At 42.1% G+C, this 60,328-nt stretch overlaps 3 protein-coding genes across 5 annotated transcripts; all 3 read left to right on the forward strand.

Moving 5' to 3' along the window:
* Positions 1 to 22,732: 22,732 nt before the first annotated feature.
* ADRB3 (adrenoceptor beta 3) lies at positions 22,733 to 34,022 on the forward strand. Of its 3 annotated transcripts, XR_016282283.1 has the most exons (4): positions 22,733 to 24,209; positions 29,183 to 29,248; positions 31,510 to 31,942; positions 33,092 to 34,022. XR_016282283.1 is itself a non-coding variant. In XM_089537485.1 (3 exons), exons 1-2 carry the CDS (start codon positions 22,900 to 22,902, stop codon positions 29,220 to 29,222), a joined length of 1,350 nt encoding a protein of 449 aa, XP_089393611.1. In that variant the 5' UTR covers positions 22,733 to 22,899; the 3' UTR covers positions 29,223 to 29,248; positions 31,510 to 34,022. The 3 variants fall into 3 exon arrangements, 2 of the variants coding, with proteins under 2 accessions (XP_089393611.1, XP_089393612.1); XM_089537485.1 differs by having other exon boundaries at positions 31,510 to 34,022; XM_089537486.1 differs by lacking the exons at positions 29,183 to 29,248; positions 31,510 to 31,942; positions 33,092 to 34,022 and having other exon boundaries at positions 22,733 to 29,174.
* A 2,414-nt stretch (positions 34,023 to 36,436) lies between these two features.
* On the forward strand, positions 36,437 to 42,199 carry LOC149306811 (nucleoplasmin-like). Its single transcript, XM_089538205.1, has 6 exons — positions 36,437 to 36,513; positions 38,005 to 38,087; positions 38,433 to 38,552; positions 40,087 to 40,180; positions 41,117 to 41,349; positions 42,134 to 42,199. Exons 1-6 carry the CDS (start codon positions 36,447 to 36,449, stop codon positions 42,197 to 42,199), a joined length of 663 nt encoding a protein of 220 aa, XP_089394331.1. The 5' UTR covers positions 36,437 to 36,446.
* A 2,782-nt stretch (positions 42,200 to 44,981) lies between these two features.
* LOC149306812 (aspartate aminotransferase, cytoplasmic-like) lies at positions 44,982 to 54,211 on the forward strand. The gene is made up of 9 exons (XM_089537422.1): positions 44,982 to 45,093; positions 46,563 to 46,747; positions 47,403 to 47,526; positions 48,329 to 48,441; positions 49,420 to 49,512; positions 50,370 to 50,520; positions 51,060 to 51,225; positions 52,736 to 52,878; positions 53,816 to 54,211. The coding sequence occupies exons 1-9, from the start codon at positions 44,982 to 44,984 to the stop codon at positions 54,037 to 54,039; spliced, it is 1,311 nt and encodes a 436-aa protein (XP_089393548.1). The 3' UTR covers positions 54,040 to 54,211.
* The last annotated feature ends 6,117 nt before the right edge of the window (positions 54,212 to 60,328 follow it).

Below are 60,328 nucleotides of genomic sequence, written 5' to 3' on the forward strand. Positions count from 1 at the left end.
TATCAACACCAAGCCACCCCTTCATTCTGTTCTACCTCCACCTTCTGGCCAGATTTAAAAAGTTCCTCTTTCTGTCTCCTTAAGTAAGTAAAAAAGACTGATGCCTGCATTTTCACCTTGACCTGGGAACAGTTCCTTTAGCTACGATTTCTCTCTTAATTTCCAAACACGAAAAAAGAATGGTGCAAATAAGCAAATAAGAACAGCTTTATTTTTGGACCATTTAACAAAATTACCCAGTTGGTTCTCTGTATATATGTGTGCGTGTGTGAACCAGTGCCTGTCTTCAGTAATGGACCGGATGACAGCAAACAAGTTGAAACTTAATCCAGACAAGACAGAGGTGCTCCTGGTCAGTCGGAAGGCAGATCGGGGAATAGGGATCCAGCCTGTGTTCGATGGGGTCACACTCCCCCTGAAGACACGGGTTCGCAGTTTGAGGGTATCCTTGGACTCAGCTTTGAACCTGGAGGCCCAGGTCTCTGCTGACAGAGAAGGACCTGTCACTGCTCCAAAAACTTGGAATGACCTGCTGGAATAAATTTGCCAGTTATCCTCACTTGAGGCTTTTAAAAAGGTGACAAAAACCTTTCTCTTCTGGAAGGCCTTCCCCGATTGATAATGTCCAGAACCACTTGGATCCCCCTCTTTTTATTATTTTTCTTATTTGCGGTTTGGTTTTCTTTTTGGTTTTTCTTTTGATGTATTGTTATGTACTTTTTAACCATACTAAGCAGTGGAAGCCCATGAAGACAGCATTAACCAGACAATCCACCTTTTGGGAAGCTCTTAAAAAAGAATCTGACTTACTCCCCGTATTATCAGCCCTCACTGCCTGTCTCTGCCATCTATGTTGTCACCTACCTGTTCATCTTTGTCTTGTATATGCTTGGGAACGGCGTGATAGGTTCACCTTTGGGTCACTGCAAGTCAGAAATGACTTGAAGGCACATGACAGCAACAACAACAAGGATACCTGAAATTTGATGTCTGAAGCAGTAACCTCATCCTGCTTTTTGGTAGCTCCAGCCCTGACCTATGGTATGGACTAGAGAGCAGGAAAAAGAAACAAGTCTCCACTTCTGCTGATGAAAAGTTTGGCAGAAGAATGACCAAAAACAATTTCTTCCTGCAACTTCCCTGAATAATACAGTGGCTGTGGGCGTCCTTGTATAAAGTGGAGAAAATGTTCAAATGAGGATAAGTGGGACTTTTGCTGGGCTGATGGACACAATGTAAGCTGATTACTGCCAGGCAATTAGCCACAGTGAGGAAGGACTTGTCCCTGTGCCACCTGGCATGGATGTCAAACTCATACCTACCAGTGAGAGATTTTCCAAGTCTGACTTCAGTGCTGTTGGCTACAAAAGCTTGCATCTGGCTGTGCTTCCAGCTTGTTAGGATTACAGAGGGCTTCACATTGAAGTTTTGAGGATGGAAAAGGTTGGAAGGGGGGAAAAAGAGTGTAACCATACCTGCAGAAGCCAATATATGCCTACGATCAATCAAATAGTTTTATTGTAATCAAAGACCATATTGAATATATGCCTACAGGGGTTGATAGTTGTAGCTTGAATCAGTCAGGGGAGAAAATACAATGAAAAGGGGAAGATTTCTATCTCCATTCATAGAAGCCTGAAGTGGCAGGATGCTTGAAATACTTTACATTGCAACTAATATAATGTAATATAAATTCACATAAAAACCTCAGTTCACAACTGGGATTACAAACCAATCTACACATGATATAACAATCCCTATAAAACCACTTACTTCTTGTTAAGATTTGTTCAGAAGAGGTTTGCCATTGCTGCACTCTGAGGCTGAGAGAGTGTGACTTGCTCTCAGTGGGTGGCTTTCAAGGCTGAGTGGGGAATCAAACCCTCATCTCCAGAGTTGTAGGCCAGTGCTCAAACCACTGCACCACACTGGCTCAATTAACAGGAAGCAAATCCTTAGTTCCCTAAGGGTTTTTTCTGCCTCCTGTAACAAAATAGCTTCCTTGACTTTGGGTGTTATGTACCTTGATGTGAGCAAGTGAGGTGTCATTTCCTAGTTTGCTTCAGGAAGCAAAACGTCTTGGGACAGCCACTGCCACTGGAACCCAAAGTCTAAAAGAAGGAATGGTGGGTTTCGTTTCCTCTTGCAGAGTGTCATCTGTAGTCACGACTGGAAAGGAAAGTGCATGCATCAGAGATGTCTCGTGGTAAGCCAGAGTGATTTTGGATTTTGTTGCACAAAGAAGAGTTGTTTTCCATAGATGCTTTCTCATGGTTAGCCGGTCTAAATAATCTTGCTGTTGGTCCTGCCCACTCTGTGTTCCTTTGAGGAACTATCTGTATCTTTGAAAGGTTGTTGCCTGATTCTAAGGCCATTATGTCCAACACATTCTTGTCCAACAGATGTTTGTGTGGTCTGGAGGACCTAGAAATATCTAGGGAGAACATATTAATCAAATCCGCACAAGTCAAAGCCACAAATGTGGAAAGTTGACTGTAGATGCCTTTGCATATGAACAGCATCTTTCCCTTTTTCCATTTTGGCCAGTAGGTGGTGATGCTTTACCATTAGTCTCAAGAGAAGAAACCAGAACATACTACACACTGTTCCCTTTTCTTTACTGTTTCACACAGGATAGGAGCATCAGCATGTTGTAATAGTTTGAATGTCAGACTAGGACTCTTGGACACCAGGATTCAAATCCCTGCTGAGCCATGGAAACCCACTGGGTGGTTTGGGGCTGGTCACACTCTCTCAAGACGAAGGCAATGGCAAACCTTCTTGGAATCATTTGCCCCCAAACCCCTAAGATAGGGTTGGTGTTGACTTGAAAGCACAAAACGACAACAATGAGGCTATGTTGATTTTAAAAGGAACTTTATTTTATCTTAATGCTTTGGCAGAAATAAAGAAAAGGGGGCGGGGGAGAAATCTGCAAAGTCTTATCTTTTTTAGAAACTATAAAATAGGCAAACATGGGGACAGTCACATAATTACCAGAATTGCTGTCTGAGTTTGGAAGGAACTGTTTTTAAAATGCCCTGTCTTTTTAATCCTCTTACCACTTTCCTTCTCTGTCCTCTGGATACCACTATCAGTATAAACTCAGTTCAAAGTGCAAATGTAATTCTCAATCAATTAATTCAATCTGTTTGCTTAATTTCATATATTGATCCAGGTATTTGATTGCAGGCTTTTCTTTCACATTTTTCCTCTTTCAGGTGCCATGAAAACATTCACATCTTTTCTTTTTCATCCTCTACAGTCCAAAGTTGATCCCGTCTTTGACATTTTCAAAGCTGCCTCTGTTCTACAAGTACTAATGATCCATCTGTTTTTTAGTATCCTACTTCCAATGGTAGTCAGTTTGGGGATGTTCTAAAGGAAGCAAGGTCTTCATCTCAGCAAGCATTGCAATGCTGCCGGGACTAGTTTCTTCAAGGCCCCAGATGGTCATCTAATTATCAGAAAGACATTGGCACAGGAAAGGAGCACAAGAAAGGAACAGAGAATGACATCAACATTGATCTCTCCACCCTTGATGCTGTGAAACAAGAAGGGCTTGCCATTATTTCCTTCTTGCAATAAACAGTCCATGCAAGGGTCAAGGAACCCTTTGAAACAACAAAGCCTTATGTCACTCAAGAGCCTTACAAAAACCAGAAGTTAAGGAAGCCATATAATCAAAGTTACTTAAGTAATCTTATAGATCAAACTTGAATATCCATGAATTTTGGTATCCATGGGAGTCCTGGAACCAAAATCCAGCACATACCAAGTACCCACTGTTTAGTAAGGCAAAGACTACTGTGGCAATATCAGTTAGTTATGGCCACCTAAAGATAAAGGTAAAGGTAGTCCCTTGACATGAATGTCTAGTCGTAACCAACTGTAGAGAGCCGTGCTCATCTCCATTTCTAAGCTAAAGAGCCAGCGTTGTCCAAGGACTTCTCTGGTGGCCATGTGGGCAGCATGACTGCACCAAATGCTGTTACCTTCCCACCAAAGTGGTACCTATTTATCTACTTGCATTTTCAGGTTTTCAAACTGCTAGGTTGGCAGAAGCTGGGACAGGGGTTCACCCCATCATGGTCACCTAGTATATGGCAAAACACCTCTGAGAATTTCTTGCTTAAAAATATACCCTATGAAATGCATAGGGTCAGCATAATTTGACAGGTGACTTGAAGGCACATGTGCGCATGCACACACAAACACAGTATTTCCCTCTTCATGTTGTCTGTCTGGCCCCTCTTCATATAAAATGATACCCTCAAGATGAAAGTGATGGGAATGATGGTGATACACAATCTAAGAGACCACGGTATGAATTGCTGACTATGCTATATTTCTAGAAACACATCTAGATATCTGTTTAACTTCAAACTAGTACACTTCCATTACTTATTTTGGAAAGCATAACCCATGCAGGCTACCTGTCAGAATCACTATGATGAATGCTTTCCGGGATTGGGTCTATGGTTAACTGGAGACTTTCCTTCTGTTTCATACAAACTTCTGCATTGTTTCCTTTCAATGATGCTTTCAGGGTACATTTACTGTGGCCCATGCTCTCTTTTGTCCCTAAGACTCCAGCTGTCCTGTGTTCTTATCAGTGTTTCCCATGGCAATGTGTTTATCTCATCAGGGACTAAAAAAGAATAAATACCAACTGGGAAAATTGACTTTGGGTCAGACTTTCTTTCTCTGTATATGAGTGCCCCTTAAAATATAAACAATTTAAAAAAATACTAAGAATAGCCTGTTTTATCCTTTTACAAAGGCTGGCACTTCATAAAACAAATTCCATCCAGCATGACAATATCCAGCTCAATGTATTACTGAGGAGAGAGAAAAACAAGCGAATGGGAATTTTTTTTGGTGGGCATCAACCCCAAATATTGGGGTAAATAACTAAAATGTTGTCCCAAGCATCTACACAGATTCTAAATCAAAGTAGATACTTCATTAGGAAGAAGCTGCATCTCAGGGAAATGTAAATCCTTTGCTTGCATTGGGTTCCAAGTTCAATCCCTGGTCTCTCCAATTAAAAAGACAACAGCAACATGGGCCGAGCCACACTTGGGTTACATGTGGCCCACCATGATGTTTTGTGGCCCCTTCACCCTCATTTACCACCCTCAAAGTCAATGACCCTGCTGCCACATTCCCAGTATTAGAATGGCACCATCAGTAGATGGCACAGAACTGCTGAAAAGACAAGATAAACCAGCCTCCCCCCCCCCCCCCCCCGAATAACTCAGACTCTCAGAGGCAGACCCAGAAAAAGTTCAGAAGGGACAAAGGCACCACTTCAGTAGTTTCAAAAACCTGTGTGGGTTTTCTTCTTAAGCTGGTTTTTCTACTCAGCAGTCATGTCAACTGACAGGTTCCTGGCACCTATGAACAAAGGCATGTTGCCATTGCATCAGTACTGACAAGAAAGGACTCTGTTGTGGAAATACCTTCTGAAGGAAATGCCAAGGGGAGAGGACAGTGACGTCTTGAGATAACAGCTTCAGCTGAGATAAAAGCAAAAAACAACAACAAATTAATACATTTTTAAAAGGCTCTTTGTTTGAGGTATACTCAGTGGGGTTAGCCAATGTTGCTTTGTTTCCCCCCCTGGAATTTAAGAACAACTACCAAATCATAAAAGGCACTAGGCATAGCCAGACTTTCCCACTTACCCAAGCATGGGGCAAATGCAATCCTCTAGATATTGTCTGACTCTTAAGTACCGTCTGCCCCATCTAAGATAGTCAGTGGTCAGGTATGATGAGGAAATACAGTCTAACAAAACCTGGAGGCCACAGTCCCTATCCTTGCCCTAGCACGTCAGTCTCAAGTCCCATGCATCTGCTCATACTAGGTATTATTAGGATGAATCTCTATCTCAAAAGATTCTACTTTTTAATCCAGACGGAGCCTCAGAAGATCTGAGGTGGTGAGTTGCTCCATACTCCAAAATTTCTTTGTCCCTTAAAGTCTCAGTCCAACCTCCTATTGCCTGGCCCATGTGGCCCACCATGATGTTTTATGGCCCCTTCACCCTCATTTACCAACCTCAATCTGCCTATTTAATTTACCTAGGCTTTCTCCTAATGTGAGAACCAAAAAATCTTGCAGCACAGTAAACATAATAGTAAAAATAAAATAATAAAATAAAATAACCAAACAAATTAGGAGAGGTAGCTAATACCTCGGAAAACAAAATCAGGATTTAAAATAACCTTAAAATATTGGAAAACAGAGCCAAAACTAACAAAATGAATTTTAACAGGTATAAATGTAATATACAGCACTGGGCAGGAAAAAAGGGGTTGCACACATTTGAGTGTCACCTGGTTTGGTAGCAGTACATATGAAGAGGATCTTGGGTCTTGGGTCCACAAGCTTAACATGACTCAGTATTGTGATGCAACAGTGCAATTCTTGGCTGCAACAACAAAAGTATAGTGTCCAGATGAAGGTTTATGTTCCCTATAATCCACCCCATACAACAGTCTGGCTGTAGCACTTTGGACCCACTGAAGTTTCTGAACTTCAGCTAAGTTACTTCCTGCTGTTTTTCTGCAGTCCCTTGATGTTTATGGGCAATCGGTCTGGAGGGATTGCCTTTGCGTGAGAAGATGCTCCCCCAACAACTTGTTTCAGAGGAGGAGAATGTTTATGGCCCCTCTAGAGCCAAGGGGCTAAGAATCAATAGGCTGGCAGCAAGGGGAAGTTCCTGCATGCCAATGTGCTATTATCTATACCACTTCCACCAATACTAACTGGCCGGCTAATTAAAATCAAGTTCACCCAAGACAGGAAGAAAATATAGTGAGGAGAGGATAAACATCCCTTGCTCTGTAAACAGCCAGCTACAAAGCAGAGCAAAGATAGGGATGGGGAGGGAAAGAGGCACGGGAAGTAAATCCCTTCCTTTCCATGATGCCCTTGGAAAGTTAAACTCCCTTTGTAGTGAAATAGCCACCATTTCTCTTCTAGGTCTTTGATGGCTTGGACTTTGCTGCAAAAGGCTGAGCTGTTGCCCAAGAGCTGATTCAGATGCATGGACAAAAGTCAGGAGTGGCTTTTATATATGTAACTTGCAAGCAAATTATAGGGGTTTTTTTTGTGGGTTTTTCGGGCTATGTGGCTGTGTTCTGGAAAAGTTTATTCCTGACATTTTGCTTGGCTGGCATCTTCAGAGAATGATGGCACAGAGGTGTGAACAGTGGCATGGAGGAAGCAAATGTCTCTTTTGTTCTGTTACCATCCATCTGTCCTGATTTGAGAGGGACAATCCCAATTAATCCCTGGCCTGAGAACTCAGTTTTGTAAGATGCAACCCTAGGCAGAGAAGATGGCTCAAAGCAATGTCTTTAGCCTTGATAGACTTTTCTAGATTTCTCCTCCTTTCATGCCCAAACATAGACTGCCTTAGACCCTCTCTCTGGATTGCATACCAAATCTCCTTGTTCCTTCTCATTGCTTCTGCAGCCTGACCCCAAACAAGAAGCCCCCTATTTACAATGGAAGAAAATCTCAAGCTCCATTACACATACCAAGAGGGGAAAGTCTGATCTGCACAGTGAAGAGAGCTAAGACTGTATGGACTTCCAGATATTGGTCTACACTCTACTGTTCCCACTGGCCCTAGCCAGGAAAGCTAATAGTAAGAAATAGAAAGGGTTGTAACCAGCAAAGGTACTCAACTACTACAGGTATGCCTCAGGTTACAAAGTAGATGTCTTCCTGGGCTTTATGTTTTTAACAGAAACTTTGGTACCAGAGGTAAAAACTGCAAAGAAAGAATAGGGATAGGTTTCTACGGTACAAAAAAGAAGATCAGTTCAACATGTTTGAGGAAACTTGTTATTCAAAAGCAACATTATGCACATGAGAAATGAAACAACCAGTTCAGGTAAGACTTGTATGTAAGCACACACAGGTACAGTGGGATCGAATAGAATTCCATTCTTTCCCAGGACAAGCTTTATTGCATTGTTACTATAGACATACTGCTGCATGTGTGTCTCCAACCCTCTTTCACTATCCTTCTAATGCCAATATTGCAAAGAACCTCCAGCTAGACAGAAGACAAGAAAGCGGGGGGGGGGGGGGGGGGGGGGCTGGCCTGGGTTCCTATAAAAAGACTTTTTAAAAGGACTTTTGTTATCAGAAGCTTTGTTAAGTGAGGTACGCCTGTACTTTGAGTTGTGGTCCATTGCAGATCTATGAGCCATTGGTCACCACAAAAGAAAGAACCTGTTGCAGTCAAAGGGCACAAATATGTTACCTATGTGCTGTCCAAATGGCCGTAATAAAGTTATTATATGTTACCTCTTCCTTGCTTTTGGACTGGAGGAATGAAGGCTTCACTAGAAAAAAGCCAAATTTTGACTTGGCACTAAAATGCTACCAACGTTGGTGCCAATCTGGCCTCCAATATCTGAATACATTGCAGGCACAATGGTGGTAGAGGGATGAGAAGAAGTTCCAGATGATGCAATTCTGTCTTCTACTAAGCAATGAAAGGTAAACTGTCGCTGATGCACACACACTTCTCTCCTTAGATCTGTCACTTCCCAAATGAATCATCATCTCCTGTCAACCAATGTATTGCAGGTGGCCTGAAAGAGGCCAGAAGGTGTTGGGAGTCCATGTTCTTTCAGCACTTCAGAGACACCTCAGATCACAGCAAGGCCCCAGAATAGCACCATGCTGCTCTTGACGACATCAACCTGATAGAGACACTTCTGACTCGTGCCAAGTTTACATTCCTCTCTGTTTCCCAGCCATGATAACATCCAGTTTGCTGGTCTGCCAGCCAGCTCAACCTCCAGATAACTGATGCCCCAGTAAACAAGCCCATCCTGCCCTCAGGAAGCTCCGCACCCACTGATCCAGCCGCCACCTGGATTGCCAAGAACATGGAGGAAGCCAAACATCCTCACCGGAGATGAGGTTTGCCAGAAGATGTCACTAGCCCTCTTCCCCTTCAAGGAGCTGTCTGCTCCATGGATGAACAACATCTCAAATTGCCATTCCTCTCCCCTGGCAGTTCTATTGTGCATCTAAATGTAATGTGGAAGGGGAAAAAATAAGCAAGTATCCGCACTGACAAGATAAGGTAGTTTGACACTACTTTAACTCCATACTATGGAATCCTGGGATTTGTAGTTTGTTGTGGCACCGAGGCTCTCTGACAGAAAGTGACGATATCACAAAATTACAAATCCCAGATTTCCACAGCATTGAGTCATGGCAGTTAAAGTGGTGTCAAGCTGCATTATTTCTACAGTGTAAATGCAGCCTATGTCTCAATGGAATGAATGAGAAAGCTGTCTGTTGAATTTCTGGCTATCAGACTACCATTTCAATTATAGATTATTATATTTTGTATTCTTTGTTGTGCACCGCTTTGATCAGTTTTGGAAAAGCGGTATATAAATAATAATAATAATAATAATAATTATTATTATTATTATTATTCGATCGCAAAGAAATCGGTGGCTGCCCCTAAATATAATAACCCATCAATCTCACTTAGTATAGCTAATGGTAAGGGACTGTAGGAGTTATAGGCCAACACATCTGGATGTCCAAATATTCCTGATACCTATGAGCCAAAAATTCAGACATATGGATAACTCAACTTTCTATATCCAGTTGATTCAGGTCTACCTTTTGCCCATTGATTTGAGATTACCATTCTATATCCAGCACAAAATGTTTTCTGCCTTCCCTGTCCCTTTTTTGTGCAAACATATATATGTATACTGCTTCTCTGGAATAATCTCTTTTTTTGTTATGCTCAAGAACAGAAAAATGGGTGGGGGACAGATTAAAAATAGATTCCTGCCATGCAAGGGTAGCTGCCAAAAGACAAGGAGTATCATAAATGAATGCCAGCCAGGAAGAGAGATCAGGGATTTGTTCGCCCTCCCTATCTCAGAAACAATTCCTGGAGCCAAAAGTAAACATTTAGAGTCCTCTCCTTTTCTCATTGGGGGGCTTTAATAAGAATGGAAGCACATACTCCCCTATTCTATAGCATGGAAGCGATAACCCTTCCTTTCTGGCATTCAGAACATTTTGTGACTAAGAACCACATGACTGATAGGAACTATGGCTCTGACTCTCTTCTGCTTGGCTCCAATTGCAATGATCAGTCATTCTTCAAAAGAAAAAGAAAAAGATGGCTGGAAAGGGGAGTTGTAAATTAGACCTTATGATCAGGATTCAACTAGGCCAATGATATCCAAAATTTAGTCTCCCGGTTGTTTTGGACCTCAGCTCCCAGATGTCCCAGCTTGGCCAACAGTCAGGAATTCTGGGAGCTGAGGTCCAGAACATCTGGAGGACCAAAGAACTAGGCTATTTGGCTGCTTCCAGTGAAGTACAAGATGGCACCCATTGTATATATAGAAGATGATGGGAATGACATTTGACTATCGTTTTAGCACCAATAATGGGAGAGTTCATCTGAGGGATCATCTGAAGGTTCACTTGAGTAAACTCAAAGATGGCAGACAGGCTCCATAGCAGGGGCATTTCTATGGAGGTGCAGTGAGTGCAGACTGCACTGGACAACACATTACAAGGGAACCGATTGAATCAAGGAAGCTACAGACATGGCACAGTAGTTTGAGTGTTGGATTACAACCCTGGAGACCAGGGTTCAATTCCTGGGTTGGCTATGAATCACATTGGGTGACCTTAGGCAGGTCACTTGCTCTCAGCCTCAGGGAAAGGCAATGTCAAACCTCCTCTGAACAAATCTTGCCAAGAAAACCCCATGATAAGTTTGCCTTAGGGTTGCCATAAGTCGGAAATACTTGAAGGCACACAACAACAACAGCCTTGAGTTTGGAAGACCTGCTGTTGGCGGATTGGAGGAGGACAGATGGTCAGCAGGATTCTTGGAGCTCTCATTGATAGGTTCGCCATAAATCTGAGCTGACTTGATAGCAAATAATAACAAGAAAATTGAGTCTCCCTCACCCCCCTCAGCTGCTGTGAGGATTACAGCTCAGCTCAGAGGGAACAGTGAATCCAGAAGAGGGTAGACGACATGATGTTACCATCCCGGTAATCCAAAATTCACAATACTTTGGCCCCGTAAGCCCTGCCTCCACCACACTGCTGGCTGCAACCGTCTTCCTGGAACGTCCAGTACCCAGTGAATTAAAGCTATGCGCAGTAGTGTTTTCTTTTGTTTGTAATGTGCTGAATGGGAAATGTGATGACAGATCATTCCAAACAACATCAAAGTTGGATCCAGGAGACTAACTTGGAAACTATTCGTAAAGGCCCAGGGCACAAAACCAGATTCATTCGCACCAAGGAAACATTGAAGTTGGAAGCTCAAGTTAGTGCCAAAAGTTGAACATTTTGACTGGCTGGAATCCCACTGACATCAAACCACATGGCTCTGCTATTATCTCGCCGCTCATAGAAGTTAGAAAGCAGCCAAAAGGGATTTGGAGCGAAGTTTGTAAACCAGCATTTTAAAAAGGAGAAAAGAATATTTTCTCCATGGATGCTGTGGCCTGATACAACAGGATGGGTCCCAGATTCTTTTTACTTTTTGCTCAAGACTCTCCAGGAGCCACAAGGACTGCCAAAAATTCCAAACAAAAAGCCCCGGAAGTGTCCAGAAGTCCACATTTAATGAAAAACAAGCATTTGTAAGCCTGTGCAAGGAAGCCCTGTTTTAAAGGTGAATTGCTGCAAAGCCCACAATTATGCAACACAATTATAGCATGCTGGCTGCATCTGCACACTGCAGAACTAATGCAGTTTGACAACACTTTGCTCAAGGCTAGAGAATTCTGGGATTTGTAGTCTTCTGAGATATTTAGCCTTCTCTATCAGAGAGTTCTGGTTTCACAACGAACAACAAATCCCAGGATTCTATAGCATTGAGTCATGACAGTTAAACAGGTGTTAAACTGCAGGTGCTAAATTGTCTTTCACATTGGTGTTGTCTGTAGTTGTCCCTACAGCATCTTACCTTTGAGAAACTCTCACTCTCAGATCTCACTAATTTTTCCTTAACTCATATTGAAATCAAGTTGTTGGACTACAGTAACCACCATCCCCAACTAGTATGGCCAGGCTGACTGGGGACCGTACTCTAACATTTCTAAACAGTATTAGATTGAGGATGACCTAAATGGTACTGGAACATTATAATATTTCCTCTTTGTTGCTCAAGTTGAGCAAGCATCTTAATTTTATGGATATTTAAGGACTGGATCAATGCTTCAGGACACTCAGAGAGGAGTTTTTCTTGGAATGGTCTTTCTTAAGTGCTGCCAAACCTCCTGACATGCCCATGAAGGGGAGAAGTTGTCTTGTCACTCATTCGTCACTTGCACAGTGTTGAGTCCACCTTCCGTTCCTAAATAGCTCAGATACTTTCCATAGCTTGTTCTGGCTCACAAGAAGCTGTGAACAGATTTTCAGGAATATCATAAAGAAAGTCTTTTTTAAAAAACTATTACCCGCAATATCAGCGAAATTGCCTTGGCTCTCATTTATGAGTTGAAATAGCTGCTTTCATATGAAGACTGATGGCTCAAAAGCTGGAAGCAGATCAAGCAGTGAGTTGAATGCTTCTACTCTAGCCTTCCCCATTGATGCCAGACACACCATCCATTTATTCCCAGATAAAGATTTCTTTCCACAGATTACTGCATTTCCATATATTCCCCAGGTATCTTCTGAGCTCAGAGAGTGAGGCTGCATCTACACTGCAGAGATAATGCAGTTTGAAACTGCTTTAACTTCCATGGCTCAGTGATACGAAAACTTGGGAATTATAGCCTGTTATGGCCCTGAGCTTTCTGTCAGAGAAGGCTTAATATCTCACATTTTCTGCTTTGAACAAGACTGGAGATAATTTTAGATGATGGACTAGAAGATCCTTTACCAATGTCCAGCAATGGAGACTCCCTCAGGGCCTCTGTGAAGATTAAGCAGTATTGATCGGCTGTGTCTCAGAAAGGAAAAAATGGCAAAGGACTCCACCAAAATGGACTTAAATGAGGAATGATAGCTTGATGCTTAGATTAGATTTATGATGATCTAAAATCAGCTCAAGATCCTATAATACCATCGCCCTTTTGGCCAGACCAGTTCAACTCCCATTCTGCAAATCAGATGCAATAACACATGTATTAACATAATATGATCTTTATTTGGGCCTGCTTTTAAAGGTAATTCTGATGTTTCAATTGGTCGGTGCTTATTTGTTGGGCCATGTGACAGGTATATTGGGCCATGTGACAGATACCAGGTCCATTGGCTGTTTAATGCATGGCTAGAGCCAATTTAAAGTGCTGGCATTGTCTTTTAGAGCACTTAATGGTATGGGTCCATGTTACTTGAAAGATCACTGTTATTCCTCACCTATTTAGGAGCACATTGAGGTCAATAATGAAACCCAGATTGTGTTTCTGCCTCCCAAAGAAATTAAGCTGGCGGACACAAAAGATACAGCTCCTTGCTGGATGTGATTATCCATCCATAACACATGATATATACTTGCATATTAACATCTTACCATGTTGGATTTGGCCAGAGACAGGCTGAAGTACATATGCTTGCATTGATTTTCATACAGAGTTGAATGAGAGCTATCCATTTCTAGATCAGAATGATACCAAAATATCAGTCTAGACAAGTAGCTTCCTTTCTTGGGTCCCCAAATGATTTTATTCGCTTCCAGAAACCCAGTCAGCATGGCTAGTTGTGTGAGATTCTTGAAGTTTCAGTCTAGCAAGATTTGGGGATCCATAAACTGGGGACTACTAATGAAAATGATGCAAACGCTTTCCCCTTGTTCAGATGAGCAATGAATGTTTCCAGATAATCTTGATTCATCGTTTGGAACCAGGAAGACATTAGACCATATTGACAATCAATCTCGCTTTGCAATGATCCTCATAATTACCACCAGCCTTGGATCAAAAAGAATTTGAAACCAACCTGAGATATTCGTCTGAGAAATGTATCGCAATCTGTCCTTTGCTATGTCATCTTGTAATCTCTCTGAAGCAAACATGGCTCCTAAGAGCTGTGCCAAGTCTGTGGATTAAATGAATAGTAATAAATTCTAAAAATATATGGAAGACTGTTTTCTCCTTTGGTTTTAGTGTATACCGTGCAATGTTCTTTAAAGTGAGACATGAATGTTTTGTACCGTGGGCAATGTACTAGAATGTTTCCTAGAAACGTATTTGGGGTAGCTGTTTTGGCCATGCAGTAAAAAACAACAAAGGATGATACCTTCATTGGCGAACCAAATAAACAAAATATATCATGAATGCTTTCAACGCTTCAGTGGCTTCTTCATCAGGCAAAGATGTTAAAAATCATAAAGAAGAAGAAAAGCGACAATGTTAGAATCAGTATGTAAAGAGATATTGTAGCACCTTTGAGACTAGCCGAAAGAAATAATTTGGCAGCATGAGCTTTCGTAAACTAAAGTCTACTTGTCTCCGAGGAAGTAGACTTTGAAAGAAGTCTATGAAAGCTCATGCTGCCAACTTTTTTTCAGTTAGTCTCAAAGATGCTACAAGATCTCTCTGCTAGCATACGGATTCTACAGACTAACATGGCTATATATTTGAATGTTAGAATCAGAGGCCTATATTTTGTCTCAGATGTGACTTCTGTTGCCAGTTAAGAAGTCTTTTATAGCCCTTTGTCCTTAGTCCCCATGGAGATGTATAATAGTGCCTTTGCAGATACTTATCATATAAAATCAACTCCAACCCATAGCTCTTGTGTTTGTCAAGCATTGTTAGTGCATCCTTTTTCCTCGATGTGGGAAATCCATCAATAGGTCCCAGACATGTGGCAGTCTCATTAGACATGATGTGAAAAATGGACAAGAAGGGACTTCTGCCTGCCTTGAAAGCCTGCCAGACCATCTTAACTGACAACAGAAGTAACATCTGAGACAAGGCCTGTGACTCTAACACCATCTTTTTTATTCTTCTCCTGTATGATTTTTAATGTATTTACCCGATAAAGACACCAGTGAAGCTTCAAAAGCTTGCATGATGCATTTTTGTATATTTTGGCTGGCCAATAAAGGCATCAATGCACTTGTGTACATTTTGGATTTCATTGTAGAATATTTCCCATCACCCATGCCGGAACAGTGCTGTGAATATAGAGCTTTTAAGATCCCAAGGTGCATGTGTGTGCATAGATTCAAAAAGTATATTCCCAAGGGCATCCCACCGGCCCTTTCCAAAGTCCATGTTGTTATTGCAGACCCATAGATTCCTTTTTGCAACAGAAAAGCCCCACCTCCCTTCTTCCTATAGCAATTCCCAGAACTGCCAGCCAAGGAATGTATGAATAACAAGTGTGACATTACTGCTTCTCACTGGGATCCCACAGCAACACTCAACATGCTCAATGTTCCAGTGCAGAGAGATCAGAGGGAAATAATCTTGCAACATCTTCTAAGATTATGCACATATATCTCACATATTTCTAGGGATTTTCCTGTCTGGTCTTTTTTTTAAAATAAGGACATCCACTCTGCTGTGAAACAAATAGCATTTTCTTTCTGACCAAATAAATGAATAAATAAATATGGTATGTCTTCCCACTTCTTTGCAAAGAGAAAACAGGAAATGGGTCACTCATGCTCAGATAGGAGCTGACCTCTATTAGATAAGGCAATACCTTGAATGAATCAGTTGTATTGGATGCAAAGGACTGTTTATCCTCTACAGACACATCAAAAACTAGCTAGAACACTAAAAATAAAACTAGCCTAATAAAAGACATTTTGTCCTCTTTCTTTGGTCGCTGTCTGACTTTGAAAAAGGGGTGAGCACTTTTTTCCCATGCTGTCTTATTTTGAGTCAGAAAGGTTACAAAACTAGGGCGGCCGTGTGTCCTCCTGTACAAGGTGTGTGTGCTGTGTGCCTTTCAGTTGTGCCTTTAAGGAGAGAGAAACTGAAAAAGTGGGGTAACAGAGGAATAGTTGGGAAAGTCTCTGCCAAATCGGAAAAGTTGGAAAGTACAATATTCTAATTTTTGGAATGTTCTTTACAGCTATCAGATTTCAAGGCTCGTTGGTAAAAACCCACAACGATATCAGTGTGAAGCATATTGTGCTGTGGTTGCCAAATTCAAGTAAAAGCAAGTTGTTCAGAGGTGTGTTTGTGAAACTGGTCCTCCAGATGTTTGAGAAGTCAGCTCCCAGAACTGCTGACCATTGGCCATGCTGGCTGGGACTTTTAGGTGAAGTCCTAAATGAGTGGAGAACTACATTTCAAGAAGCACTGGTTTAAAGAGAGCTTTTGCTCTCCAGCCAAAGTACCTATGATGAGCAATTCCATGATTATTTTTCCTATCTTCCTTTTTTAAATTTGAAGTTAATCAAACCTAAACATTAGGAAGAACTTATTGATGGTCACAGCTTTTTGACAGTGGAACACGTTCCCTTGGAGAGTGACGGAGTCTTCTTCTTTGGAGGTCTTTAAACAGAGGCTGGATGGCCATCTCTCAGGAGCGCTTTGTATATCCATCCCTACATGGCAGAAGGTTGGACTGGATGGCCATTGTGATCTCTTCCAACTCTATGACTCTATGGCCTATTACAGACTGCCAAAATAAAGCTGCTTTGGGTCTCTTTGGAGGTATGCTATTTAAATGATGCATGTGTCCTAAGAGTCCGGAGGTCGCGCCAAAGCCACACTCCATTCCTAAGCACTGGAGTGCAGCTTTGGTGCAGCTTCCGGATGCTTAGGATGCATGCATCATTTAAACAGCATACCTCCAAAGAGACCTGAAGCAGCTTTATTTTGGCAGTCTGTAACAGGCCTATGAAAACTTAATTTTGAGATGAAAAATAGAAGCAAGGAAGGGAGGCAGGGAGAGATTAAGCATCCCCTCTCCTCAATGATCCCAAACTCATGAATTCATCCTCCTGAATTTATTTTTTAAGCATGGGGAAAAGACTCCTGGAACTTCACATCAGTTTGCTCACACATCACACGACTGTGTATTTTATCCCTGTATCGAGTCACACGACTCCATGTGATCTTCTCATATGCCACATGGAATAGTTAAAACGTGTTCCTTACCAGATTTCCTTAAAAATGCCCTTTAGTTTCCCACATTGTTGCTTCTCACTTATTTTCTCTTTGATGATGCCCAGGCAAGTCGTGCTTTTTTTGGTCAGCTGATTCTGTTCACATACAGTATGAGAAAATATGTATAGTATTCCCTGTTTGTTAATATTTATAAACAGAGACATTTGAGATCCTTAAATGGCATGAAGCAGCAATACTATGCATGCTTACTTATGAGTAAGCCCCTGTCAAAGTTAGTAAAACTTACATACAAACAAATAGACATAGGCTCAGATCACAGAGAATGAAATCAGGCTTTCAGATTCACCACACTATGGAATAATTACTTTTTGTACTGCAGTTTCCAAAATCTTTCAGCTAACTTTGTAATAGAACATTGAACTAGAATTTGTTGTTGATGTTGACGCTGACCTCTGGCAACCCTACGAAAGAGGAATCTCCGACTCCTTATCCTCAATGAACCTTCTCAGTCCCTGCAGACTTAGAGCCATGCTTTCTTTGACTGAGTCTAACCATCTGGCATGGGGTCTTCCTCTCTTCCTACTGTTTCAGTCTTCCCAAGCATTATCATCTTTTCTAGTCACATCTTCTCAACATGTGGCCAAAGTACAACAGTCTCACTTTAGTCATCCTGGCTTCTAGGGAGACCTCAGGTCCAATTTGTTCTTGTACCCATTTGCTTGTCTTTTTAGCCTTCCACGGTATCCGCAGAACTCTTCCCCAGCACCACATTTCAAATAAGTTGGTTTTCTTTCATCCAGCTTTCTTCGCCATCCAACTCTCACATCCATACATAGTGATGGGAAAGAGGGTGGCACAGACGGTCCTCACAGAATATTTGTGTTTAAAAATAGGCAGAGTTGATTTTATTTGATTTCATTGAATTGGAGTGTTTAAGAGAATTTGGGAAAGACATTTTGGGAACAGCAAAGGACAAACAAATATGCCCTGATCTATGTGACCCCTCACATCTCCACATCCGAAATCAGCCCTAATGGTCAATAGCACATCCTGCATCCTCGCGGCGACAATTGGCTATTTCATCCCTTCTGGGTCGGCTTATTTCACCTTTCCTTTAGGGAAAAACATACCCTCCAACTGTCCTAATTTGGCAGGGAAAGTCTTGATTAATCCTCTGTTGCCCCACTTTTTCAGCTGAATACTAAGCAACTGCCTTTTACTTGAATTTGGCAACCACAGCACAACACACTCCTTTACACAGAAAAGGTTGAGGAATGGGGAGGGATAAAGAAGGCATTGCTCCCAAATAAGAAGTCTTCCCCCACCCCTTCACTCCCCAAATTGCTAACAGTGCAGAGAGTGAGATATTGAAAATCATTCACACCTAACTAGAAAACTTCTATTTGCTATGCTCACATTCCCTTGGTTACTTTGCCTGTCTCTTTTCTTTGGATGCCTCAACTTTATTTCCAAACCCTCACCTGAACTTTTAAGCTACTTAAAAAGTAGCATTGCTTTTCAAAATGGCACATGAAAGGGAAAAAAGAAAAGGGAAAAGGGAAAAGGAAAAGGGGAGAATTGTCCAGGAACATGAGGTGGTTGGTTTTCATCCCTGACTAAAATGGTGAAAGCTCTAGAAACTATGCCCTATGAGGAATGACTTAGGGAGCTGGGTATGTTTACCCTGGAGAAGACAAGGTTAAGAGGTGATATGATAGCCCTGTTTAAATATTTGAAGGGATGTCATATGGAGGAGGGAGCAAGCTTATTTTCTGCTGCTCCAGAGACTAGGACCTGGAGCAATGGATGCAAGCTACAGGAAAAGAGATTCCACCTCAACATTAGGAGGAACCGCCTGACAGTAAGGGCAGTTTGACAGTGGAACATACTCCCTCAGAGATTTTGGTGGAGTCTCCCTCCTTGGAGGTCTTTAAACAGAGGCTGGATGGCTATCTGTCAGAGATGCTTTGATGGAGAGTTCCTGCATGGCAGAATGGGGCTGGACTGGATGGCCATTGTGGTCTCTTCCAACTCTATGATTTCAATGATTCTACTTCAATGCTAGAAATTTGGGCACTGAAAGGAGATTTCATGGGGGGGGGGGGACAGAATTCTGATTTTAGAAGAGCAATGCTTTTATTTTGCTTCCCCTGTAGCTACACCTTGCCTACATATTTTACTATTGTTATTTACTAATGAGCCAGACTCCTGATGTTTGGTAGATCTGGGCTCTGTCTGCACAGATTCCCGCCCCCCCTCCCGCGCGCATTATGGTCTTGTCCTGTTTGGGTGACACACGTCCAAACACCTAGTTCTGGTGCAAGCATGGGCATCTCCCTAAGCCACCTGATGTGTCCACTGTATGCATGCACTTTTCCAGGTAAATGGTCCTTTGGGCCAGTAATGTGGCCAGCAGTGCCAGAGGAAGCTCACTGAATCTCTAGCAGTCTTTCATCCCTTTAGTACAAGCGATTGTATTCTTACTACATCTGTTTTGTTCTTTGGTTTTTTGAAATGTATGCACAGGCAAAGAAAACACACTGTTCTTTAGTTGGAGCCAAGGGAATTACCCTGATCCACAGTTTAAATACCCTTCTCCTGAGTTTTCATGCAGGATTGTATGTGATCTCATCTCCAAACTTTCCCAGATCATCTTGGATTTGCCATCAGGTCATACTTTGTTTGTTTTGATCACAGAAAGGAACTTGTTGGATCAGAGGAACAGAAGCTGTCATTAAATGTGTCTTAATCAAATCCTTTCTTGAATCATATCACTATTTAGAAGCATTATCTTTCACTAACCAGAGGAGAAGAAAGCATATTTGGTTATGAGGAGCATGTGAATGTTTTGTCTTTCTCTATACAAATACAAATGTATGTATGTATGTATGTATGTATGTATGTATCTCTCTCTCTCTCTCTCTCTCTCTCTCTCTCTCTCTCTATATATATATATATATATATATATATATGCTTTTGAGTCACTTGTGCAAAAGAGACTGGAGTGTATATTCCCCCCCAGGCACTAAATTTAAGCCCCTGTATTTACTTTTCCTTTTCCTGAAAATGATTAGAAGAGATGCAAAGGGCCAAGCCATACATCCAAATTTTTCAGTGGTTCCCTTGGTGCCATTGCTCACTGACTGGGATATAGCTTCTTTCCCAAGCCACATCCACACTGTACCATTTTAGCAGTCTGATACCACTTTAACTGCCCTGGGTTCACCCTACACAATCCCCAAATTTGCAGTCTGTAGTATCTGACACCGAAAGAAGCGATCTCATTTTATCTTCCAAGGCTGAAGTTGGCTCCTTATTCCTAGATCCCAGTTCTGCAATTGTCCAAAACTTCCAAACAAAGCCAAAATCATAGAGATGGATAAAGAGATGAGGCTTAAATGCTCCTGCCCCCAAAATCCACATTTCAGATGCCATCCTTCCCTGTTGGGATTTTTTTAAAAAAAGGTCAACCAAGAATTTTGGAAATTCAGGAATGGTAGTGGTTTGAGTGTTGGCCTGCAATTCTGGAGATCAGGGTTCGATTCCCTGCTCAGCCATGGAAACCAGCTTGGGCAAATCCCACACTCACTATGCAGTATTTTTGAATACACAGCATGTTCTTTCTTTAAGCACCTTTGCCACCTTTTGTTACCTTTATGTGTCATTTTCCAAAATGGCTTAGTATCCTGAGCTGAGGAAGGGAAGACTGAGAAGAAGAATGACGCAGAGCAACAGCCAGCAGCAGCCAAAGCACAGATGCCATCTTCCATAGAGGTGGCTTCCAAGCACCGTTTTCTTTTCCAAGGAGATAAGACGTCTACGTTGCCAACGAGTAAGTCATAAAATGCCAATCTTTCCTCTCCTCCTCACTCTCTCCTCCTAAAGCAAAGTTTCTCCCATACTTAGAGTAGACATCCGCTACTACCCCCCCCACCCCCAATCCTATGGCATTGCTCCTGCCAAGGCAAACTGGCACAGGGCCCATCGCTGAGACACATTTCAGCACCTCCAGTCGTTCTTGCTTGGCTTCAGTTTATAGCAGAAATCATTGCAAGCGTTGCTTTTGACTTCATAGGAGCCCTTGGAAATGTTGCATCCTGGACTAGCACTCCTAGATAACATGGTGTAGTGGTTTGAGGACTGGACTATGACTCAGGAGACCAGGGTTCGAATCCCCGCTCAATCATGGAAACTCAAGAGGAAGGCAAGGGCAAACCTCTGAACAAATCTGGCCACAAAAACCCCATGATAGGGTCACCACAGGATTGCCATATGACTTGAAGGCACACAATAAGAACAACAACTCCCAGATTCCCCAGACCAGCATGGTCAGTCATAAATTGGGAGTACTGGGAGTTGTAGTCTAGAAAAGTGACTTAACAGAGCTCTAGATTATGCACTTTATGCTTGAATTCCTGCTTTGATGTATAGGTTCACCAGGAAAGACATTACTTTCTCTTCCTCTGTGATTTTACAAAAGTGGTTGGGGGCACACAGGTTTTTATTTCTGCCTTCACTCCTTTTTAATGTAAATCAGAGAAGAGAAAGAAAAAGAGGAAGAAAAAGAAGAAGAGGAGGAAGAAGAAGAAGAAGAGAAGGAGGAGGATTTGGAGGGTTGGCTGGGTCTCAACATATGGATCAAGAAGAAGACAAAAGAATTAATATGTTTCTTTTGTTGTTGCTGTTGTTGAAAAAGACAACCAGAAAATGGAATCAAAAAGAAGAAAAGAAGATAACGTACGGATGGAGAAAGAGAATTTCAACAAACTTAATAGAATGACATGACGGAAACAATGAGGAAAATGACCAAGAGATCCAAAGAAGGAAGTAACTGAAGCTATATGGATGTAATGAATGTGAGATGGTTCTAAGATGTGTGTAAGGATCATGGGATGGTATGACAGGGTGTGTGTGTGTGTGTGTTTGTTTGTTGTTATTGTTTTGGTGTGTGCTTGCTTATTTGTTTGTATGATTTTACTCACTGTTTCTGAATCAAAATAAAAGAGGAGGAGGAGGAAGAGAAAGAAAAGGAGGCGAAAGAAGAGGAAGAAGAAAAAGAGGAAGAAGAGGAGGAGGAGGAAGAAGAGGAGGAGGAGGAAGAAGAGAAAGAGGAGAAAGAAGAGGAAGAAGAGGAGGAGGAGGAAGAGAAAGAAGCAGAGAAAGAGAAAGAAGAGGAAAAAGAAGAAGAAGAGGATTAGGAAGAAAAAGAGGAGGAAGAAGAAGAAGAGGAGGAGGAGAGGAAGAAGAGGAAGAAAAAGAGGAAAAAGAAAAAGAGGAGGGAAGAAGAAGAAGAGGAGGAGAAGGAGGAAGAGAAAGAAGAAGAGGAAAAAGAAGAGGAGGAGGAAGTAGCGATAGAAGAAGAGGAAGAAGATGAGGATTAGGAAGAAAAAGAGGAGGAGGAGAAGAAGAGAAAGAAGAAGAGGAAGAGGGCTTGGAGGGCATCCTCATCCCGGGGGCCTTCCCTCTCTCTCCGTCGGAGGGCCCTAGAGGCGGGCACCATGCCCACCCCTCCCTCCCTCCCTGGCTCCTGGAAGGGCTCCTCCTCCAAGCGATGCCCCCCGAAGGAAGGGAGGGGATGGCTCTCTCTGGCTCTCTCTCTCTCTCTCTCTTTCTCGGAGTCCTGGCTGCCTTCCTTCCCCGTCGAGGCGCCTGGAGTCTTGTTCCGCGGAGCATGGGGCGCCTGGCTAAAGCAGCATCATCATCATCAGCAGCAGAGTCCTCGAAGAGTCCGCAAGGCAGGGCAGTGCCTCGTCCGTCGAGGAAAGCAGCCAGCACTTGGGACTAGAGGTAGAGGCCAGAAGGAGGCGATCTGCCCCCGATGGCCCCCGCGTGGCCCCCCAATAACGGGACCTGGACGGCGGGGCCCTCGTCCAACTGCTCCTGGGCGGCACTGGGGTCCCTGGGCCGGCAGGGGGCGCTGGGGGCGGCCTTGAGCCTGGCGGTGCTGGGGACCGTCGGGGGCAACCTGCTGGTCATTGTGGCCATCGCCAAGACCCCCCGCCTGCAGAGCCTGACCAACATCTTTGTCACCTCCTTGGCCTGCGCCGACCTGATCATGGGCTTGCTAGTGGTGCCCCCGGGGGCCACCTTGGTGCTGAGCGGCCGCTGGCCCTACGGCACCCTGGGCTGCGAGCTCTGGACCTCCCTGGACGTCCTCTGCGTCACAGCCAGCATTGAGACCCTCTGCGCCATCGCCGTGGACCGCTACCTGGCCATCACGGCCCCCTTGCGCTACGAGCGGCTGGTGACCAAGGGCCGGGCCCGGGGGGCGGTCTGCCTGGTCTGGGCCGTGGCCGCCTTCATCTCCTTCCTGCCCATCATGAACCACTGGTGGCGCGACGGGGCCGACGAGGAGGCCCTGCGCTGCTACCGAGACCCCCAGTGCTGCGACTTTGTCACCAACATGCCCTACGCCATCCTCTCCTCCATCATCTCCTTCTACGTCCCACTTTTGGTCATGGTCTTCGTCTATGCCCGGGTTTTCGCCGTGGCCACACGGCAGCTCCGCGCCATCGAGAAGGACAAGGGCCGGTTCCTCCAAGAGAGCGCCAAGGGCGGTCGGCGGAGGAGGCCCTCCCGGGTCTTGCTGGCCATCAAGGAGCACAAGGCCCTCAAGACCTTGGGCATCATCATGGGCATCTTCACCCTCTGTTGGCTCCCCTTCTTTGTGGCCAACATCATCAACGTCTTTGCCAGGTCCCTGGTCCCCGACCAGCTCTTCCGCTTTTTCAACTGGTTGGGTTATGTCAACTCGGCTTTCAACCCCATCATTTACTGTCGCAGCCCCGACTTCCGATGTGCCTTCAAGAAGCTGCTGTGTTGCCCTCAGAGCATGGATTGTCGCCTCCGTGCCATCTCCAAGGACCTCCATGGACAACCCTGTGCCTTTAGTCCCCAGGTCTTCTTGGAGAAGGAAGGTGCTCCTACGGCCGTGAGGTCCAAAGAGGAGGAAGAGGAGGAAGAAGAGGACGACAATGGCACCAACAGCACCAGCAGTGGCTCCAGCAGTAGGACTGGAGAAGCAAAACTCTTGTACTTCTCCAGCAATGGACACAGCGGTGGTCAGCGGCCCCTAAGGGAAGCCCAGCTCCAAGGAACACAGGTCACTTTGTGCCCGCAGCTGGAAGAGTAGGTGTCATGAGAAGTTAGTGGGTTTATGGGAATGGGAGGTAGGGACAACTAAGTATTATGTACCTCAATGCTTCCCGGTCTATAATAATGTGGGGGCCTGGTGTGCCAAGAGCCTGGCACTAAATTTGTACCCATTAGGTACAACTGATTCTTTCTTTCACGGAAATGTGCCAGGGACTGGCAGACAGTAGCTCAGGGACTGGCACCCATTCAGGGTCCACCACATTTGAGTAGCACTGATGTGTACATGCAATGTCTACATTTCTTGGCAGCAAGATGATATGGGAGGGATCTGGAAAGGAATGGATTCAAGCATGGGGTGTGAAGGCCTTGCACAATGCTGGGACAGGTTTCCTTGGAGGTAAATTGCCGTTGTGTTCACTGAAGCTTACTCCCAAGTTGCGCCCAAGTTGAGTGTGTCAACTCTAGGATTGCAGCCACATTGTTCAGAGTGATGGCCAGGAGGCTACTGAGGAGTAATGGTTAGACAGTGTTGGACATGGGATAGTCTCCTCAACCATGAAACTCACTAGGTGGGGCCAGGAATACTCTTTCAGCCTGTCCTACCTTACAAAGTTGTTGTGGATATGGAGAGGAAAGAGCCATGTACACCTCCGTGAACACACTGGAGGACAAGCAGGCAACAAATACATAAATAAGCACTGCTGCATCAGGGTTATGCGGGACATAAGTCAGTGACAGAGCCTCGATTTTGCATGAAGAGGATCCCAGGTCCTGACAGCTCAACTTAAAAGGATCAAGAAGAAGGTGATAGGACAAATGCAACCGGAAAGTTGAGAGGTTGAAGTAGACAGTACTGGGGTAGATAAATAAAGAATTTTTAACTTAATATGGCCACTTGCTATACAGGCGGGAGGATTCTAGATGTTGTATCAAAAAAAGTGATGTTTCTCAGCTCTGAATAAGGCTGCTTGCCTGGCGCAATCTCAATCAACAGCAACTGATCTACAAAGAGCTACAAGCCCTGTTTATTTTTCCCCTTCATGATGCTCCATCACACCTCCTTTTTGGGAAGACTTTTAGCTTTCACCAAAGAGGAAATTTTATTTCTTGCTTTGTTTCTTCTCTTCCCCAAGAAAACTGAACTGTAGGAAGTGTAGTGGTTTAAGCGATGGGCTAGGTCTCCAGGAGACCAGAGTTCGAATTTCCACTCAGCTATGGAAACCCTTGAGCAAGTGGTATCTTTCCAGGTTTGTTGTTGTTGTTGTTGTTGTTGTTGTTCTATGCCTTCAACTTGTTTCTGACTTATGGTGACCCTAAGGCAAACCTATTAAGGGGTTTTCTTGACAGGTTTTTTCAGAAGGGGTTTGCCATTGCCATCTTCTGAGACTGAGAAGTTTGTCACACTGGGCTAATTTTGGCATTAAAGAGAGATTAAAGCGCATTTATTTAAGCATCCTGCAAATAAAGAAAGAATGGCAAGTAATTGCGCAAATGATTTTCACAAGCAATTGCATAAAGTGATATCGGAAATGCATTCTTGCTGAAATCCTGAAAGTAAAAAGATGCTCATGAATGCATCTTTGTGACCACTTTAATGGCAGGTTTTGTGCGACATTGTGTGAAATCATGTTGCATAATTACACAATTTCCCCGGGATATTCAGGGGATAAACTCCCAATCTCCTTTGTGTGACAAACTCTTGAGGCATGGAAACCCTTGACCAAGTGATATCCTTCCAGCCTTAAAGGAAGGCAGTGCCCCCCCCCCCCCAAAACCCAAACCCAAATCTTGCCAAGAAAAGCCGATGATAGGGTTGCCATACATTGGAAATTATTTGAAGGCATCCAGCAAGGAGCCTATCTTCCCCAAAGTCTAGCTTGTCCTGATTGAAGGCTTCCGAAAACAGCCTCCCCAAAGTTGAGGGTCTCAGGACTGAGATGATGGATTTCTCTTTATAACAATGACATTTGTATATGGTTTGGAGGGGGAAAGGTTGTCGAAAACCAGACTCTGGGCATCATTACTGCTTCAGATATCGAGTCAGGATTCATTTTTCATTTTCATTTTTTCACTCCGCACTGTGTTCGACTCTCTGAGCTTTATATTATTATTATTATTATTATTATTATTATTATTTGGACTACAACTGTTAGAATCTCACTTCCAACATGGCCAATGTCATGGATATTTTTTTGAATGACAGCTCTTCAGATATTTGAAGATTGCTAACAGCCTCCTTCTACTCCTTTCTCCAAGCTAGGCTAGGGAGCTCTTTCAGTCATTCCTGTCAGGACTTGTTTTCTAGGAACATTTCTGTTTAAATTAATTCTAGAGCATGCAGCTTTCAGCTCATTTTATGAATATGCATCTCCTCTCTGTCTTATTGGTGAGCATCCTTAAAAAGCAATCTCCCCAAAAGCATATTTAATCGTAGGGGCGATTGCAATGACTGTTTTTATACTGTGAACTCCTGAACACTGGAATGACACATTAAAAAAGACATTGTTAAACTCTTTGCACAACTGTTTGATTTCCTCCTCCTCTAGCTCTACAGCATTTTATTTATCAATGCACCCATGATCACAGGTGACACAGAGAAGGCGAAAGACCTGAAAGAACAGCAATAACTGCCAAACTGCCAAAGGACAGACTGGGGGATTGGTTGGGAGATTGCAGGATTTGGAATCTGAATAAGGAACCTCTCCAAACTATGATCAGGAGTGCATCTTTTACAAAGCTGGGGAATTTTTGGCACTGTAGTATTAAAAAGTAACTTTTCCAGCCTCAGCAAACTGCATGTGTTCAGGACTGTATACAAAACTCAGGAACTAAAAAGCACAACAACAATAGTAATAATATTAATTTCTTACCTGCCTCTCCCTGTGGACTGAGGCAGGGATCTACAACACAAGAAAATGCTGAATTTCTACTTTGGAAACGAGACTGGGTTATGGAGAATGCTGACATTTGGAAAGAACTATAGAAGCATCCTTTCCCTTGTTCTTTTCTTTCTAAGTTTGATTCTTCCCCCCTGGCAAGGAAATGTTCTAATATCTTGCACCTCCTTTCTTGTTTCGTGGAGCAGAGTCAGCACCAGGAACTAGCTGCTGACTTTTCCCCTTACCTGGGTCTTACAGATTTGCTAATAGCATTTATTGAGTTTTCTGCATCACTTGGCACATTTAATGCTGAGACACTATTTTTAGACATTGTGGGAGTCTGTGATGTGCGGACATGGTTTCTTTTTCTCACGGAGACCAAAATTAATGTTATCTTTCTCTGGTTGCCTCTACACTACAGAAATAATCCAGGTAGACATCACTTTAACTGCCATGGCTCAATATTGTGGAATTCTAGGAACTGTACCTTTGTGGGACATTTAGCCTTCTCTGCCAGAGAGCTCTGGTGGGAGAAGGAACTACAAATCCCAGGATTCTATAACATTGAGCCATGGTAGTTAAAGTGGTGTCAACCTGGATTATTTCTGCAGTGCGGATGCAACCCATGACAGCTTTCCCACATGATTGCATTTGGATACTGTTGTCATATTCTAGTTGTTAACAAGGGAAGTGCTCTTTTTTGTTGTTGTAATGTTGGGAAGCCAATACAAGACAGAATACCATTAGGAGGAAGAGTACATGGCCTTACTCTCTGGTAAGCAAAATGATAGTGTCATTTATCACATAATCAGGCTTTCCCATTCCCTCTGAATTTGGCTGAATTTCTTACAGTAGCACAGTGGAAAAAATAGAATCTGCCACAAATAATATATTATTGCACATTACTGAGTCCTAGGTTTATGTGTTAATTTAATGTATTAGAATGGTTTTATGTGTTTAATCTATGTTGTGCCACACCTCAAGCCTTGGAAAAAGGCGAGTAAGAAATAAATTATCCTCCTCCTCCTCCTCCTCCTCCTCTTCCTTTGGTCTCAAATGGGGAACTGAGACACAATAGCTTTATAAAAGATCTACCTCTAGTGGAGATGAAAATGACTCGAGTTGGTATGTTAATGTGGATCTATGCACATAACTTCATATTTTGCACCCTACTGGCAAGCATGCCTCTGATGCCAATTGCCTGCATTTCAGAACTGACCACTATACACCATTGACTAAGACATACTGTCAGATTATCAGCCAATATGTATCAATATCATCTGCTATGACTAATTATGGCTCTCTGTGGATTTAAGAGGACTTCTTTTCTATCACCTGCTACCTGATCCTTTTAAAAGAGAGGACAAAAATTAAACTTTGGATCTACTGTACATAAGGAACATGTTTATCACTAGCTTAACGTTTCCTGGGAGTTCATATTCACAAATACAGAGGATGGTTCCTTGTTCCAAGTCTGACTCTTGGTCCAACTAGTCCTGCATCATCTGCTATACTCTAGCTGGCACGGGTGGCAAACCTGTCTCAGAGAGTTTCTTGGAGAGTGGCCTTAAAATTTAAAATAGCACAACATTCTCAGACCTTATCGATTTGCAAAGGCCTGCCCACACAAATCCCAGGATTCCATAGCATTGAGCACAGCAGTTAAAGTGGTATCAAACTGCATTATTTCTGACCTGCATATGCAGCCTTTCTCACCCACCCAACCTAATCTAACCTACAAAAATCCCTCCAGAAGCCCCTCCGCTTCCTTAGGCGACACCCCTTGATGTGGATCAATCCCCACACACGATATGGGCCTCTCCAACTGAACAAAATCTGATCTTAAGGGTCTGCTTCAACTAATTTGAATGACATTATTTAAAAAGGGTTTTTACATGGTACAGAGGAAAGATGTGGGATTAAACAGACGCCGAGAGAGAATATAATGATGCTTTGAACATTTGCTTTGTAGGCCTATCCATTCTGACCAAAATTAATACTACTTGCTTTAAAAGCACAGTCCATTCAACAAGACCCAGTTCTGGATGATGAAAAATAACTTGTAAAAAGTCCCAAAGATGCCTGGTTGCTCACTTAAACTGATTTATTTTGTTGTTGGCTTTCAAGATTTCCAACCAGAGACTTGAAAGAAAGACATGAAATGTGAGTGGAGAAGGAAGCAGAGAGAAAACGGTGAGTAAATTTGTGAAACTGAATGTTTAGCTTAAAGATGCAAAGAGCTTGATAAGTCTGGCCTCTGTTACCTGTGCTTTGGAAACCTCTGGGTTAGGCTACTGTAATTTCCTATATGCGGGGCTCCCTTTGAAGATTATGAAAACTGCAGAAAGCAGCTGTTGGCTATCAAATGTATTATGTATTATACTCATATTACATTTGGGTTTCATCAGTTGAACTAATTCCTGACTTGTTTCTGGGCCAGAGTGCTTCTGATGACCTCTGAATTTCTTTGTAGCTTAAGACCGAGATACAAGAGGGGTGACCTGCCTTCGTTCATATACTGTATATATAATACGCCTATACAGTAAGACCTCTAGTCGATCCAGTTAATTGAATGCATTTAAAATGCATGTGAACAACAAAGATTCAACCTGGATTCTGGGATTATTTTGACCATCTGAATAACTCCTCAGTCTGACTTGAAAGAAACAGGGCAGAGAATGTATTGTTTCTACACTGGAGTTTGATGGATGTGAGTGCCACTGCCCAAGTTCTTAATCCAATGCTATGGTTCCTGTATGTTGGAATGAACAAAAGAGTCTCTCCCCATTTCCTGTAAGACATCAGAGGCGACATCATAAGTACAGAGAAAAACATCAGAAAGTCTTTCTGTCAACAAGCTTACACAGAGAATTTTATCTCTGGTGTTTATCCCAGTAATCTTGCTTACGCTCTAAGGATCCAGCTTCCATATTTGGAGCTGGGATGGCAGTGATCATGCTCTCTTGGTACCTCTAGTGCTTTGCTGTTGTTGTGTGCCTTCAAGTCGTTTCCCTAAGGTGACCCTATCATGGGGTTTCCTGGGGCTGAGAGCGTGTGACTCAACCAAGGTCACCGAGTGAGTTTCCGTGTCTGAGGAAGGAACCAAACCCTGATCTTGAGTTGTTGTCCAACACTCAAATCCATTGCGCTGGATTTCAGTGTTTACTGTTCTCTAAAATATTTTACTACCTTATTTGGAGCTGGAGAAGAATCCCTCTATTACTTGTGCCACTTCCTTTGATTTAAACCATGGGGGCCTGGATCTTGGCTGGTGGAATTCTGCCATACAAGTGGAAAGGCTGAACTTGATAATCACATCACACTAGTATAGCGGTGCAGTTCAACCTTAACCGCCACAGTTGTGCCTTTGAAATCCTGGGATTTGAAGTTCAGCGACAGGCATTTAAAATTCTCAGGCAGAGAGTTGTAGTGCCTCAGCAGACTCCAAATCCAGATTCCATAGGATTCCATAGGATGCAGCCATGGCAGTTAAAATGGAATCATAGTGCTATAACTGGGGAGCATGAAAGAGAAGCTAGTTTTTAAGGGGCTGCCCTTGCAGACTAGAGAGGCTCAGTTGCTGATTCATTGAAGTTGATTTTTCCCCTTCCATTTGGAATTTCTCTTGTCATACACATGTTTCTTAGCAGCTGATCTTGTTTCAAACCCCATTCAAGGTGTCCATGTCCACTGCATGCTCAGAGCTGAGGCTGGCAGCACATGGCCTTAGTGCCAAATGTTTCCTCTCCTGCTGTTTTTGTGCCCCCTTGGTGCCCTTGTCCTCACTGAACTCCAGCACTGTGCCAGCCAAATTGACTGCATTTAAGTGCTTGTGTTACAGAAGATTCACATTCCCAGAACCCTGAAGGAAACAGAGTTTTTCCTCTAAAATGTGATGTATGCATCCTTACTTGCCTTGTTTTACCACAGAAGGGCAGTTTTCTGAAACCAGACGTGGGGCTTTCCCACTTCCAGCTGCCACTGAACTTTGGCTGGACATAAGACGTGGTCTGCAAGAAGATCCAACAGCTACAGACCTGAAATGGTCTGTCTCTGATTTAGAGCCACTCACATCCTCTTCCTCTCTCTTTTGCACAGGTACACCAGTGTTCGGCCATCATTTTCTGAAATCAAACCTGTGCCTCTTAGATTGCTTTTGCTTTTCTTGGCTTGAAATCCTGGATTTTGGTAGGAAGAGAAGAAACAAATCCCTTAGTTCATTGCCCCCATATGGGGACTCCACCTAGAAGATCGGTTATGCAATCAGTTCACACACTTGCTTATTGATTTCTGCCTTGTCTGTTTGTTGCTTTAATGAAACTTAAGCCTGCGTTGATTTATCAATGACAGACTAAATTGCTGTGTTGGATTAAGTCCTTCTGGCTTTGAACTCACGCTCAAAAATAGACTGCTAGTTTCCTTTTCAAACATATTTTGTCTCTCTATTGTTTCAGGACTGCAGTGATAGCTTTGCTGCTTCTCTTTGTACTGAATCCTGGCTTCTGGCTTCCTCCCCAAGTCTCCAGCAGTCTGAATCCCTTGGATACTCATGAAGAAAAGTAACTTCTTTTACTGAACCAGTTTGTTTCAAAATGACAGTGAAGGTTGTGGATCTCACACAGACAATCGAAAGATTTTTTTATTGTTGTTATTATTATTATTATTTGAGAAGTACAGCCTGGTGGAATCATTGACACTAATTTATAGTTTCTGTAAGGCTAACTCAGCGCAAAACACTGTGCAGATCTTCGAAGTGATGCTCTTCCTCTAACTCTTGTTTCCTTTGTTTGGAAATGCTCAGTGCTACTGTCAGGACTGGTTTGACATGGAACTACAAATCTTTTGTCAGTAGTCCCGAAGTAAACCACTAGTATGAATGCCAACTTGGTATGTATGGATGTGCATCTTTTTTAAAAGCTGACTCAGGTATTTTGAAATATATTTAATTTTCCTCCAGGAAAGAAGCATTGCGAAGAACAAATGGTCACTTTAAAGCAAACCTGATGGTGGGTGTACCTCTGCAAGGGGGAAACCTGGAGGAATGGGATGGAGGAGCCTACGATCTTCCTGATGTTGTTGATCTGCAGTTCCTATCAGCCCCAGTTGGCACAACTAACAGTCAGATATAGTCTAAAAACACCTGGAGGGCTGCAGGATCCTCCAATCCAGCTTATTATGGGGAGGGGGTTTGGGATTTTTTTAAAAAATGTTTTGTTTAGTAACAATTATGTAAGTTTTCCTAATAAACACAAAAACCTCAACCAAAATCTGGCCGTTTTTGCCACTCCCTGTGTCTGCTATGGCAGATGTCACAAATGCACAAGGAGGTTTCCAAGACTTCCAGTCCATCACTGCTAGGGGTGGATTTGGAAGGGACACTTTCATGTTACTCAAAGGGATCATGTAGCACCTTTCATAGACTTGAGTTCACCAACTTCTCCCTTTAAATTAATCTCAAAGGTGCTACAACAGGGCTAGGCAACCTGCGGCCCGGCGAGGCCTTGGGACCGGCCCCAGCCCGGTCATGCTGCCGATTGCCGCCAGGGCCTTTGGGGGGCAATTGTCTATAGAAGCCTCAGAAACATGCATTTATATTAACATTTTTTAAAAAATCAGCAAATTTTTCGCGTGTCCTCCATTTTTTTAAAAAAAGTGTCTTCCATTTGAAAATTTTGTCCTACATTTGTCCTGGTTTATTTATATATTTAATTTTTAAAAATTATTTAATTATTTATTTTTTGGCTTCGGCCCCCCAGTTGTCTGAGGGACAGCAACCCGGCCCCTGGCTCAAAAAGATCGCCTACCCCTGTGCTACAAGATTCCTTTACATACTGATTTTCCAGACTCACACAGTCTTTGATTTCTTCTATTACTCTTTCATTCCTTTTCCTTTCTGGAGAACTCTTCTATCTTTAACACCAACCAGCTTGACTGGCAGAATTTCAACAGGTATAAATTATCCCCTTGTGTCTTTCGTTCAAGCTGAACAATTATTGGCAAGCGCTAATCTTCAGGTTTCTGTTTTGTTTTGGATAGCTCCTCACCATTAGAACAAGGATGGGGAACCCATGGACATGGAAGTCACTGAGGAAGACTGTGGTGGGTCTATCAGTTAGGAGCTGGTTAGACAGACCCTGGTAGACTGCCTTGGTGGAAAAATCTACCTCTCATGCTTGACTGAACAGAGGGGAAATTTCAAAGAAGACTTATTGCACTACAGCTCTCAGAATCCTCTATCCAACATATCCCAGGGTTGGACTGTTTGGGAACGTCTTGCAACTGTGGTGTAAAATTAACTTTTCCAGGGTGTGAAATCTGCTGTAGAACCCCCCGAGTTGTACTAGTATATGCACTAGTGGGAGTGTGTCTACTAATCCGTATGGAAAGTTATATCATAGAATCACCTTTGCATGCAAGGAACATTACAGATTTTTAGTGCTTTCAGGAAACAGTTGCAATTGAAGGGGAGGGTGGGGGATCTTTTGTAATAGTAATGAAGAAGAGAGAATTGTAGTAGTTCCAGCTTACTTTCCACTCTGGCGGCATGGTGCTGGAACAAAGAGTACTTGCTGAAATCCTCTTCTTCCAACAATTACAAGGAATCGTCCTCTGCTGTGTTTGAGAACCTTATAAAAAGATATTTTAAATAAGGATGTAAATATTGCTAATTGTGCTTCTGTTTCTTCCTATATGAAATCCCACTGCAGAGACCATCCTGCATTTTAATGTATATAAATAAGTAAATAAATAAATTGCCTAAAAGCCTTGTGAGTGTTGAAGTAAACCAGCCATTTGAAGGTTCACGAACAGTGTTGCAATTATCCTTTTCTGTTTCCCATTTTACTCTGATCCTACAATTATGTAACTGTATATATACACTGGAAGCTTGAAAACTATGTACTTCACCAACACACTGGGAAAGTGGAATGTAATCCATGAACGCTCATACTAAAATAAACTGGCTAGTCTTGAAGGTAGAGAACCAGTGTGACACCGTGGTTTGAGTGTTGGACTATAGCTCCAGAAACCAGAGTTCAATTCGCCAGCTTGGATCTTGGGCAAGTCACACACTCTCAGCCTCAGGGGAAGGCAATGGCAAGCCTCCTCTGAACAATTCTTGTTAAGAAAATCCCATGATAGGGTTGCCTTAGGATCACCATAAGTCGGAAACGACTTGAAGACACACAACGACAAGTCTTTAGGGTACCACAAGACTCCTCTTTACTCATCCACTCCCTTCTTATTATACTAAAACAGACAAATATAATATAGGCATCTCTTTGAAAACTGAAAAATGTACCATTTGAAGTACTGTACTCTGGCTTCAGCTTGATCACCCCATTGAAAGCTGTCTATTGCTGCCATCTCCTGGATACAGTTTGCAATTCCATGAGCAGGGAGGGTGAAGACTGGCGATGATGTTGGAGGCATGCATGCCCAATTGATAATTAACTGATAGTTAATTAATTCCCCTCTGAAAACAGAGGAGAAGGGGAGAGTTAAGGTAGCTGGAGAAGACTGATCTTATCACTGTGGCACCTTTCACACTACACAACTGTAGCATACCCAAACTATGGCCCGCCAGGTGTTTTGGACTTCATTTCTCAGAGGCCTCAGCTATCTTGGCCAATGGTATGGGATTCTGGGAGCCAAAGTCCAACACACCCGGAAGGCCAGAGTTTGGGAATCACTCAGCTCTTTATAGCACTATGATTATAGCATTAATTGCCATGGCTGCATCCTATGGGATCCTGGGATTTCTAGTCCAGTGATGTGGTGACTTAGTGGTTAAGATGCCAGTTCTGTTGATCAGAAGATTGGAAGGTTGGCAGTTTGAGGCCTGACTGCTGCATGATGGGGTGAGCTCCTGTCACTAGTCCCAGCTTCTGTCAACCTAGCAGTTTCAAAGCATGCAAATACAAGTACAGTGGATCCTTGTTATACGCTGGGGTTTGGTTCCAAGATCCCCCGTGTATAACAAAATCCGTGTATGCTCAAGTCCCATTAAGTATAATGACATAGCAAAATGGTGTCCCTAATAAAAAATGGAACATCAAGGTAAATTTATACTTTTTTGGAACATTTTCAAACCGTGTATGCTTGAATCCGTGTATAAAAAAATCCGTGTATAAGAAGGGCCGACTGTAGATAGATAGGTACCACTTCGGTGGGAAGGTAACCACATTTGGTGCAGTCATGCTGGCCACATGGCCACCACAGCAATCCTCAGACAATGCTGAGCATCACCCCCTACAGTCGGTTATGTCTAGACATTCAGGTCAAGGGACTACCTTTACCTTTACCTTTTGAGGCACTACATCTCTCTGGCTGAGAACTCCAGATACCCCTCCCTAAACCGCAAATCCTGTCCTGTCCAAAATTGCTTAGTGTGGCTGAAAAGAGACTCTGCACATGTTCAGAGGTATTGGCGTTTATGCATTCCCCAGTGCGCAGATCAGGAATCTTGGCTCTCATACATGATACTCTAGTTGTAAGCCTGGGAGTTCTCAATTCTGGAACAAAGAACCAACCAAATTGGTTTTTTAGTCAGTGTTACACCTTCCAATCCACCTCTCCAGTTAAAAAGAAATCAAAAGCAAAGGAGCACAGGATGTTTGGGGAGAGATTTCCCTTTTAAATCCAAATATATTCCAGGCAAGGTAGTTTTTTGTAAGTGATGCCTAAGAGTCTTGGGTTCTGTGTTTCTTTTTAAAATCAAACAAATTAAAGCTTCACTGAAGGAAGAACCCTTTAAGAAAGTGGGTGTATAGGGTGTGGTTCTACTTTTGGGAAAGGACATGGGGAGGAGTTTTGAAGCATTTCAACAGATGTGTTTTACATTTCTTCAGTTCCACTAATTCAGTAAGTAGCAAGATGGTCATTTTTATTAGTTTTCCCTCAAATGTTGCTCCTATGTCCAAAGAACTTGAAGATAAATAACCTGAAGCAGACATTGCCTTAAATTGAGACATTATGATTTTCAAGTCTCTTTCAAAGACAATTTTATTTAATCCTTCCATGAAGTTTAGCGTGAAAGCATTCCCTTATTAATCTTCTGCTTATTATTATTATTATTATTATTATTATTATTATTATTATGTGTGGTCCTTTGTGCCTCTTCCTTTCCTGAATCCTTCTTGCACCGCTGGTATTTCTCTATTTATGTCCAGGTTGACCATAATTTTGCTTGCATGGGAGATTAATGCTATGGTCCTATAGTTGTTGAAGTCTCCTTTCTTGTAGATGGGGTTGTATACTGATCATTTCCTATCTTTATGCAAAATAAAATTGTGAATTCATTCTGAATTGACAGTATGTCTGTTGCTTTCTGCTATTATAATTGTCTTTGTGCTTGTCATCCTAGATCCATTTTGCATTGCTGCAGCCCAGCATGAGTTTCCTTTCTTTAAGTTCAAGCTCATCTTCTACAAATGAAAAACCAGTGGTAACTCTTTGGGGTAATATTGTTGCTTCCTTCTTTTGAAATCACATAGCTTCCTCCTCATCTACTGAAAACACATTATCTCTAGCCATTCTCTAAGTCCTTGGATCAGGGCCAGAGAATGTATGGCTTTCCAGACGCTGGGACTTCTAGTGGCAGTAGTCAAGAGCATCTGGAGCATCATAGATTCCCCAGCCCATCTCACAGATTGTCAGTATGTTGGTGGTCATCCTAGGACCCCCAGATTCTAAATAGCACACAGCTACTATAAGCTCCAGACAGCATGTTGGCAGCATGCGATTTTAGGCTGCATCAATAAAAGTATAGTGTCTAGATCAAGAGAAGTAATAGTGCCACTATATTCTGCTTTGGTCAGCCCCCACCTGGAATACTGTGTCCAGTTCTGGGCACCACAATTCAAAAAGGACATTGAGAAACTGGAGCCATGTGTCCAAAGGAGGGCGACTAAAATGGTGAAGGGTCTGGAAACCATGAAGCCCTATGAGGAAGGATTCAGGGAGCTGGGGATGTTTAGCCTGGAGAAAAGAAGGTTAAGAGGTGATATGATAGCCCTGTTTAAATATTTGAAGGGATGTCATATTGAGGAGGGAGCAAGCTTGTTTTCTGCTGCTCCAGAGACTAGGAACCGGAGCAATGGATACAAGCTACAGAAAAAGAGATTCCACCTGAACATTAGGAGGAACTTCCTGACAGTGAGGGCTGTTCGACAGTGGAACACACTTCTTCCTCGGAGTGTAGTGGAGTCTCCTTCTTTGGAGGTCTTTAAGCAGAGGCTGGATGGCCATCTGTCGGGGATGCTTTGATTGAGATTTCCTGCATGGCAAGGGGTTGGACTGGTTGGCCCTTGTGGTGTCTTCCAACTCTACGATTCTATGATTCTATGTTTGATGTATTGAATTCCACTTTCAGATTTCTTTCATTTGTGACTGCTTCTCATAGGATGTCTACTGCTGGGTGACACTCTTCCTAGTTCTCCTTTTGTGTGTCAGTGTGCCAGAACTGTTATTATTAGCCAGCTCAGCAGTTTGGAATGCATGGACTGGATACTAAATATTTTAATTGAATGAGTCTAAAATCAAAAATGCTGTAGGGTCCTTTCCCCCCACTGCTGTGGTGGAACATGCATGGGACCATACCACCATTTCTCACTGAAGGTCTCAGAATTGATACTAGTATTTACTTAGATTCTTGAGGACCTTGAGTAGACCATTATAGAACATATACAAGATATCCCTTCAGGTTCTTCCCTAAAGATAAGAAAAGGATATCCCATAGATAACACAACATGAGCTGTTAACCATGACCTAGATATGGCTTGCTTTCCTTTTTTCTGTAGTAGTATTTCTCTGGTTGATTTCTGTATAGGTTCTTTTCTAATTTGTGAAACCTAAAGTATGACTGTCAATTATTTTAGCAATGTAGGCTATTTAGCATAACAGTTGGCAAGTGGGAAGTTACACCTGTGGCCTCTTTGTGTTTCCTACAGGCTGTGAATTGAATGACACAATCAGGAAATGTGTAGTGGAAGTAGATGATGATTTATTGGAACACCTTGTGTACTTGAAAACGGTAAGCTGTTACATACATGATGGTGTTACCATCATCTCATTACATTATCTTGTACATGATGGATTTTTACTTGTTCTGGATTGATTTCAGATTCTGCACAGCTTCCTCCAAAATCATTAGTCCTCTTTGAATCCTCTAGCCTTTCAAATGTAGCCAAACTCAAGTTCCCATCACTTCAGCCAAGATGACCAGTAGGCATGATGGAAGCCCACTCCTGCCCTTTTAAGCGGTTCCCTTATTGGCCGCACTGTATGATCCTAATATCACCTTGCCTTTATAGAAAGGCTTTAATTAATCTGTAGTCTCTATTGGCAACTTCTGGTGCTGTTTGTTTCATTCTTCTAGGTATCTCTGGGTGAAGATGCTGATGACAAACTACATGTGGTTGCTGTGGAGTCCAAAAACATGGTCAGCAGCCTCAAGCCAGTATCACTTGTGTCACTAAGACACTCTGTTCTGCCAATGGTAATGCTATAGAACAATAAACTACACTAAAACATTGAGAGAGAAATATCTCAGTTGCATGTTGAATTATGCCCTCGTTCTCTTTCTGTAACACATCCACAGACACATCCACTCCTCCTCCCACCTTATGTTCTTATGAGTGAGACAAATTTTTGGAAGTTCAGTCCCAGAAGCTTGTGGCCATAATGGTGGAATGATATATTTCAAAGTGCAGGAATTCATCACGACACGTCCTGTAGTTGTGTTTCACACTGAAAGTTCAATAGTGTGAGCAACCATGTTGATACATGGAAAAGAAAAGAAAGCCAAAACAGATTGGGAGAGTAGTGACTTTCACTGAGCCTCTCTGCATGTCATCAAAGCACTTTTGTTCTCTTCCAAAGGGAGACAGTTGTAAAAGTGTACCTTTTGTCATACTGTAAAACCCCGTTTGGCAAAAGGCATGCTTTACAACCGTCTCCCAAGAGAACGGAAGTGCTATGACAGCATGCAGAGAGGCAAGGAGAAAGATGCTACTCTCCTGTTCGCTTTCAATTTTCTTTTCTCATGCAATCAGGATTTTATTCGCCCTAAATGGGAAAGCTAGGCCCTCATCACAGTGGTGGAATGGTACTCACTTACATGGTTGAAACTGCCATCTAAGCTGTGCCCATTTTGCTTCCTAGTGCACACACTATCATCATATACCTCCGCTCCCTCCGCAGCAGTTAGGATCTGTTCCTCAGTAAGGGTAGGTTGGTTTTTCTAGCAGCCATGCCTGGATTGTGCCTCCTCTCCCCTGACCCCTTGTCTGAGGAGAGTTCAGGACTACACACGCACTCAATCCATTGTGAGATCAGTTCCCGATCTATCCATTCCTATTAGGATGGAAAGCTGGGAGAAACCAAGTAATGTTATTTTACAGAGACAAAACAAAAAGGAAAAAAAAGCCCCCTCTGGCAAAAATAATTAGGCCTCCGGCAATTCCTGAACATTGGCTCTGCTAGCTGAGGCTGATGGAAATTACAGTCGGTATGTTTGGAGAGATCCAAATGTCCTGCCTCTGTTTTAAACAAGGAGTGAGGGATTTGTAGCCTTTTAGATACTGGCGAGAGCCAGCATGGTAGCGGTTTGAGTATTGGACTATGGCACTGGAGACCAGTTCAATTTCCAGGTTGGCCATGAAACCTACTGGGTAACCTTGGGCAGGCCATATGCTCCCAGCCTCAGGGGAAGGCAATGGCAAACCTCCTCTGAACAAATCTTGCCAAGAAAACCCCACGATAGGGCTGCTTTACCATAAGTTGGAAATGACTTGAATGCATGCCACAACAACAACAACAGCATACTACTGGACTGCAGTTCTCATTGGCCCTACCCAACATAGCCAGTGGTGAAGGAAGATGGAAGGTACTATCCATATTTCCCATCCTGAGACCCCACTGTAGAAGAAAATGCTCTGTGGTGTATCGATACTGTGTTGTTATTCCTCCATTGGTGTTGAATTTGGAATTATATATATATACTAAACCGTGGCATCTCATTTTTAAAACAGACCTGTCTTCATGGCTTTGAATTTATGCCCCCTGTTACCTTTATCCTGAAGTCTGGGACTGGGCCAGTCTACCTCCATGGAGAACATCTGATCTGTGAGTGAAAACTTGACTTCATGAATGAGTAACAAGATGTTGGAATGGGAGAGGAACAGGAACTGGGTGGTTGACTGGTGGTGTGGTGTTGTTGTTTGCCTTCACATTGTTTCCTACTTATGGCAACCCTAAAACGAAACTTTCACAGGGTTTTCTTGGCAAGTTTCTTCAGAGGTGGGAAAGAAATAAAAGTTTATTATTTTTCATTATGGTTGCTGTTCATCAGCTGTATTATTTATTCATGTCATGTCATTTATAGGCTGGTTTTCTTTATTCAAAGCAGTGTACGGTTAATAAATGAAGGGAAGTACGACCCAAATTGTAAAACATTCAAGCTTTGCTGAACAATGTCATTTCACAAAGCGCAGCACTTAAAAACACTCCTGTCCGATATACATACATACATACATACATACATACATACATACAAAATAAGTATAATGAGGGGGCAGAATTGAAGATGTTGGACACGAGTGTTTCTAAATTTATCTTGTTTCTAACTTAGAAATTTCTGAATTTTGTTCTATTTCTAAATTGCTACGAATAACCCTGCCTTGAACAAAACACGGCAATGTTTACGGAAAGGCAAGAGCTTGAGCATAGCCAATATATCACTTCTCAGCATCATGGGATTTTTTGAAAGTTCAGCCTTTGCTGTCATTGTGACATCACAGCCTGATCTTGCTTCCATTCTTCTTGCCTCTCCATCCATCAGTCTTAGCTGGTACAGTGTTCTTTGTGCAGTTAAAAGACACTGCCTACCCTCTCCTGATAACAGAAAACCAAACTGCCTCCTCATCTGTGATCAAGAGTTTAACTCCTTTCTTCCTTTTGCCCAATTGTCAAGAGCTCTTTGGGTGATGACCTTCAAGAGAGCACAGTTGTGGTACTGGTGGCTTATTTATTTGGTGCTTCCTTGCAATTCTGTTCTCCAAGTGCAAGATGTTTCTGACTATGAGCCGACAGAAGAAGACGTTCCACCAGATGAAGGGGAAGATGACACAGATCAGGGCAGTCCTGAGGAGGAGGAGGAGGAGGAGCAAGAGCAGGATCACGGGGGGGAGGAGGAGGAGGAGGAGGAGATGGACACCCAGGAGGCCAATGAAGAAGAGGTGGAAGCAGAGACGGCCAATGAGGAGACGGAGGCAGGCAATGCAGAGTTGGAAGCGGTAAGTTATGCTCGCTTATACATGTATATGACTCCTGGTCACCAAGCATCCTTTCAGTAAGGCAGGATAAAAAGACATAGACATAACTATATTTGGAAAGACCAAGTGACCAAATGGAATTTAAATTAAAAATTATTTTATTTAGTTAATTAAAATAATTGCCTGCTTATAGCCAGTGGCATCACTAAGGGGTCCAGGGGGTAAGGACTGCATCGGGTGACACTCCAGAAGAAGGGTGACACCCAGTCGGATCTTCTTCCCACGCCGTATCAAAAGAGAAGGTTGAGTGTGCCCTTCTTGGTACTGCCACCCCCTATTAGAAACCCTTGGCAGCCCTCCCCTGCACCAGGTAACACTTGGGATGGCAGCACCACTGCTAACAGCAGCACCCAAACCCAAGTTAAATCGTGATTCAACTGGAGGAATTTGAGGAATGGATCTAATGGCACATAGCCTGGTCTTTGGACGTTAGATAATTGTTTGGCAACACAAAGCATAGCCAAATCATGTGTGTTTTTGGATTTTAAATACTAGTTAATTTCCTTAAAGTAAGGCTGGGTGCCTTGAATCAGTCAGAAATTCAGGGAATTCCTAAGCCTAGACACAGCCAAGTTAGAACCACAGGAAATAGTGTCACCAGTGTATCATGTGTACGTATCCCTGCTCATCTGGAAAGAGGTGGTCCCAGCATGTGATGTCTGCTGGGATTATATAGTTCTTTGCTGTTTCTGAGGAAATGATCGCTTTCTCTAAAATGTGAAATATTCTGTCCTAAACCTGCCAGGTAGATACTGTGCCGGGGGCAAATGGCCTTATCATTCATGACATGATGCTCTTTAAGGCCACCTAACAGATTTTCAAACTCCTGTCCTTTCCTATTACATTCTTACCCCTTGATGACTCTGGTCTCAGGTGAAGAAGATGGGGGCAGAAACTATTGTAATGGAAGAACAGGTACAGTGGCCCCTTGGTATACGCTGGGGTTTGGTTCCAAGATCCCCCGTGGATAACAAAATCTGTGGATACTTAAGTCCCATTAAATATAATGATATAGCAAAATGGTGTCCCTTATAAGAAATGGAAAATCAAGGTTTGATATTTGAAATGTATACTTTTTTTGAACATTTTCAAACCATGGATGCTTCAATCTGTGTATAAAAAATCCATGTATAAGAAGGGACAACTGTATATCGCAATGCACTCACTGACATTCCTTCATCTAAAGGAGAGTAAACAAACAACACACTTGTTTAATATTTATTGGCTGAGAGAGTGTGACTTGCCCAGTATCACCCAGTGGTTTTCCTTGGCTGAGTGGAGATTTGAACCCTGGAGTCCTACTTCAACACTTCAACCATTACTCCTAAACTAAAGGGGGAAAGTTAATGGAATAGAACTGCCTCTCCTTATGTTCTTATGCTGTAATAGAAACTAAGGCAAGTCTCTTAGGAAATGAAAAGGTGGGGAGAATAGGACAGAACAATATCATGAGATTTCTCTTGTGCAGAGAAAGCAAATCCTACGGGGGCAGAGAAGGGTCCAATTTAGGCCCATCATCTGCAGTTTATATGCCAAAATTTGAGTATTAAAATTAAAAGAAATTTGCTAGCATCCTGTTTGCTGATGAATAGAGCAGAGCTTTTCTCTTGTGGAAAATAGATGGTTAAAATCTCAGTTCTTCAAAGCACCTTGATATTACTCTTCAGCTAACTAGACTTCCAGAGTACAGAATGGGCATACTATAGTTCAAGGATAGCAGAGCCTGTGCTTTTCAGCAAATCTATCCCGGGTTTAGTCCATGAAAACCAGATGAGAAAGATTTCTGCCTGGAAAAGTGGAGAGCTCTGCCAGCAAATGGCACAGATGGATCAGTGGTTTGACACCATAAAACCAGCATCTTGTATTTACTGTTGATGTCTGGCACCAGTAATGGAAAAAATCTTGTTAATTGTCCATCTCCATTCATTCACGTATTTTCAGTATCCATTCTTCTTGTGTTGATATATTTGATTCTTTCCAATATACAGCATGCACTATTCCACTCACAGTTACCATGTACAATATATATTTTTTGTAATTGATTGATGCTTGAACAACATATTGTTTTAGCTATTTTAAGTTACTTTGGGTCCCATATTGGGGGGGGGGGGGGGGAGTGGGAGATAAATGGGATGCAATGTGGCTTTTTCGCATTTTTTATTGCACATTTTTAATTTGCTTTTGTTAACAGTTTAATCTGTTTCAATGTTGACCTTTTGTAGCCTTTTAATCAGACTGTTTTTCATTTGTATTGTTTAATTGTTCTTATTTAATAAACTCAAGTTCCAGTTTTGGGTGAAAGATGGGGTATAGAAGAAGAGGATGATGATGATGATGATGATGATGATGATGATGATGATGATCATCATCATCATCATCATCAATGACAACAACAATATAGCTTTAAAAATAGGCTATTTAAAGAGGTGGTGAGGATGGTAATCATCTTCCAATGCAGATATTCAGTTTCTGCCTGCTGTTTGTTTTAACTCTAGAGCCAATCCTTGGGTTTTGTCCCCTTAGGAAGAAGCAACTAAACAACGATGATGTCTGGTTTCCAATGATGATGTCTGGTTTCCAATGATGATGTCCGGTTTCCTTGTCATAGCAAGGATCGTGCTGAGAAGATCTGCCAAAGGAACGATTTCAGAGCATTCCATATGCTGCGAGTGGATTATATTACGCAAGCTTGATTAAAGATTTGTTACCGAAAATGTTGGTGCTCTCTTCTGGTCTGTCATATATTCTAGATTATTACCAAGGTGGAGGAAGGGGGAGCATTCACAAATATATTTCAGAATGCATAAATCTGGATGTAACACGGTGATATTAATGACAAGCTCAGTACTTATGAAAATGGGCACCCTTCCATGTTTCAAGGTAAGAGTAAAATGTCTATCTCCACATGACAGTCTTTAGTTATCCTTTTTCATTACAAGCTGTCAGAATGGCTATATCCATGCTTGAGGGCATATTGAGTTCTCATGCAGTGAATCTAACATCAGAGAACATACTGAGTACTAGATTAGTTGGAATTAAGAATAGAGTTGCTGGTTATTCTTGCCAAATGACTTCTCAGGACTTTGGCATAGATTGGGTCCCTTTTGCCTCCCAAACTCTTTTTGGACTCATTTACATCAAGAAACTTAACAGATACTGTGTGGTAGGGTTGCCAGAGTGAAAACTGGAGACAACCCCTGTCCCTGTAATGGTTGTGTAAAAAAGGGAAATTCAGAAGGTGTTGCTTGTTATTCAACTAGGTTTAATCTGTCATGAATATTCTGCTCCTCTTATTCATTAGTTGTCATGTTGGGTGAGTGGGTGGGAATTCTCTTATCTGCTCTCTTAATGAAACATATTTTCTTAATGTGTAAGAAAATATTTTCCCAGTACTTCTGTCTGATAGCCTCCAACAACGGCCTTCCTTCAGAATGTTGGAATACAAATATATACTGTAACCCAGGAGATTGTTGTCTTAAGAATCTTGGGGGGTTGAAGTATTGGTATGATTCTTGGGATGTTCCACATAAGCATCAGATCACCATTCCTTGTGCTGAAATTCCTTGTGAAAACTTCCTTGGCTGGGATAGATAATGGCGACACTTTCAGTTTTCCTTGATGTTCCCTTAGTCACAGAAACAGACGTTGCCTTAGATGTGTACCGAGCGGATCCTTCACGTAAAAAAGTGTGCCTTGGCCATGCAGGTAAGTCAGTCTGTCTTCAAATAAAACTGGTTCCTGGTGAGGTGGTTTGTATCACTTGGCAGGGTTGGGAGTAGAGAAAGTTGCATGATTTACCTCCAGCGGTGTTCATCCATCAACAGGGACCTGGAGAAAGGGAGATACTTCATGGACACATCCTTCTTATTTCCTCTTTTGGAGGTGTGTGAATTTAGTGGGTTCATGGACTGAGGTCACCTTAAAAATAACTTAAATAATCTAGTGCCAAGAACATACGCTATAACTTCTCAGAATATAAGAGACAAATACCTTCAGGATGTGGAGGCCTAGTGATGATCGCAAAGTCAGCAAGTCAGCAGTTCAAGACTCAAGCCCCGTGTGACAGAGTGACCTGCTGTCACTAGTCCCACCTTGTGCCAACCTAGCAGTTTGAAAGCATGAAGAAGTGCAAGTAGATAAATAGGTACCACTTGGGTGGGAAGGTAACAGCGTTATGTTCAGTCATGCTGACCACATGATCACAGAGTCGGCTCTGAAAACTCTGGATCTTCAGCTTAGTAACCAAGGTGAGCATCATCCCCTACAGTCAAACGTGACTTGACAATCTTGTCAAAGGGGAAACCTTTACTTTTTACCTTTTGCTAGGAGCTTACATGCTACGTCTAAGTTTGTTAACAGGTTACTGTAAGACATGATAATTAGTAGGTCATTCCAAATGTCAGTTTCGAGGAGGGATTTGAAGGAAATCAGGTAAGTGGTGTCATGCAGATATTCTGGACAGCAGTTCCAAACCAGAAGGCCAGAACAGATAGAGCCTTTAAAGGGAGCAAGTGGTCTTAGGCACATGATATCTTGTTGTCTCTGTTAAAGATAAGATTGACCTATCCCACCACAAATTTCACCTGTAAAAGTGAAATCATGCAGTGCAGATGCAGCAAGACATAATGACCTGCACTGCAATAACAGTTAATGTTTATTCATTGCTTAAAGCATTAGTCTTTTAGGAATTTTCAAGGGAAGGGGGGGTATTTTCTCATTAAAAAAAAGAATTTTAAAAGTACTGTAACATACAAATAACAGATGTGTTACAGCGAAAAATGGTGTTAACATGTACCAAAATAACACACAATAGACAACTTTTTGAAAGCAAGGAAGCAGATTACATGCTTGAAGTGAGAGAGTTCAAGAAGAGACAATGGAAGACTAGAAAGACAATTGTGGTAATCTAAGCAAGAAATGACAAGGCTCTATATTCAAATATTTGCCAACATGGCCAAGAAGGACATTTCTGGAGTCTTGTAAAGAGCAGCCAAAGGCCAAGTACCTTGGCACTCCGAAGGTCCAGAAATTCATTTCATGCTAAAATTCAATGTTTTCCTTGTTGGACATCATATTAAATGTTATCATGGCAAAAAAGGATGCAGCCAAAACTAAAGAGTGTCCTTATTTATGTTCTTGAAGTCTTCTCAGGTCATCTCTGTTCCACTTCCTAGGCTGCCAGACAGATCAAGGAGATGAACCCTGGATCCCACCCGTTGTGCAGCGAGTTCTGCTTCAGATCTCCCAGGACCCAACCCTGGACCACGAATACCTCCCTCGGCTTGGCATGGAGGCATTCAGAAGGGCTGCCATGGAATTACTGATTGGCAAGGAGAACCATGCTCTCTTAGACAACAGGGTACTGGCAATATTACTTAAGCTATCTAGAAGAAAGACAGTGTAGTATAATGGCTAGAATGTTAGATTTGGATACTGGAAAAAGTAGGTTCTAGACCCCACAGATTTATGAAATTCATTGAGCGACTGTGGACCAGTCACACTCTCTCAGCTTCTCCTAGTTGCTGTGAAGATAAGCAGAGGGCTAGCCATGCAGGCTGCCTTGAGGTCATTGGTGAAAAGGGAGGATATAATATAACTTTTAAACAAATACATTGGATCAAAGTTCTTTATATGCTCTAGACAGACCTTCCAACTGTCTTGATGAATTCTCTGATGTCCCACTTTTTCATCTGCTTTTAAAATGTGCCAGTTTCTCTCTCCTCTCCCCGTTTTCCCCATTGGCTCCTGCTTACTTCAGTTGCTACAAAGTGGATTCAAAGTGCAAAACCAGGACAGTTGGAGGGTATGTAAAAGTTTGCTTCCTCATGTCACTCTGTTAATTTGGCTTAAAAATATATTTTTGAGTTCTCCTCAAATGTCAAAGCTACTTTTTTAGACTGGCAGTGGGCAAATGAGGACCCCACCCTATATGCTCTCCCCCAAGTCTTTTTCCATTTGTGCCTGATATATGTACAAAAATTTGATTTCTCTCTCTTTCCCCTCCTCTTAAATAGGCAGGTGCTGTTCAAACAGTAGGTGAGACAGGTGCTTTGTGGATTGGAGCTGACTTTCTGCGCCGCTGGTACAAACCCAACCATTCTGCTCAAGCAACTGTCTATATCGCTGTATCACAACTAGGTAGATAAGTTTTTCCATTGTGTTTGGCCTAGATCTACAAGGTAAAACTGCAAGCCATGGGCAATGTTGCTAGCTTCAGATAAAACTTGCCTCATGCATTGAAAGAACACATGCCTGCCCTCCAACATTTTGCAGATAAAAACAAATGCTTTTTTCCCCTGTATTGCATTTTGTTCATTCTGTTTTTATTAGCGTTCATTTAATTCATTTATTCTATTGTTATTTTTTTCCTATTCCTATTTCTGTCCTATTTCTGTACCTGGAAGCTCATGGGGTTTCTTTTTTTAAAAAAAATATCTTTACATAAGGAGTTGGGATTATTTTGGTTTTTACACTTGTTTAAGTGTTTTTGGCGGAGGGAATTGTGGGCACTTCTTTATTTTTTAACCACCAGAGGTGTTTATTTTCTGTAATGTTCTCATTTCACCTTGATTTGGAAACATCCCTTTAGCTAAGCTTTATATCTTATTATCCAAACAGGAAAATATGTTGTCTTTCTCCACATCTGAATATGTTTGTGTGTATTTGAAAAACGTGTTGTGCACAACTGTGGTCGGCACTTAATGCTGCTGCCACCACCGCTGTTATTGTTGTTGTGTTCCTTCAAGTCATTTCCAACTTATAGTGACTCTAAGATGAACTTATGGAGTATTCTTGTCAAGATTTATCCAGAGGAGGGGTGCCATTGCTTTCCTCTGAGGCTGAGAGCATGTGACTTGCTGAAAGTCATCACATAATCAGGACCTGGGCTGATCTTGAACTCCAACCCTAGTGACACCCAATTATCTTCTTATTTTTTAAGGCTATCTTGGCTGTATATTCCAAGTTGCTGGCTTTACAGACATCCGTACGTATCATTACTGGGATCCTGTGAACCTGACTGTTGACACAGAAGGGTTGTTAGAAGAACTTCAGGTACAGTTATAAGAGTATGAGAAACCCAGTATTGTGCTTGGTGGGTTCGTAGGAAATTCAGGTACAAATCTCTGCTCAGCCTTTCAGCCTAATCTACTTCATAGGGGTGTTGTGAGGTTAAAATGTTACTTCATACTCTTTGGAGGAAGCATGGCATGCTCAAGTAATTTCTTAAATAGGAGGTGGAACTTTTCAAAGGTGGGAGATAATTCCCCTTCCCACCAACCCAGTTCTTGTACCCTACAGCTGCATCATGAGATTTCAGTAAAAAGGCAAAAGCCACAATTCGTGCTAAAATAAAGTTAGCTTTACAAGGATCCTGCCACCTCGAGTTCGTTGCCGAACGCATTTGCTGTTCCCTTCCAAAAAATGTGCCCTACACTTTGGGGGCAGGTCTTGCATGCTACTCGAAGTGAATGGCACCAATAAGTCAGTCACTAAAAATATGCAAGTCTCAAGTCACGTCTAGTCAGTGTATCATTTTTGCCAAGTCCAAGTCAAGTAATTGAAGCAACTTGAATCTGACTTAAGGCCAAATCAACTGACTCAAGTCTACATTATTATTATTATTATTATTATTATTATTATTATTAACCTTTATTTATAAAGCGCTGTAAATTTACACAGCGCTGTATACACTATTTTAGTTAGACAAACAATAGTTGGCAATTTGTTACCAGGAGCTCTTGTTCTTTCTGTTTGGGTTTACCCCCAACATTGTCTGAAAATCTACCCACTTTTGCAGGTTTTTTCCAGCTTAAATTCAGTTTCTGCACAGGATCCATCCCATGTGATAAACTCCTTACTGTTGGAAATCTACCAAATGTGAAGGCTTTCTTAGAAATGACAACTAACAGCTCCTGATGGACTATTAATTTCTCTTGCTCAGTATTATTTCCAGACTCCCATCCCATCTCAGCGGCTTCTAATGTCCTTCATTATTATCAGATGGTGAATGTCGTGTTGCTTTGCTTGTAGAATGCACCAGAAGGCTCTATTGTTTCACTCCATGCACCTGAAGAAATGGGTCTGACACCCGAGGAGTGGGAAAAGGTTGCAGCAATGATGGAAGTAAGTCTAGGAAAATAGGTAACACAGTCAGAGAGACCTTTTGCCCCAGACATAAGAATGATTCATTCTGAAGTATATAGGAGGGGACAGATCCCTGAGCACAGTTTTGTTCAACATTTTTATAAATGACTTGGATGTAGGAAAAGAGGGCATGCTCAAAATTTGCAGATGACACCAAATTGGGAGAAGTAGCTTTTTCATATGAGTTCAAAATAACGTTAACAACGTATTCAATAGGTGTGAAGCTAGCACAATGAAGTTATGATGAGGACCTATTATGAGGGGTTCTGATTCTGGTTGTCACAACTTTGCTCGTTGGTGGGAAGGAGGGAAATGTCATCTTCTTTGTGCCCCGATCACCAGATGAATGGAGCTCCTTCAGCTAATCTGGTGGCTGCCTGGTAAAGAACTGTAGGTTTGGGAGGGCATTCATGATTGTGGCAATAGCACTATGTAGTATTCATGAATACAGATCAGTTACAGATCCATAGCTCAAGGTTACACATCTGCAACTGCAATACTGAATTCCAGCCAAAGCTATTTAAACCCTCTTACCATGTTTGGATTTGAAAATGAATCTTTTCCAAAGTTTAGATGATCATGACATTTTGCCTTCTCTGGTACTTTGTGGCTTGGCTTATTCATGTAAGTCATCCTGGTGTGGAACAAGGACAGCATGCTGTGCCCTTCTTCCACTTGTGTTTATCTGCTTATGGGTACCAGAATAATACTTAGATATATGGCTGCTTTTAGACGAACCTATAGAGTTAGATTTACTGACAGCAAAAAGTCAGGCAAATTCACACCAATATATCTTTCTCTTCCCCTCTCCATCCCCAATGACTTTGTTTTCCTAGCAAAAGCAACTCTTCCCATTTTTTAATATTGAAGCTCAGGGACTGGCTTCAGGAAACCTGGACAGAGATGCCTGGGCACTACGACACTTTGTGGATAAAGGCTTCGAACTTCTATGTGCCCAATCTTTTTCCAGAATATTTGGTTTATATGGTAAGGTTTTATATTGTCATTTGGTCATATTTTGTGTAACTTAAATAGATCCGAGCAATGGCGATCCTATCTTGGGGTCTGTTTGGCAAGACTTACTCAGAGAGGATTTGCCCTTGCCTTCCTCTGACGCTCAGAGAGTGTGACTTATCCAATGTCACCCAGTAGGTTTCCATGGCTTAATGGGGGATCCAAGGCCTGGGCTCCCAAAATCCTAGTCCAGCACTCCAACCACTACACTATACTGGTTCTCTGCCAAGTTACCCACAGGGAAATGTGGACTTCAAGGGAAAGCAGACTCTCATCCCCTGAACTAATATGCTTTCTTCATGAGATACCCATGGGAATTCTTCTGTTGTTAACTGGCACTATCTACAGATTGTGAGTCAAGCTAGCATTCTGAATTGATTCAAGTCAGGGACCAGGATTATAATAGGAATGGGTTTTGAGGGGAAGGGTTTGCTGTAGAGCAATATGACTGATTCAGATGCAAATGGCATCACATGCACCACTCAGTATGTTCTTTTTCCTACTTCATGCAGAGGAGCATGTAGGGAACCTCATTGTGGTCACAAAAGACAATGAGACACTGATCAGAATCCAATCCCAGGTGGCCAAGCAGATCGGCATGATATGGTTTTGCCCATCCAGTTTGGGAGGACGGGTCATTGCAATGGTGCTGACCAGCCCAGCTCTGCTATATGAGTGGTAAGGACAGCAAGTAATGTTGTGGCCTGAGACTAAGAGCTTTATCACATGAGCAAAGAACGCAAAAGCACAGTGGGAGAGTAACAGCTTTGTTCATGAGTCTCTCCGTGCCATCATAGCATTTGCGTTCTCTTCCTGAGAGAATGTAAAAGTTTGTCTCTTGTCACACTGGAAAAATCTATTTGACAAAAGGGATGCTTTATGACTGCCTCCCTTTGGAAGAGGAATGGAAGTGCTACAAGAGCATGGGGAAAGGCACAGAGAAAGCTGCTACTTTCCTGTTCCATTTTGGCTTACTTTTCTAATGTGATAAGGTTCTTAATTTGTCGAGAGAGTGATGCTTTGCATCCTAGCATCTTCAGAACATTTCAGTGCATCCATGATACTGAAGAATCTCAAGAGTTGTTTGTGGAACGGCATCCCATTTGCTCCAAGTGGAATATGACAAGAGAGAAGAGAAGAGGAAGCCAGGCAAAGGTGTTGCTCAAATACATGTTCTGCTGTCATTATGACTGTAATTTAAGTAACGCATGACCAGGGAATTTTGAAAGCACCTTGTAATCTATTATGCAGGTTATTACTATTATTAGTGTTACTATTGATGTTACTAGTCTTACTACCAGAAGTACTATCATGATTATTTTTATTATTAATTTAGCGAGGCTGCCAAATCTAATAAGTATGTAGAGAAAGTTTTACATATGATGGACACAACTAATTTAATATGATTTAGGTCAATACACACACACACACACACACATAGTGGGTCCTTAGCATCTGCTAGAGTTTGGTTCCAGGAGTCCCCATGGATGCTAAAATCTGTCAGTGTTCAAGTCCTATTAAATACAATAGTGTAGTAAAATGGTATTCCTTAAATAAAATGGCAAAATGGAGGTTTGCTCTTTGGAATTTGTGTGTGTGTGTGTGTGTGTGTGTGTGTGTGTATTAGTATTTTCAACCTGTGAATGGTGGAATCCGTGGATGAGGAATTTGTTAATACTTAGGGCTGACTGTATATGTGATTTGTAGCAAATACACACAGACATACAAGGTAGAGAAGATGGCATCTATAAGGTGACATAGAGGTAGGGTCATGAGTTACAAGAACCACAAGCATTATTTAACAACATTTTTATGTAAAGCTCAAAAATATCCAACAAACCTCTCCAACTAGAGTGTCCTCTAAATGAGCTAGACTGCGATTCCCATTATCCGCAATCAGCATGGTCATACTGGCTGAGAAGGATGGAAGATGTTGTGTGCCCTGTATGGAAGGCACCTTGTTAAAGAAGTATAAGTAAAAAAGTATAATTCTATTTCATTTCCAATAAGGCTTCACAACAGCATGTACTGGCAACAAGACATGTCTCCAAGATTTGCTATAGTCATTTAACCCCTGTAACAGTAGAGAGAACCTATGATCCAAGGAGGTACAAAGGAATTAGAATTAAATTGGTGAGATGTGCCAGAAAAATAACATGTCTTATCTTTATAATTCCTTTGTCCTTAGGAAACAGAGTCTCCAGGCATTAGTAAAAAGGATCATGCTGATTAGAGAGAAATTGAAAGAGAAGCTGCGTATCTTGGGAACACCAGGTTCTTGGGAGCATCTTACGACCCAGTCAGGAGTGAACAGCTTCATTGGACTCCTCCGTAAGTATCCAATGCGTATATCCATTCCCTAAGCTGCACTGGATAGATTTGTATTTGGGTTGTGTCATTCTTAAGCACCCAGGGTCAAAGCCTGCCATCTATGTGAATTCTTTCGATCTCTGCAGTGCTGTTGCAAACTACCTTCTGAGTGCATAGTAAGGCTTTAATGGGACTGCTTCACCATGGATTTAATATTTCCTCTCTTTTTCCTGGTAGTATCCCTAATTTAACCACTCATCTAAAATACTCTTCTGAATTATCCTTAAGAGAAGGGAATCAGATGACGGCATGTACTGGGGAGACAGTAATCTCGGCCTTTGCTTGATTTGTATAATTTCCAAGCTATCTTCTACTTGACTCTGAAAGAACATGAGGGCATTTCTTGGAATGCAAGATGGCAAGATAGGTCTCTTTGTCAGTTGGGAGAATGGAGTAGTTCTTTGTAATACATACTATTTAAGTGTGGGGGTTTTGGTAGTGTTTTGTTAGTTTGTTTATCTAATGTATTATATTTCGTTGTATTGTAGGGCGAGTATGTAGAGAGATCTTGTAGCACCTTTGAGACTAATTGAAATAAATGAAATAAGATTTATTATGGTCAATGACCCACATAAAACAATACAATACAGTACAATATTATACAATGTCCAATAGAAAAAAATGAAAGAAAGAAGTTGGCAGCATGAGCTTTCATAGATTTAAATCTATTTCCTCATACTGATTCTACAGACTAACACAGCTATATCTTTGAAGTATTGTTAGCTTGTTTGTTTTGTTTATATCTAATAAAGATGTTTAAAAAAAACATTTCCCCCCAGAAATGTCTTCCAAATGAGCAGATTAACATCTGCAGCATTAACTCAAAGAACTTTAAAGCGAACAGTGCTAAAGTCCATTTCAATTGCTAAAACAATTCATTTTTTCTCTCCTCCTCCAGCTTCGCAAGTGGAGTTCCTCGCAAAGCACAAACACATTTATCTCCTTCCAAATGGGCAGATTAACATCTGCAGCATTAACTCGAAGAACCTGAACTATGTCGCTCAGAGCATCCATGAAGCATTTGTGTCCAGCAATGGTCAGGACAGCACAGACAGCGATGACACGATCATCCAGCCAGTTCCGCGGATCAAGTGGCAGTCTGAAATTGTTTTAAATAAGTGAAATTAAAGTGGTTTAAAGGGGAAAAAACAAACAACCTGTGTGAAACCATGCCAGTTTACTTGTTTTGCCCCAAACCACAACAGAGCTTGGAGTGTTGTTTTTGAACTACCTTTCTCAGAATGATCAAATGGTTGGGAAGATTCTAGGAATCCAAGCCATTGAAATCCACAAACACTTGGACAACTTCAACAGGAAAGAAGAAATCCTCACAGTAAATAAAGTTTGTGAAGTCGAAGGCTTTCATGGCTGGCATCCATATCCCTGCCTTCGCAGGTCACACAGTATATATATATATGCCCAACTCCTTTCCAGGCAAGCATTCTCTGAAGATGCCAGCCACAGATGCTGGCAAAACGTCAGGAATAAACCCTTCTAGAACATGGCCACATAGCCCCCAAAACCCACAAAAAATGATGGATGCCAGCCACGAAAGCCTTTGACTTCTTTCCAGGGAGTTCCCAGCATTACCAAAGACTTTTCATTGCCACTCCTCAGGTCACTTTAAATTTACCCACGACTTTCCAAAATGAAATGTATCTGTAGAGTACTAGTCTTGTGTGCTTGGAAGCAGTAAAGTTGGCTATTGCCATTAACATAGCTATTGTTTCCAGGAGACAGATTCAAACAGAGACCAAGCAAAGGAAAGAGGGATGTCAGCCCTCAAACAAAATGATCTTATTGTTTAACTGGTGTAATATTCCTAAAACACTTTAGTATTTTAAAATAATAATTTCAATGGAAATTGATGAGATCAGTTTCTGAATTATTGCTGAATGTAAGACATGATCTTCTATGGGATGAGGAAGGAAAAGGACACAAGGAAGGAGAGAGGGAGAGTATAGTTCAAGAAAAAGACAGGACACAATCTGTGAATAAGCAGGTACAATAAAAACAAAAAGAATTGGAAACGCTCAAGACTCCTAGAGATGTATTTTCCATTCTGAAGGGAAAGCACACCTTATTGTGGCATTTTATCTAATGCCACAATGCATTGATATGAAAAGATTGAATGGAATTCCATAGCACCTTTTAGACTGAGAAAGAAACATTTCTACTTTAACTTTTTGAGTCCACAAAACCTAGAAGCATCCTTCCAGTCAGTTCATGTTTCTTCAGGAGGACCTGGTGCAGTTCACACAAGGTCCAGGGCTGTGTATAAAGTTATTCTCGGTCCCTCCAAAGTTCCTGGTTGCCCTGATCTAAATGATGGCGATCGCTGAAGCAGCTCCCTCTTGCCTGCAACACTCTTTAATCAGATTATCAGCCATCTGCAGATCATGTTGCTTTTCTATTGCTTTGCTAAGAGCAGTGACTCACTCATTTCACTAAATGTAAAACAAGCATATCCATTTTCATGAGACTAATACCGACGGGTCTGCCATGGCCCCTATTATCCTGCTGTGATGAAAATGCCACAATACTCTGGATGAGGTCTTCTTTATTTAATTTTCCACAACACAATTTACAGGTAATAAAGAACTCAGGACTTGAATTTGCTTTCCCACAGACACAATGTTGAGTTTCTTAATAGGTTTTCTTACTGTTGCATTTTTCTGCAGAAAAATGAGCTTTGGAGCCATTGCATGTATTTATTTAAGTCCTGGGCTGCCTGTTGTTGTTGTTGTTGTTGTTATTGTTGTTGTTGTTGTGTGCCTTCAAGTTGTTTCCAGTTTATGGTGACCCTAAGGTGAACATATTGTGAGGTTCTCTTGGCAAGTTTCTTCAGAGAGGGTTTACCATTGACATCCCCTGAGGCTAAGAGAGTGTGACTTGCCCAAGCTCACCCAATAGGTTTACACAGTCAAGCCAGCATTCGAACCCTGGTCTCTAGAATCATAGGCCAGTGTTCAAACTGCTACACACACTGGATCTCACCTACCTATCATTAGTATCTACTTTTTAATACTTTTTTATGAATGAGAGCCCTTCAAGACACCCTATTATTAGCAATCCTGCTAATGTCTTGCGAATCAAGAGTCAAAGGCCTGATACAGACAGGCCAAAATAAAGCTGCTTCAAGTCACTTTGCTAGTATGCTGTTTAAATGATACATGCATCCTAAGAGTCCAGAAGCCGCACAAAAGCCATGCTCCAGTCCTAAAGACTGGAGTACAGCTTTGGTGCAGCTTCCAGACATCATTGAAACACTATAACTCCAAAGTGACCTGAAGCAGCTTTATTTTGGCCTGTCTGTATAGGGCCATAGGTTCCTTGGCTGGGTATATCCGCCTATAATGTGGTCCTCCTCATTTCCTACAACCTTCCATTTTTAATTAAACTACAGCTCTCTGAATTCTCCCCAGGTAGCATGGCCAGATACAGGATTGCCTAAAAAGTTGCAAACTTGCACCAGGAGGGGATAAAACAGCTTTGAAAGGATTTACTGATAGAACCAGAACACAACCCCGGTCTCCTGTTGCTGCGCCTGTGTTGCTGTTGTTTTTAAAATGACATTTTGAAAGCAAGAGCTTATGAAACTAACTTAAGACTGATTGAAAAACAAGCTAATAACTGGGTGTTATCCCACTGAGTGAGGATTACCATGTAATGCAAAAATCAAAAAGAAAAGAAATGCAAAGAGGATTAATAAGCAAACTGGACAAATGTGCACGACGCTCTCGTAATAACAGAATAATCAGTAAGAGGGTACAACAGAGAGCAGCAAAGCCCACACAACTGTTTTCCAAATATGTATATAATTTGATAGATATTTCAAAAGGCTGCTCTATTACCAGTGGAAAATAAGAGCTTTGTGTGGGCTCTTTAACAATATATATACTATGGCAGCATGTGAGCCTATTTAGCTGGTGGACATATTGTTCAGGGTTGTAACTAATTTGCCCAACTATCTACTTTGAAGAGATTCTGAGAAATGGCAAAACATATTTTCCTTTGGCATGTCCTTTTGCTCCTTTCATGCTTTACTGTTGTTCATTCTACCATCTTCGACTTATTGGTACCTTATGAATGAGAGACCCCCACCACACTGTTATTAACAGCCCTGCTAAGGTCTTGCAAACTCTGGCTTTCTTGACTGAGTCTATCCAGGGGGAGGGGGTTCTGGAGACCATTGCAATGCATTCTTTCCATGTCCCAGGGATTGCTCCTGCTGCACAGAGAACCCTGGTGAATGAAGTCGAGAAATATTATCCCAACCCTAACTCTAGCCAAAGTGGTGCAGTAGTTTGAGCAGTGGACTTATGATAAGCGGATAAGGGTTTGTTTCCCCACTTGAGCATAAACACCTACTTCTCAGCTTTAAAGGATGGCAGTGGCAAACATCCTCTGAAGAAACTTGCCAAGAAACCCCTACAATAGGGTCGCTGCAAGTCAAAAATGAGATATACAACAAAAATGAACCATGTCTCTGTGATACACAGTAGGTCAACACCTTCACCCAAGATTTTCATTCACTGACCTGGCATTCACCAGCAGGATTTTCAACTGAGGATAGAGGGGTGGGAGTGGCGTTGCTAAGGCTATCCAGATTGTTTGAGTTAGAACATCCTAAAAATATGATCTAGCTATTAAAATATGCAACACAGAAACATTGTCCCAACTTTGTTGTATACAATCTTCCCATCACCTTATTTACAGCCGTGGAGTCAGGCTTTATCCTCTCTTGCTTGGATGACATCCATTAAAAGGGCACAAATTTGTTCTGCCACCTCGCACTGGTTTAGGGAAATTAATCACACAGTACAAATTGAGAGTCATTATCGCCCCCAGCAGCAGTCTGGCATGAAATCATTAGCGCTTCTGGCTGCCTCTTCCTGGCTGTAGCCTTCTGCCAAAACAAAAGAGATACCAGGACTTCTGGAGGTTAAACTCTCTGTTACAGTAACAGTTGCTTTTCACCAAGATTGTCTTTTCCAAGTCTTGGAAAAGTTACTTTTTGCTGACAAGGGCTTTGGGTTGTTGTAGTTCAAAAATGTAATTTTCCCTTTGCTGTTGCTGTTAACTTCCCTTGAGTCAATCTTGACCCGTGGTGACCCTGTGGATGGGACATCTCCAAGACCCCTGTGTCTTCCACTGCTTTGCTTAGTTCCTGCAAACTCATACCTGTAGGCTCCTTAATAGAGTCCATCCATCTAGCATGCAGCCTTCCTCTCTTTCTGTTTCTCTCCACCTTTTCTAACATCATTGTCTTTTCTAATGAGTCCTTCCTTCTCATTATGTGTCCAAAGTATGACAGTCTCAGTTTTGTCATCTTGGCTACCAGAGAGATTTCTGGCTTGATCTGCTCAAGGACCCACTTGTTTGTCTTTTTGGCCATCCATGGGATCCTCAGCACTCTTTTCCAGCCCCACATCTCAAATGTATTGATTTTTTTCCTTTCTTGTTTCTTAACCATCCAGCTCTCACATCCATAGATGGCAATAGGAAATACGATCCCTTATATGATTCTAACTTTTGTGCCCAGTTGTATATCTTTGTGTTTTAGGATCTGGACCTCATTCTAGAAAGCAAGAGGATGCTAGTTTTTTGCCAGTGCTTCAGACAGGTTTGACAGTGCTTCAGCAAAGCTCCCACGTAACCATGCAACTATCTTCCCTTGGGTTTTCATACAGCCTTTAATCCCTGGCTGTTTTGACTCTGGTTTTTGATGCGTGTTGAGTCCAAGCCGCAGTGATGCCACTTTGGCAGAGGATACTATGCCATAGCCATGGCAACAGCATACTAATTAACAGAAGATGCTCATCACCATGGAAACCACCAAACCAGTAAACCCAGTAAATGTGAAATTAAAGGCATTTTTACACTCTTTTGATTTAATTGTTCATTTTTTCAGAGCACAAATATTTGTATGTAGATTTTTTGTAAAATCCTGTTTTAAAAAATATTTTTAAAAGAAAGAGAGAAGATTGGTCATCTCCAGGCCCAAATTATGGTGCTGATGGGCAAGATCAGGAGGTCCGCAGGGGACCTCCTGATCTTTGTAGACAGGGGACATTGGATTTCACATTCAAGATGGACAGAATCAATCAAGGAAACCATAACCCTGAATCTGCAAGATCTGACCAGGTCTGTTGACGATAGAGTGACTTAGAGTTCTCTCATTCATAGCATCACCAAGCGTCAAAGTCAACTTGACAGCAGCTAACAACAGCAACAGTGAAGACTGGGTGCCAACAGCCAAAAACAAATCTGTCCCTTCTGCACACTGCTTCCAACCCTCATTCAGGACAGCTTGTCTAAACATTACCTAATCAGATTTGTGTGTGTGTTGTAGCACCTGTTGGGAACAAAACAGATGCTTATGTTTTTCTCACAAGACTTTAGGGACATGAATATTTGGTTCTTTGTTATAAACAGCCCTGTGATTCTCTGAGATGAACAGCACTATATAATTCTACAGTTTTAATTGTTGCATTGTTCTGAAGAACTTGGAGACAAGGTGGGGGTGGTATGGCAAATGGAATAATATCAAAATGTGTCACCAATTAAATTTTTTAAAAGAAACAAACCTTGGGGCCTCTCCTCTCTCCTCCAACTGACTCTCACCCCACTCACATCACTTCTTCCACTGAGCTCCAGTGTTTTAAAAGGACACAGGTGAATGCCACAGCCCATTTCTGCCAAAAGGCAGGTATCTGGGGAACAGTCACCTAGTTCAGCCTGCACTCCCCTAATGATGCCCTATTATCATATATTGTATGGTCCTTTCATGTTTCTTCGCCATCTGCTTTGAAGGTCTCTCTTTCATAGGGTTGCCATGAGTCAAAGTTGTTTTGGTGGCAATTAAAAAGAACTTGCATCACACCTGGAAGCACCTCTGGTCTTTTCATTTCAGCATTATGGCTATTCCCATTCCCTACGTTTTCTTCATTCCAGAAGATATTTTAGGGCAGGAATTATTTTGCTGCTGCTTTTATTACATACTTGGTAGTCAGGAATCTTAGCCAATCGAGTGCAAAGAATCCAGAAAGCTACCTTTAGATCTAGATCTACTTTCTCTCCATCCCTGGTTTAGAATGCTCTAAGGACAGCAGAGAAAGAAAGAGCAACCAGCAGAGGGTACTAGTGAGTGGACAGCTATCCTGAAACTGAATTTATGAAACGTACACACTAGGAACATTATACCTTAGGACTTAACCTGAACACACACACACTCAGTCACTCTACCTTTCCTACTCTTTATCTTTCATCCACTGGCTCTTGCACTGCTTTCATGCTCTAGGACTTCTCTGTCTGACTTTGCCGCGTTTGTTCCAGGTCAGTAAAGAAGAGAATGCATGATTCCTATTTGTCTGCATGTATAATGTTCCTCTTCTATTCTTCCTGCATC

The sequence above is a fragment of the Sceloporus occidentalis genome, unplaced genomic scaffold (assembly GCF_023333645.1).
Source record: "Sceloporus occidentalis isolate IW3139 unplaced genomic scaffold, rSceOcc1.0.p SCAF_9, whole genome shotgun sequence".
In the NCBI taxonomy this organism is placed as follows: domain Eukaryota; kingdom Metazoa; phylum Chordata; class Lepidosauria; order Squamata; family Phrynosomatidae; genus Sceloporus; species Sceloporus occidentalis.

What these genes read in the sequence shown, in the direction of transcription:
- LOC149306811 (XM_089538205.1), top strand. Translation starts at nt 36,447, where the DNA reads ATGAGTTTCCTTTCTTTAAGTTCAAGCTCATCTTCTACAAATGAAAAA. An exon ending in GACACTCTGTTCTGCCAATG is followed by an intron (nt 38,553 to 40,086) that starts GTAATGCTATAG and finishes TTTTTAAAACAG; the next exon opens with ACCTGTCTTCATGGCTTTGA. An exon ending in GCAATGCAGAGTTGGAAGCG is followed by an intron (nt 41,350 to 42,133) that starts GTAAGTTATGCT and finishes TAAACCTGCCAG; the next exon opens with GTAGATACTGTGCCGGGGGC.
- ADRB3 (XM_089537485.1), top strand. Translation starts at nt 22,900, where the DNA reads ATGGCCCCCGCGTGGCCCCCCAATAACGGGACCTGGACGGCGGGGCCC. An exon ending in TTGTGCCCGCAGCTGGAAGA is followed by an intron (nt 24,210 to 29,182) that starts GTAGGTGTCATG and finishes TTGGCTTTCAAG; the next exon opens with ATTTCCAACCAGAGACTTGA.
- LOC149306812 (XM_089537422.1), top strand. Translation starts at nt 44,982, where the DNA reads ATGGCGACACTTTCAGTTTTCCTTGATGTTCCCTTAGTCACAGAAACA. An exon ending in TATCGCTGTATCACAACTAG is followed by an intron (nt 47,527 to 48,328) that starts GTAGATAAGTTT and finishes TTATTTTTTAAG; the next exon opens with GCTATCTTGGCTGTATATTC. An exon ending in AGGTTGCAGCAATGATGGAA is followed by an intron (nt 49,513 to 50,369) that starts GTAAGTCTAGGA and finishes TTGTTTTCCTAG; the next exon opens with CAAAAGCAACTCTTCCCATT.